The sequence below is a fragment of the Lonchura striata genome, chromosome 22 (genome assembly GCF_046129695.1).
Source record: "Lonchura striata isolate bLonStr1 chromosome 22, bLonStr1.mat, whole genome shotgun sequence".
Classification (NCBI taxonomy): domain Eukaryota; kingdom Metazoa; phylum Chordata; class Aves; order Passeriformes; family Estrildidae; genus Lonchura; species Lonchura striata.
In genome coordinates, this window is record NC_134624.1 from 8,674,434 (window position 1) to 8,726,512 (window position 52,079).

At 53.1% G+C, this 52,079-nt stretch overlaps 4 protein-coding genes, 1 long non-coding RNA gene and 2 other non-coding genes across 9 annotated transcripts; 5 read left to right on the plus strand and 2 right to left on the minus strand.

The window, feature by feature from the left end:
• The first annotated feature begins 13,413 nt into the window (after positions 1 to 13,413).
• Positions 13,414 to 25,777, plus strand: PPP1R26 (protein phosphatase 1 regulatory subunit 26). 2 transcript variants are annotated; one of them, XM_021543587.2, is made up of 2 exons: positions 13,414 to 13,453; positions 19,557 to 25,777. In XM_021543587.2, the coding sequence occupies exon 2, from the start codon at positions 19,618 to 19,620 to the stop codon at positions 23,569 to 23,571; it is 3,954 nt and encodes a 1,317-aa protein (XP_021399262.2). In that variant the 5' UTR covers positions 13,414 to 13,453; positions 19,557 to 19,617; the 3' UTR covers positions 23,572 to 25,777. The 2 variants fall into 2 exon arrangements, with proteins under 2 accessions (XP_021399262.2, XP_021399260.2); XM_021543585.2 differs by lacking the exon at positions 13,414 to 13,453 and adding an exon at positions 16,515 to 16,623.
• A 2,246-nt stretch (positions 25,778 to 28,023) lies between these two features.
• Positions 28,024 to 28,936, minus strand: PIERCE1 (piercer of microtubule wall 1). Its single transcript, XM_021543591.2, has 3 exons — positions 28,788 to 28,936; positions 28,644 to 28,722; positions 28,024 to 28,506 (listed from the first exon to the last, which is right to left on the minus strand). Exons 1-3 carry the CDS (start codon positions 28,850 to 28,852, stop codon positions 28,306 to 28,308), a joined length of 345 nt encoding a protein of 114 aa, XP_021399266.1. The 5' UTR covers positions 28,853 to 28,936; the 3' UTR covers positions 28,024 to 28,305.
• A 19-nt stretch (positions 28,937 to 28,955) lies between these two features.
• On the plus strand, positions 28,956 to 30,657 carry MRPS2 (mitochondrial ribosomal protein S2). Its single transcript, XM_021543588.3, has 4 exons — positions 28,956 to 29,076; positions 29,151 to 29,234; positions 29,366 to 29,495; positions 29,788 to 30,657. Exons 1-4 carry the CDS (start codon positions 29,049 to 29,051, stop codon positions 30,329 to 30,331), a joined length of 786 nt encoding a protein of 261 aa, XP_021399263.2. The 5' UTR covers positions 28,956 to 29,048; the 3' UTR covers positions 30,332 to 30,657.
• A 1,563-nt stretch (positions 30,658 to 32,220) lies between these two features.
• Positions 32,221 to 36,187, plus strand: LOC110477637 (uncharacterized). 2 transcript variants are annotated; one of them, XR_013341111.1, is made up of 3 exons: positions 32,221 to 32,446; positions 33,169 to 33,271; positions 34,539 to 36,187. It is a non-coding gene; the product is annotated as an uncharacterized LOC110477637 (long non-coding RNA). The 2 variants fall into 2 exon arrangements; XR_013341110.1 differs by having other exon boundaries at positions 32,221 to 32,378.
• LOC116184242 (small nucleolar RNA SNORA17) lies at positions 33,516 to 33,649 on the plus strand. Its single transcript, XR_004149001.2, has one exon. It is a non-coding gene; the product is annotated as a small nucleolar RNA SNORA17 (small nucleolar RNA).
• LOC116184243 (small nucleolar RNA SNORA17) lies at positions 34,662 to 34,796 on the plus strand. Its single transcript, XR_004149002.2, has one exon. It is a non-coding gene; the product is annotated as a small nucleolar RNA SNORA17 (small nucleolar RNA).
• Positions 36,188 to 37,447: 1,260 nt separating the features above from the next.
• On the minus strand, positions 37,448 to 44,039 carry DIPK1B (divergent protein kinase domain 1B). Its single transcript, XM_021543592.3, has 5 exons — positions 43,905 to 44,039; positions 41,480 to 41,614; positions 40,019 to 40,126; positions 39,714 to 39,890; positions 37,448 to 39,205 (listed from the first exon to the last, which is right to left on the minus strand). The coding sequence occupies exons 1-5, from the start codon at positions 43,965 to 43,967 to the stop codon at positions 38,393 to 38,395; spliced, it is 1,296 nt and encodes a 431-aa protein (XP_021399267.2). The 5' UTR covers positions 43,968 to 44,039; the 3' UTR covers positions 37,448 to 38,392.
• Positions 44,040 to 52,079: the final 8,040 nt, after the last annotated feature.

Below are 52,079 nucleotides of genomic sequence, written 5' to 3' on the forward strand. Positions count from 1 at the left end.
CCCAAGCATCAGGCAGGCTGGGGATGTGCAAAGAGCTCCTGGCTCACCCCAAGGGTGCTCCAGGTGCAGGAAAACTGCACTGGAGGCTGCTGCACAAGTGAGGATTCCCCCTTGTTCCTTTGCAAGCTGGGAGTTTAGGGCAGGAGAACACAGCCAGGGAAGGACTCCCACTCCTACTCCAGAGAGTAGGACAGAGAGTTCCTCCTGACCTTCCTGGGATGGCTCTGAGCCCCTGGATGGATCCAGGCTCATGGGATGGCTGTGAGCCCCTGGATCAATCCAGGCTTGTGGGATAGCTCTGTGCCCCTGGATAAATGCAGGCTCATGGATGAGTGCAAATGAATCCAGGCTTGTGGGATGGCTGTGAGAATCCAGGTTCATGGATGGCTGTGAGCCCCTGGATCAATCCAGGCTCATGGATGGCTGTGAGAATCCAGGCTCATGGGATGGCTGTGAGCCCCTGGATGGATCCAGGCTCATGGGATGGCTGTGAGCCCCTGGATGGATCCAGGCTCATGGATGGCTCTGAGCCCCTGGATCAATCCAGGCTCAGGGGATGGCTGTGGGCCCCTGGATCAATCCAGGCTCATGGATGGCTCTGAGCCCCTGGATCAATCCAGGCTCAGGGGATGGCTGTGGGCCCCTGGATCAATCCAGGCTCATGGATGGGTGTGAGAATCCAGGCTCATGGATGGCTGTGAGCCCCTGGATCAATCCAGGCTCATGAATGGCTCTGAGCCCCTGGATCAATCCAGGCTCATGGATGGCTCTGAGCCCCTGGATCAATCCAGGCTCATGGATGGCTCTGAGCCCCTGGATCAATCCAGGCTCATGGATGGCTCTGAGCCCCTGGATCAATCCAGGCTCATGGATGGCTCTGAGCCCCTGGATCAATCCAGGCTCGTGGGGGGCTCCTGCTGCTGCCCAGCCCCTCCCCAGACACAGCAGCGCTGCCAGGATGCACCAGCAGCGCCCGTAGATCTTTTTTTAATTTGAAGAACGAGCAGTTTCCAGGAACTGCTCCAAACTTAGAAACAATATGATGCTGCTGGTGAATAAGTCATGAGGGCTGGAGCCTAAATCTACATATTTATGTGCACGCTCCCTCATGCAGGGGCATGATTTATATAATTTATACAAGTGAGAGCACTCCCATGCCCCAGTGCAGATGGGCTGTGCCCCACAAAAGCCAAGGTGCCCCCCCCCAAAATCCTGCTGGAGGCTGGCACTGACCCCCTATCCTCCACCCACTGCCCAGGTGGCTTTTGGGACACAATCCTGCCCTCAAATCCATGTTTTCCACCTCCCAGTGCTGCCAAAGCCACCAACAGGATCTCTCCTATTAGAGAAACTGAAAATATTGCCAGTGAATGATATCTCAGAGCAGGGAAGTCAGCAGAGATCTATTTTCATACACTTTCCATATCAACACTTATTAAATTTTTTTCCCCTTTTTTCGCTTTTTTAATTATTGAAAGTTTCTGCTTCAAGAAGCTTTTCCATTCTCGGAGGGGTGGGAAAATTATATTAAAATAGGCCTTTTGCTAATCTCTGCCTTTTAATGTGAGCAGTTATCCTTGGGAAAGCTGGATCCCGGAAACATCAGAAAGTCTCGTGTGCCTCCAGGGTCTGCTGCCACCTCCCCACTACGAGAGCAAGCGAACCTAATTAAATTGTAAAATTGCAACCGGCACTTTTCCTTTATTTCTCCCTTTTTTCACTCGGCGCTCGGCTGTGCCTTTAATTACCACCTTCAATTATGTGTCACTTCAAGGCCCGAGTCCCACTTTTGAAAACCCTTTTTTGCTTCAGTCAACGGAGAAAAAAATCCTGTGGAAAACACAGATGGCTCAGGTGCGGAAGCCCAGGCTCCAGCTTAACTTCATCTGTGGTTAAGTGCTTCGCAAGGCTCAGAGCAGCTCCGTGCCTCAGTTTCCCCAGCCACCCCTCTGCCTGGGGGCTGGCTTGGTCCTTTTCTTTAGGATGGCATCATCACTGCTCTGCCAGGACATGGGCAGACCCTGGCACAAATTTGGGGGCACACAGAGCCCCAAGCCCCTCGTGCTGGGGCAGGAGTTCCTCCCAATACCCTCAAATGCTTTTCCCCCTCTGCAGGACCCCCCTGCGGAGGAGTTTAAAGCTTTTTCCTGAGGAAGGGCTTGCTGAGAGGCAGCTCCCCGGGCAGGAGAGGTCTCACCCCGATCACAGGAGCACCGAGGCTCGGCTGGAGATCAAACGCCTGCGCTGGCTGCTCAAAGGCGGCCGGGGCAGCGCTAAGAGCCGGGGCTGCCTCTCCCAGCACGCAGCCTCCTCCTCTCCTCCTTCCTTCTGAAGCTCCTCCAGCCTTTCATGTCTCCGGTTCTGCCCCTTCCCTGGCCAGGAAAATCCAGAAATGGAATTAAAACCGCTCTGAGATGCTGCCCGTCCCTGCCTGGAGGAGGGGATGGGGAAAAGGATATTTGGGATGGCTCTCACCCATTGGGATGGCTGTGGCAGGGTGGGGTGGGCACCCCTCAGCCCCTGCCCATCTGCAGCAGGAGCTGGCACAGAGCTGGGACATTTGGGGCATTCGTGTTTATTGGGTTTGTGTGTTAAAGAGGCTGCTGTGCTCTGGCAAATGTGGGATGTGACTTACTGGGAGCAGAGCTCTGGAATTGCTCCTCACCTCGCCAGGTCCCTGCTCTCACATCCCCATAGCCAATATTGGATATTCCCTCCATGGCATTCCAAGCAGCAAATCGTTCAGGGGCAATCCCAAGGGAATTCCCACACACTGGGGAGGTGCAGAAGCTCCTGGGTGAGGTGTGACTGTCCCCTGTGCTGGCAGAGGGGTGAGCACAGCCACTGCCTGCAGAGAATCTGCCCCTGGTGCTCCTAAAGCCTCCTGGGCTCCCTCTCAGCTCCAGCCCGAGTGGGAGATGGGCTCTCCATCCCAAACACCTCCCTGTGCTTCCTCTGGAAAGCACAACCCTCCCTACCTAACCCCTGCTTTGGGCACTGCAGGTGGGCAGGTTTTACCTGCTCTGTTTCTTTCTGGGAGATCTGGGGGGGGAAAGAAGGAAAAAACTTGTGCAAGGAGCAGAGAGGGAGAGGAAGGGTTTCCTGGGAATGAGTCCTTCATGGCAGAAGAGGAAGGAGAGCTACAAGGATTTGCACAGACATGAAAATCAGGAGTAATTAAAAGAGCCTGGATCACCTCTTAGGCCCAGAGGAAGCCCTGATAATGGTCTGGGTGCTCATTAAAGAGATATAATTAGGACTCTGAAGCCACTGATGAGCCACTGCACCTCCCCAGCACCACACGGGCAGCTCCTGCTCCCCTCTCCTCTGGCAGGCACATGGCAAATCCCTGCACAGCCCAAACCCTGCAAGGGCCCAGCCCTGCAAAAGCAGAGGAGGTTCAGGGGGGATATTGGAGAGATCCTTCCCCGTGAGGGTGGAGATGCCCAGAGCAACTCTGGCTGCCCCTGGATCCCTGGCAGTGCCCAAGGCCAGGCTGGACAGGGCTGGGAGCAGCCTGGGCCAGTGGAAGCTGTCCCTGCCCATGGCAGGGGTGGCACTGGGTGGGTTTTAGAGTCCCTTCAACCCAAACCCTTCCATGATTAACTCTGAGGGCAGCCCAGCCCTGCCAGGAGCAGGTAACACAGGGCAGAAACAATTGCTCACCCCCAGCTGGACGTGACCCTCAGGAGCCAAAAACTGACCCCACAAAGATGGGATGAATTCTTTGAACACACGATGAAAACCCTTGGGTGAGCTTGAACCCAACAGGGTGTTGTGGTGCCTGATTAATTTATGTCCAAAAGCACTTTGAGGGCATCAGATGAAAGCCTTTATTATAGGATTGCACAGAGATCCTTTATCCCACAAGCTGGAAGTGGGAGCAGCCCCGGCCAAGCTCCCACTTTAAAGGGCACGGGCAATTAGCACAGAGCCCACTGATGAATAGCAGCTATTTTATTTTTTTCATGTTCTGGAAATGGTGCTGCATCTTCTGGTGATGACACATTGTCCTGGCACAAGAGGATGGGGAGGAGGAGAAGCTCCTGGTGAAAAACAGGGAGCTAATTATTCCCTCCTAAAAGCCTGCAGTGAGTGTGGACCCAAATCCCCCTTTCCCTGAAATGCCCCTGGGAGAGTTTTCCTCTGCTCCAGCCCCACTGAGCTGATTTAGGGTGTCTGGGGCTCTCCCAGCACTGCAGTTGTTTGAGGAGGGATAAAAGGATTCATCAAAAGGCGAGGGGAGGTTTGGGGAGTTCTGTCCAAGGGAGCCAGGCTCCCATCCCACCCCACAGAGCCCCAGGGTGCCCTGAGCTCCCCCAGCCCTCACTGCTCCACTGAGAGCCCCATGCCCATCTCCTCCTTTGGGGTTTTGGGGCAGGGAGCTATTTTGGGTACCTTGGCAGAGTGGTGACCACCACTCAGGAGATCTCAGTGAATGGCCAGAAATCAGGAATTTCCTGCTGGGATAGGAAAATGGGTTAGAAATCAGTCCCAGGCCCAGGTGACAGGTTGTTTCTTCTCTGTCTCCTTCCTCAAGCCAGTGAGGGCAGGATCAAGCCCTTTCACATCCCATCATATGGCTGCAGATTTAAGGAATTACAACCTGCAGGATGAATTCCTTCCCAGTCACCCTCAGAAACCCCCCTGGAGAACGAAACACACCCCACATCAGCCCAAAGCATACACAGCCCCCCTTGCTGTGCTTGGAGGGGTCAGCAGCACCCTCCTTGGTGGGGGAACAAAGAGTTTGAGTCCAGGGGAGCTGCCCAGGGACAAGGACAGGGGCAGGAGACACTGAGGGGTGGGAGCTGCTCAGGTTTCCCTGCTGCTCCTCTGCTGTGCTGGTGGCAGGGTTTGTTTAATTGCAGCTCCACGGCAGAGATAATTTGTAGGTATGAAACTCGTCCTGGTGGGCGCTCGTTTTTGTTGGCTGTTGGTGTGAACAGGCTGAGTTCCTCCTCCCAGGCTGATGCTTCCCAGCTGCCGAGACACCACAGGGAAGGCACCCACCCAGCTGGGAACAGCCCTGCCCCACAGAGCCCACCGAGGCCCAGGCAGCTCAGGGATGGATCCTCCTGCTGCCCCTCTGCCAGCAGGAAAAGTTGCCCCAAGGGCATCACTTGCTGGTGCCCACTTTTGTTTGTAGGATGGGGGATTTGGCTGCTTGGGGCTCCCCAGCACCCCACAGAGTGGGTTCCTGAGTAGGGAGGTGTTGTGGATGCAGTTGCCATGGAAAATTAAAACCCCCGTCAGAGGGGGATGCAGAGGAAGCTAATGAAATAATTAACAAGTAGCAAAAACAAAAGAGGAGGTTTGTGGTGGGGCTTCTGCTCTGCTGTCCGAGCTGTGCAGGAAAACTGACTCTGAAAGCAGAGAGATGGAAAAAGCAGGGAAATAAAGCCCACCTAAATCTGATTGTCTGAATTTCGTTTTGCTTTCTGTCCAAAAAGCAGAAATGATAATTCCAGGACACAGAAAACAAGAGCACAGCTCCCTTCTGACCCAGCTTACAGGGCAGGTGAAGGACAGGCAACCCCTGCTCCTCCAGGATGGGCCCACAGGATGGAGAGTCCTTGTGGCTCCACAGCCACAACTGGGATAGGACATCTGAAACCAATGGTGACACTGGGAGCACTGCATTACTCTGAGACACTGTCACAGCAGGACGGGTTTTTAGAAATTACAAACGTCCCCATGGCAAAAAGGCACCCAGAGGAACACCAAGTGCCTCTGTGGGGTCTCAGAGGCAGCCCTGAGCAGGGCCTGGCTGGACACCCCCTTCCCCTGCCAGCTCCTTCCCACCCTGCCACGAAGCACAGCACCAGATCTATCTCTGCACCAATTTATGCAGCACGGCAAGGCGCTCCCTCCGTCTCCCCGAGACACCAGTTGGCAGATCTGTGCTGTGAATGTCACGGCAGTCTTCTTTCATAACAGCTTCTCCCACCATCCCATCAAGTGCAGGGAGACGGGAGAACCATCTGCCGGGAGCTGAGCGCATCCCTCCCTCGCCAGAGAAACCCTGACACCCTTCCCCGGGCCCACTCAGCCTCTCCCGGGGTGGAACAGCCACACTTGAGCCTCCCAAGCCTCTCCTTGAGGGGTAAACTGGTCCTTTTTGTCCCCCCCTGTGTCTGCAGTGATATGCTGGGGGTGGCCAGGTGTTAAAGCAGCTCCTGATGGGTGTTTTTAGCCCTCAGCCCTAAGATCATCTGGCAGGGAAAAGCATCAATAGGATTGTCTCTGTGTACAAGACTCCTTCCCAAAACAAGGAGAGGCAGCACTTGGAGCCGCAGGGAGAAGAGACACTGTAATCTGATTTTCTCAGCAGGTGAGTGTCACAGGTCTGATCTCTGCCCTGAGCCAACCTCTGAGACAGGAGAGCCACAGCCAGGCAGTGCCAGGGAGAGCTGGATCATCCCAGCCCTGAGCCTCTTGCCACCTGGGGCTGCTCCTCCAGGCTGTGTCACCTCCCAGGCCATGTCCCCAGCGAGGGAGGGAAGGGTCGTAACCAGCATTAACCAAAGGGTTATCCCAGCTTGGAAAGGCAGAGAGGGAGCAGCAAGAGGGACAGGACATCTGAATCCGCAGCTGTCGATACGAGGAAAACCAGGTTTCCAAATGCTTTTCAAAGCTGATTCAAAAGTGTTTCTTGAAGAAAACACGTGAACGGGAGCAGGGATCTTTGCAGGAGCACTGGGCATCTCTGGGGTGGCAAAGAAGCAGCAGCAAAGCAGTTTATACTTGTGTTTGCACAGGGGCTGGAGGGGCAGTTAGTGCAGGAGGGAAAAATCTCAGGGCACTCCAACACAATTTTGTTGGTGCTGTTGTGCTCAGTGTGAGCTGGGAAAGGCCAGTGTGGTCCTCGCCCCTGAGGAGCGAATGGTTTCAGCACTTGGATAATGAGAAAAAGTGTTTTCTGAGGGAAAAGAAGTGAAATGCTTTTTCTCTCATGCAGCACTTGCTTTCTTTGAGCTGCTTGCAACACTTTTCATAATTAAAATACCCCCATAACGTCACACAGAGCTTTTTGATGCTTGCTCTTTGATTTGGATCAATGAAAATGTCCTGGGAGCTTATGGCAACAGCCTCGCTCAGCATTTTCTCCACTTGAAAGAAACCCAAGAGGAAAAAACATTTGTGGCTCTACAAGAAGAAGGATTTTGCAAAAGGGCTATTCCACACCGTGGAAAAAAGGAGAGTGATAATAACCTCACTCCTGAGTTTTCTTCAAGGCTGATTTGCATAATTAACGCTAAAATTAGTTGTTGTTCTACCCTTTAGGGTGTATTGCAAAGGGAACCTGGTGAGAGCAGATCTTCGTCCAAGGCAAGCTGGGTCCCCCCAGGATGTCCCCAAGTCCCCGGTATGCAGCCACAGGTCCCTGGCAGAACCAGGACTGACTTCATGCCTTGAGATGCCCAACCCTGAACACAGCCAAAGCCTGGCATGCCCAGGCACTCCCACAGTGCCCAGAGCAATGAGAAGAACCCGTTGGATTTGGATTTGCCTTGAAAACACACTCGAATCAAACCTTATGGGATTAGCACTGAAACCCGAGCGCTGCCGGCACAGGGAGCTGCCGCCTCCAAGCCCTCCTGGCTTTCCAGCCAGGTTCTCTTTGGAATGTGCCCATCTCCCAGCTGCAGAAATTGTGCTTAAGAGTGAATAAATATGAAAAGGGATTTTGGAGCCAAAGCAAAAAAGAAAATAATTCAACCCCAGCTCCCAAACCTGCGAAGCCAGAGCTGCGCTCACGCTCCAGCACGCTCGGCTACACGAGGATTTAAATTTTTGTTCCCCCCCCCTCAACAAAATGTCAAAAATGTACTTAATGAGAAGTTCTTCTGTTACAAATGAAGCAGTAATCTGTCAGAAGGGAAAATCTGTAAAGTTAGAGCTCATCCCTTGACTCCGTGCCAGCACCAGCGCAGCCGGGCGGGCGGCGGGGCCGGAGTGCCACCTACAGCGGTCGGGGGGAACTGAGCCATCCCAAAACCTGCTGCCCTCGGGTTTGGGGCTGCTTGGCGAAAAACAGCCTCATGCTGCTGCTGGAGGGGTGGTGGGAATCGTGGCAGGGATGCAGGGCGGGTCATCAGCAAATTAATCAGCTCTCTAATGAAAATAAGAGTTGCTTTTGCAATTCGTGCTGGCGGTGGAGACTTCCAGAAACTCGTGTTGTGGGGCGTGGAGAGTCCATCGTGTGGCTTTTTCATGAGGAAGGGTCAGGGCATAGGGCTCTGGTCCTGCTTTCATGGGCAGCACACGGCCAAACCCACCCTGGCACCGGGAGGAGGGCATCCATCAGAGCCATGCTAAGGCAGCTCCCAGAAAGATCTGCGGGAGAACATATGGTGTGTTTTTAAATGCACCCATAACATTTATTTAAAATACAGGCTCTAAAGCTTGCCAGCAAAGCTTAATGGGAGGAAAGCTTTCTTTATGCTGGAATGGCTGCTATTGTTTCCCTCAAATCATTAGGCTCGTATTTATTTGGGTTTAGGCTAAACAAGTGGGGAGTACTGCAGGCAGAGCTGCCTAGGATTCCCCTGCCTGCAGGATCCCAAATCCAAGCTGCACGGCTCAGTGATGTCCTCCTGGCTCGGGGGGGCTGCCAAACCCAGCCGAGCTCACTGTGCCCTGACGCAAACCCTAAGCCAGAAATGTCCCTGTGCAGCGAGGAGATGGCTCCGACAGGGAGCAGCTCCTAGAGGACAGGAGCATCCCGGCGTGTGCCCTCCTGGCTGCCATGGGGTGGGCAGAGAGGCTCAGTGGGAGCCGAGGCTGTGTGTCCTGCCCGCTGTCCTGCCCAGCTCCACGGCTCTGGCAGACTCATCCCTCCCATCCCGGGGATGAGTCAGGACCCGAACAGAGAATAGCGGCGGCATTTGGGCTCCTCCGGCCGGCCCGGTGCGATCGGAAGCGGGCGGATTGCCGCAAGGCACGGGGGCACCCCCGGGATCCATCCCCTCTCCTCCGCCTTCTGCGCTCTGCCAGCATCTCCCGCGGGCACTGCCAGGACTCTGCCAAGGACAGGGAGGCCAGGAATAGCAGGAGACGGATTTCTCATCCCCTCGGTGCCACCCTGCCCACGGCTGGCACGGCGCTGCTGCTCCACAGGTAGCTGGCGCAGAGCCTGGCGCAGGTGACACATGGCGAGCTGTGTCCCTCAGCTTTGTCCCGTCCTGCCAAGACGCTGGGAAGGGGCCAGGGGAGAGCCCAGGGCTGGCTGCACCCCCAGTTCTGCCGCAGGGCCGGGGTCTGGCTGCTCGCGGTGCCTCGGTGGTGCCCAAAGGCAGCGGCACCATCTAGAGGAGAAACGGGCCCCGAGCAGAGCACACACCCAGCAGGCACAGGGCTGCAGGAAAAGGGTAACCAGGGCAGCCTGGTCATGAGTGAGCTGCAAATCCTTCCTGGAGGCACCGTGTGAGTGATTTCAGGGTCTCATGAGTGAGCCCAGATGGCCCATCTATCCCAGAGAATGGGAACGGGGATAGGATTCGCGGATCCTGCCCCTGCCTGCTTTACATGCTGCTGATCTCTGCTGGCTGCAAGGAACAGGGCAAAGGAGAGGGGAAAAAATAAATTAAAAATCCCCAGCCTGCAGTCAGGCTGACACACACCCCCAAGCTGGGAATCAGCAGCTCTGAAAGCAATTTCTTCGCTCAGCTGGACCTGTATTACTGCTCTCCCTCTGAACAGATGTGCCAGTGACACTCATGAATTATCACAACAGAGATTCGAGGGGATGAGGAAAAGCCCCCCCGTCTTCCCACCCTGTGTTCCAGCTCCCCCATTCCCACAATGCTGAAGCCAAGCCACTGCCCAGCATCCAAACAAGCAGCAGATTTCTCATCCCTTGTGCTGGGGATGACTCCAGACAGAGATTTTGGGGACCAAACCCTCAGGGCCATACCCACAGGTATCCAAAGGAAAAGGAGGCTGCACTCCATGGGGGTGGCTGTCCTGGCAGCACCCACCAGTCCTGGAAGGCCCAGCTCCCTGGAGCAGGGGAGGGCTCTGTGCCACCCACCAGCTTGCCCACCTCCTGCCCTGTGGCAGCTGGATGAGCCCATGCCTGGATTTGCAAGGCGTGCGAGGGTCTCACCCTCCCCTGCAGCCTCCTGCAGCACAAGGGGATGTGGGAGCTCCATTCCCACTGATTCCCCTTTTTCTATTTGCACCACTCAGGCCCCTGCCGGCTGTGCAAGTCACAAGGGAGCGTTGATCATATCCCAAACACAACCACTAACACGTCTCAGCTCTCAATCTGCCTCGTTTGCTGACACCGTTTTCTCCTCCTCCTCCTCCTCCCACCAGCTCCTCGCAGCCGGTTCCTTCCTCCCAGCACGTAGGGCTCAAGCTGCTCCGGCTTTCCCGTCCCACGCAGGCACACACAGCCCGAGGCGCTGCCCCCGCTCCTTCCCTTCCCTGCCCGCGGCTTTCCTGAGCCCCAGCCAAGCAGGGAAGCCTGGCTACGGGTCAGGTCCAGCCCTCACCCTGCACAGAGTGGGATGCTGCAAGGAGAGGGAAAAATGAAAAGCACTTCAGGTAATGGGAATGGGCCTTTTTTTCTCCCTCTGATTCTTCCTGGCCAGTCAGACAGTGATTTGTGTGTTGGTGAGCCACATTTTGGGTGAAGGCTTGTAGCCCTACATTGTCTTCTCAGCATCTCGGTGGCCTGAGAGGTGCTGGAAGGATCAGAGAGGGTTTGGGTCATCCTCCAAGGAGCCCAGACCACTGCCAGGGAATTCAAGATGAGGATGAGGAAAAACTTTAAAAGGATCATCAATGCCAACAGCACAAGCCCCATCCAGGTTAAAGCTCACCATGTGTTTTTTAATGCTTACTAGGACAGGATTTGATGCCCTGCTCTGTCTCCAGAGCTGTTATGGATCTGTTGTACTCAGGGCATTTGCAGTGCCCAGTCAACATTTCTCCATCCCTGACAGCTCTGCAGGATGGGAGGGTGAATCTGACACTGCACTTAGTCCAAAATTCCCATCACTGGCCATATGTCACAGCCCTAAAAGACCCATGAACAGCAGGAGGACACGTGGAGTGGGAGCAGCTGCACCTCGCATGAAGCTGGGGTGCTCCTGCCCTCCACCTTTCTGGGCTGGGGCACTGGGAGGTGCCTTTGGCCCACTGGGAGAGCAGAATGAAGACTGGGGGAAAAGAAATACCTCAAATAACTCAAATAACTATTAGTCTGTTCTCCAAGCATGCTCCAAGCAGGCTGGAACTGCTCCTGGGAGTTCCCCTCACCCTGCAGAGCAGCGGGGAGGTTTTGGCTGTGCACGGCTGCTCTGCTGAGGGCGATTCACTCTGTGCTGCTTTGCTGCAGAAGAACCCAAGTCAAAGCATTGCACAAACCCCCAGCTCGGCGTGTTTTGTCAGTCTGATGAAAATTCAAACCAGCGGTGATCTCTGGCTTGATCCAAAACTTATTTAAGGAAGCGTTTTAAGCACTGAACCACACAGGAGCTGTTTGCAAATCCTTGATCAAAGCTGCTCGTGCAAAGAGCACTTGGCAAGTGCAAAGGCATCGCTGGATGAGGCTGTGCACCCTGGCCCTGCTGGGACTGGACAGGCAGCATCCCGTGGTGGCTCCGTGGGCTCAGCCTGCTCCTCAGGGACCTCGGGGACAACTCATTTCCATCGTGCTGCACTTCAGACAGAGACTTTGAACCCCTGCCAGCTGCCCTGTTGTGAAATCACCACAGAGAGGTTTCGCTTGTTTGTAGCCACGAGAGTCCAAGGATGCTAAAAATAGAGCACTCCTTGAAGGTGATCTGAAAAGCTGAAGATGCCTCTTAAAAACACCGGTTTAGAGCTAATGGGGGCTGGGACAGTGCTCAGGACGTCCTGCTGGGAATCAGGAGTTGCTCCACAGAAGGAATCCAGCAGCCTTTGCCTCAGAGGGGGCTGCAGGGATGCTCCTGGGCGAGCAGCAGTCAAGAAAAGCACTCTGTAAATGCAGGACCTGGTAATTGCAGGTGGACAAGTCCATGGCTGTGCTGGGATTCCTCAGCAGAGAGTCAGAGAAGCAGTAATGAGGGCAGCTGGAGCATATTGTGTTTTCTTTCCCTCCCCCTGCCCCATTAAAGCTCTCAGCCACTGCAGCACAAAGTCAAAGCAGTTTCCTTTTGAAATATAAAGTGAGTGCAGCATCTGTGTTTCACTCTGGCTTTTCTTCACGTAGCAGGGCAGGTATCTATCCCAAGGTACATCTTTGATCCTGCCCTTTAAATAAACCATTTTAAGGCTCACAGACCCCTTTTCATCACCAGCCACCTCGGCTCATGGCACCAAATGCCCGTGTTTATATCCTGCCTCGTGGCTGGAATCAAAGTGTTGCTGTGGGAAACTGCACATAATTCATTAAAAAGTTTAAAAAAAAAACCAAAAAACCTGACTTTCTGTCCCTGAATTAATCCCCACGTGTTCAGCCGTGCTCCCAAGCCCTGAGGTGCAGGAAATATCCGAGCACTTGTGGTGCTGGCAGGGCTTGGCTCCAAGCATCAGCACTCAGTTCCAAGTGCTCATTCCAAAAGGATGATGGACAAGCGGGGAAGAGTTGGTCACTGCTCTGACAACACCCCAGTGACCCCACAGAGACAGGAGCAGCGTGAGGAGCTGGTGCAATAGGAAGAGCTGACCTCAGGAATGCAGTGAGAGGTGGCCTGAAATACAAATGTGCTGCAGAACCCATCAGGTTTGGGGCAAGAGCTGCTGCCTGTGGATGCTCATTCTGCAGCCCAGGGGTGAGCAGTGGCTCTGGAGGAATCTCAGCTGGTAAAACCTGAGACAAAACCAGCACAGAGTTCCCGTTTGGTGTCCCAGTGAGCACCACAGCACCCAGTTTGTTCTTTTTGGGTAGGACCCACAGGCGAGAGAGCATCCCAGAACTGCCACACCAACTCTGGCTTCTCATATTCTCCTCGAAATCCCAGGAACTGGAGACTGAGCTGATAAGAGTCTGACACCTAATGGGCACAAGCAGAATTGTGACAAGCACAGGAGCCAGCTGGAAGTGTCCTTGCGGGAATACTGACAGCATTGCCCCCCAGCAAAGCCCGCGGAGATGGACGGAAAGGAGGGATTTGTGTAAAGAAAAATCTTAAAAGCCCACACGGCCCATGTCCAGGATTGTAAACATGAAATATTTATAATTTAACCTAGATAGGAATGAGTCATACAAAACCCATTAAAAGGTTCCAGGTACAGAATATGAGAGAGGGGATGTCATTTCATTTGATATTTTAGAGGTCCCTGCCACATGGTAGCAAGGAAAGGTCAGGGTTACAGTTAAAACTCTTGGCACTAATTTGTGTTTTCCACTTTGTGTTCTTACACCAGATACACTTGGAGTCAACAAGGAAAAGGGACATCTTCCAAAGCAATGAGCTGTGCCCCGCAGAGACCTTCAGCTGCACTTTGTATAATGGTAAGTGATGAATGGGAAGCCAACCAGGTATGACTCAAAAATGTTAAATCCATTCTGTAACCTGCCTCTGTACTATAATTACACTTTAGTTTGCTTCACGGAGTCAGTTGGTTTCTTTCCTTAAAAAAAATCTGTCAACCAAAGGTGATTTACAGCAACAATGTCCTCCAAGGCAAGACAAAGCATGGCTTCCAGGATTGAGCTCCACCAAAAACTGCCCTTGAACCTCCTCCTGCCTCAGGTGCTGCTTTCCTGGGCAGCATCCAGCCCTGCTAAAAGGAAGTTCAGACCATCTCTGTTCCATTCAGAGGGTAAATAGAAATGTTCAATACCCAGCACTGCTTCCTGGCAGCTATCACAGGCATGTCTCTTCCGTTTTGGGGTTTTTTTTTTCCCTAAATTAGATCTTTCTATTATAACTTCAAGGCCTCATGCGTCTCCTTGGCATTTATTAAATAACAACTAAAGTCTTCAATTTGCCATGTTACTACATGATCCTGTTGTTCTCCATCTAATAAATCATCTGAGATTAGACTGAAGGAGCTGAACAGGGCAGGGAGATGTTGGAGCAGGGCCAGCACTGAGTGTCCTGAAGTTCACTGCAGCCATGTGAAAAATGGACCCTAAACACTGAGGGTGAGGGAAAATCAGATTGGGCTCCATTCACCTCCTTTCTCCACTGCTTTTCCCCCCAAAAACTCAGTGGTCACAGCAGGACTGTGCTGTTGTAAATCAGTTTTGTCCCAGAACCCAAAGAAGTGCTCAGGGAATGCAAAACTGCCCCCAACAGAAGAAAGGGTTTGTGAAATCCGAGGTTATTGACTTCCCTCCTGTCCTAGACATGGCTGTGCCCTCAGCCAGCATCAGTTGTGACCCATATTCCCAAAAAACTGCAGCACAGCAGACGTGGCTGGTGTTTTAACATAGCTCCATGAAGGAATATTAATTGGCCCCGGAGCCACAGGTTACCGAACAACAAAATCTGCCCAGTGAGTCCTTTTATTCCTGCTAATTTGGTTTTAATCTTGAACTTTCTCTTGCTGGGGAAAAAAATAAAAGCCATTGCCTGAGCTCTGATTTCAGGCTCTGAGGTATCCAGAGGCACCTGTAATGAGCACCTATCCCTGCAAACAGGAGCAGCAGATCCGGAGGTCAGGGGAGATGTTTCATTTTGGAAATGTGAGTGTTCCCCTGCCATTCCAGCCATTCTAATGAGGGGTCCAATTAGTGCTCCTGACTTTGTCATCTGTCCAGCACGGATGGGGACCACTGCTCTCATTCCTGCCAAGATCAGGGATCAGGAAGGCAAATCATCCCTAATGGCACCTCTGCTCTTCTTTCAACTAAAAGTGGCACACAGAGCCACAAATGCCACCTCGGCTGGGGACAGCAGAGCTCTCCAGCAGCAGCAGCCTCCCCCCTCCCCAGCAACTGCATGTGCACAAAAACATTTATCAGGCTTCTGGCCACAGCTTTGACTTTTAATTTTATTTTAAAAGTGCATTCACATGTAAATTGACTTGGCCCGGGAGGATACATGAATACAAGAGCCCTTTCTTCCTTCTGCCGCAGCATTAGGGAGGAATATGGTGAGCGAAGCAAAGTTTCCTCACCTCCAGGCTGCAATTCTGCAGTGAAGGAAAAGCAAGTCCATTGTTTCCTCCTGCACACAGATGCTGGCTGTGCTGTTTTCAGCAGTCTCGTTCAAGCGAGCCAGATCAGAACATAAAAGCATGTTACATATCCCAGGGACAAGAACACACAGGCAAATGTCTTATCGGCTCTGTTTTATCTGTTGTAAGAGCAAGAGATAAACTAATACAAGTTTGTAAGTGTGTCTGATGGTTTGAAACGTGGTCCTGGCACCACATTCCCACGGTCAGACCTACTTTGGTAATAGAGAATTCATGGAGTGAAGAAAATAATTAAATTGTGAAGCTGGAGGTGAGGAAAGGGCACAGAAATACAGGTGTTCCCAAACCAAGAATCTCTGGGATAAAAGCAGGTGGAAATCTGTTCCTCGCCATATGTCAGCCCCATATCTTGTGATGTGTTGCCACAGAGCACAAAAAGAGTGTAACACTCTCAGTTACCCCATTTCCAGCCTGGGACCCTCCTTAGCTGCTGTTCCCCACTTGCCATCACCCAGCCCGAGCTCTTCCCCTGTGATTTTGAGGACATCCAGCCAAAAGATGCTGATTTCCTCTGCAGCATCACAGGTGTTCCAGCCCCACGGGGAAACAAAACGCACTGACAAAGTGAAAGCAGGCAGCACTTTAGGTTGAGGCACGGGGGTTTAATGTTTGCTAGAGACAGGGAATGGAAGTGCTTGTGCAGATTTATAGACTGAGAGCCGTGACTCACTCTGTGTGTTTTAGAAATGAGCAGGTTGAAACGGGTGTCCCGCAAGGAAGCATCCCACATCTTGGTTCTGCTCTGGAAGCACAGGGATGATAGCACCGGGTTGGCAGTGTATCCTCGGGGAAAACCCGCTTGCCAACAAAACAGGGATGAATTAGAGCACTAAAACTTTGCTGTTTTGATACGTGAAACCTCCAACAACCCAACGGCTCCAGGAGCCCCAGCACCGACCGCTTCAGCGGCTGAAAGCAGCGGCCCTGCCTCTCTGCGCCTCACTTCTCGTTCTGCACCCCAAACTTTGCACTTGGGACAGCCAAGTGTTGCACCCTGCCGATACTTTGAGTTTCCCCCAGTCTGGCGCCCCGAAGGGAGCGGGTGGATCATCCCCCGCTCTGCGACAAGAGCCGAGCACAATCGCCTCCTTTCCGCTGCCGTTCTCCCGGACCGCGCCGGGGCCGCGGCTCGGAGCCCGGCCGTGGCCGCGGGGCTGCTGCAGGAAGCCGCGGTGCCCTTCCCCCGGCGGCCCTTCCGTTACGATCGTTACCGGGCTGCCGCCGCCCTCCCTCCGCTCCGCTCCGCGCCGGCTCCGGGCCCGCCGCCGCCTTTGTGCCCCGGCCCGGTGCGCTCCCTCCCCGCCTCCCCGCCGGAGCCCTGCGGCGCATGCCTCCCGCTCCCCGGGGGCAGGGAAGGAAGCGCCGCCCGCCCCTGCACCAGCGCGGCGGGCAGCGGCGGAGCGGAGCCCGGCGGAGCCGACAGCCCGGCCCGGCCGCCGCCGACCCCCGTCGCCCCTGTCGGCCTCCTCTCGGCAGGTGAGCGGCGGGCGGGGGGCGCGGCCGGGCCCCGCCGAGGAGCCGGCGGCCGAGCGAGGCCCGGGCCCGGCTGCGGGGCGGCGGAAGGCGGGAAGGGGCAGCCATGGCGGCGCGGGCAGGGCCCGGCCGGCCGCGGGCAGCGGGCGCGGCGCCCCGCGGGGGTCCCGCGGGCGGCGGCTGCTGGCGGCCCCCGAGGGTGGGGGACCCGTCACAGCCCCCCGGGGTGCGCCCCGAGCTGGGGGCACCCTCATGTCCCCTCACGGAGCCTCTGTGGGTGCCCCCGGGTTGGTGGCACTTTATGTCCCCTCACGGAGCCTCTGTGGGTGCCCCCGGGTTGGTGGCGCTTCATTTCCCTTCACGGAGCCTCTGTGGGTGCCCCCGGGTTGGTGGCACTTTATGTCCCCTCACGGAGCCTCTGTGGGTGCCCCCGGGTTGGTGGCACTTTATGTCCCCTCACGCACCCTCTGTGGGCGCTCCTCGGGTTGGTGGCGCTTCATGTCCCCTCACACACCCTCTGTGGGTGCCCCCGGGGTTGATGGCACTTATGTCCCTTCACGCTCCCTCTGTGGGTGCCCCCGGGGTTGATGGCACTTATGTCCCTTCACGCTCCCTCTGTGGGTGCCCCCGGGGTTGATGGCGCTTCCTGTCCCCTCACGCACCCTCTGTGGGCGCTCCTCGGGTTGGTGGTACTTTATGTCCCCTCACGCACCCTCTGTGGTGCCCCCGGGGTTGATGGCACTTATGTCCCTTCACGCTCCCTCTGTGGTGCCCCCGGGGTTGATGGTGCTTCATGTCCCCTCACGCACCCTCTGTGTGTGCTCCTCGGGTTGGTGTCCCTTCACACATCCGCTGTAGGTATCCCCTGAGCCAGCATCCCTCATGTCCCTATACACAGTCTCTGTAGGTACCTGCTGTGTGGGAGTCCCATAATGTCCCCTCAAGCAGCTCCTGTGGGTGTCCCGTCATTTCCCCTCGCAGAGTTGCACAGGGTAACCCACTCCTCCTGGGTGTGTGTGCCCTCATTTCCCCTCAGATCCTGTCTGGGTACTGCCCCTGGCGGGTGTCCCCTCACACCCTCAGTGCGTGTCCCTTCATTTTCCCCTCACACCCTCACTGCGTGTACCCTCATGTCCCCTCATGTCCCTTCACACCCTCACTGCGTGTCCCTTCATTTTCCCCTCACACCCTCAGTGCTTGTCCCCTCATGTCCCCTCACGTCCCCTCACACCCTCACTGCATGTCCCCTCATGTCCCCTCATTTCCCCTCACACCCTCACTGCATGTCCCCTCATGTCCCCTCATGTCCCCTCACACCCTCTGTGAATATCCCCTGGGTGAGTGTCCCCTCACATCCCCCCTCAGGCAGCACCCAGGTGTCCCCTCACAGTCTCCATGGGTGCCCAGACACAAAAATTCACCCCAATCCCTTATAATTCCTGCAGGACCCCCAGCCCAAGTGTGGGATAGTGAAGGCACCTGGCCCTTTTCTGAAAACTGTGGAAATAGGTTAATAGGAAAAATGTTGGGGTTTTATTTTTTAATGAAGCTGGGAGCTAAAGTGTGTTAATTGTGTTGCTTCAAGGTAATGAGGTATCCTAATTTCTGTCTTTTTGATCCTTAGCTGCTTATTACAAGGAAAAATGTTTTTAATTTATATTTGCCCAAGCGAAGAGTGATGAAGAATTGTCTTCCCTGGTTGTCTGTTATCTTATTCTCTGTAAATAAAAACAAGTTTTAAAGAGTTTAGAGTCTCTAATCCTTTAAAATATTTAATACCACTGTTTAATTTGAAACCAGAGCTAGAGAATAATTGACAAGTGCAAGGTTAGGGAGGTTTCAGAGGGAAGATTGTGTCGCTGTGCGTTGGCAGAGTCCAGTGCCACTGCAGTTGGGACTCACTGTGCTTGCGTGGAGCCTGGGCTTGAAGAGCCACCCAGCTGCAGTAGTTTTTGGGAATTACTGTCACCCTTGATCCTCCCAAATGATGCTGCAGGTGAAGCCTTCGACCCTCATGGGACTATGTGGAGGTGGTGAACTCTTTGGGGTGTTAAGTGGAGTTTTGTGGGTGGCGTTTTCCACTCTTCCATAAACCAAAGCTTCGTTCTGTCTGCGGTTTCTACTGGAACACAAAGAATAGTTCCTAATCTTCATCCTGCTTTTATGCACTCCCCAAGATCTGTGTTTGCCAAGAGCTTTTATCCTGCAGTGAGGCCGGATGACTGATGTCTCAGGGTTATTTCTCTAAAGTGTGTTTCAGGAAGAAATAAGTTCCCTTCTCTCTCAGCTGCCCCAAGTCCCTCAGCTGTGCGTGTTTAATGCCAAGTCAGATCTAGCAAAAGCTGTTGTGTGAGTACTCTGCTCTCTGAGGAGAAGTCGGTTTATATCCCACCATCCCAGATGATGGTCCAGGTTTCTCCACATCCACGCGTCCTGCACCATGTGGACACAGCCAGTGCTGCTTTCCTTGGAAAACTGAGCTGCATGATCTTTAAAAAGGGCAGTAATGCCAAAGGAAACAACGAGCAGAGTATTTTGCTGAGTTCTCCACTCCCACTATGAAGGCATTCCTTAAAATTGTTCTTTCTCTCCCGCTGCAAAGTTTTCTGCAAAAATATTCAGACAGCCTGAGTTCAAAGGGGATTGCACACACCAGTGCACTGCATCCCATCACAGTGGGTCTTTGTGGGTCTGGGCAGTGCATCATTATTCAGGAGCGCATGCAAAAAGGATTGGAAAGCAAGGAAGAGTTTCAAAAGTTAATTACCTGAATTAGGTTATGTTCAAGTGATGTTGAGGAGTAATTCCTGTGATTATCTGGCACAGTAGTTCTTTCTGAGTGTTAATAATTTACACTTTATGTTACCAGGATTATTACATGGAATTTCTAGAAGGCAGACGCTTAATAAATATTTTCCTTTTTTAATTTGTTTTAGGATGGAGGAGAGACCCGTCTGAAAATCTGTTCCATTGTGAACTTTGCTGTGGTCTGCTAGAATGTTCCTTATGGATGCTCCTCCTCTGGTAGCTCTTCAGACAAAATGGGAGTCCTTTGGACCAGCAAGGAATTGTAGATACCCTGTTTGCTTCCCTGAATCCGACAGCAACGTCACCAGAACCTCCGTGAGCGCCAAAGTTCAGATGATCATAAACAACCTGCAAAGCCAAGAGCCTGCCCTGGGTATGAACAATGAGTGTGGCTGTGTTATGCAGAAAAAACAGAAGGGAGGAAAAGGCACCAGTACCAGAGTCACATCCAGCACCACGCTGCTGCGGAAGCATCCTCAGTACACCCAGTGTGGGTGCCCTGAGGATTCTGACGGCAGCCAAGCAGAAGGGAATGTAGAGTTTGGGACTCTGCTGCTCGATTCTGACAGCGACGATTCTGTGGACCGAGGTATAGAGGAAGCCATCCAAGAGTACTTGAAAACAAAAAGCAAAAGTGCCCAGTCGTTGCCAAGGAATGCAGAGCGTTCTGAGAACCTGAGCAGGGACAAAAGGTTTAAGAGAGAGTTCTCCCAGAAGAAAGTGGCGAGTAACCTCCTCCCTGTGAAATTTAAAGCAGAGATGCTCTCTGAAGAATACCTGTCTGACCACCTGGCAATTGGGAAAAGGCTTCAGCCCGCTTCCCCTCAGAGCATCAGCAGCGATGACTCCTTTGATCAGAGCATACAAGCTGAAATAGTGCAGTTCTTGAATGAGAAGAAGCAGCAAGAAATGAGCAAATGTGTTACCGAGGAGGATAAAAAGGATTCCCGTGTGAGATCTGTCCTGAAATGCAACAAAGAAGCAACAAACAGAACAAACTGTGGTGCTATAAAGCAAGGTTGTAATGCACTGCTCCTGAGACACCATCCCAAACTGCAGAAGTCCAGTGCCCAGTCCAAGTGTTTGCAGTCAAAAATCCAAGCAGAGCCCAGTGATTTCAGCCAGGTGAGCCAAGCATATCTAGAAATGGCCACTGCCAGCCAGCCTTGGCTCGTGGAGCAGAAAGAGGGAAGTGGAACTCATTACTGGGAGCCAAGGGAAGCACTCATCAAGGAGAGCATGCACACATCTGACTCAAGCAGCGATGATGGCATCGAAGAAGCCATTCAGCTTTACCAGCTGGAGAAAATCAGGAAGGAGGCAGGTCATGCAGCAAACTGTGTCCCTTTGCAGAGGGAACCATTTGATCCAAAGGGTATAGCAGACATTTCTGCCAGCCTGACAATTAGCTCCACAAAAAGTGCCTCACCAGAAATCCATAAAAACCCTATAAGCAACAAGAGAAAAGAAGTTAATTCCACGTCAACGGGATTAGAAAGCACCAGCAATGATTTTAATAAGCTGTTTAAACCACTGAAAAAAGCCAGACATTTCGCACTTCCAGAAAACAAGATTACTGCTTGTGAGCTCACATTGCAGGCCTCTTGCAGAGCAGACACATCTGCAGAACTCATGTGTGCAGAAGCTATCCTGGATATTTCCAAAACAATCATGCCATCCCAAATGGGAAGTGACAACAAATCCCTCACTGCAGACTCCTTCTTTTCTCCCCAGCTTCTCTCGTCCTCCCGTTGTGAAAGTGACAGCAGCCTTGTGGACAGTGATGACAGCATAGAGCAAGAAATCAGGGCATTTTTGGCTCTGAAAGCACAGTCAGAAAACCTTGGAACAAAACCTCCCAGCCTGTCACGCTCCATGCACATGCCTTTGCCTTCTGATCCAAACAACCTCACTGAGACCCTTGAGCCTGCTCTGCCCAAAACACTGAAATTATCCCTGAGTCGGAAAAGGAGACTTAAAAAGGAAGGCAGAACAGCAAAACAAGGTGGGTCAAAACTACCTGAACAGCTGGAGCCAGGACTTTTCCAGCCAGGTAACTGTTCCAAATTCCCAGTGCTCCCAGAGGAGCATGCCCTGAGCAGCCCTGCAGAACTCCGGGATGCACAGAGTCACAAAGACTCGAGGCAGCAGCAGCTGATTTCTCCCAAATCTTCTGGCTCTGATGGCAGCAGATGTGTGGCCTTGGACTCTGCAAATCCTTTTCTGCAGGTTCAGAGCAGCACAAGAAAACCTACAAAAATGCCCATCCAAACCCCAGAGAGGGAGGGGTCGGGTGATGAGAGCAGCTCTCTGGACAGTGATGAGGACCTGGATTCTGCTATCAAGGACCTGTTACAGTCTAAAAGGAAGTTAAAGAAGAAATCCAAGGACCAGAAAGCTCAGTGCAAGAAGAAAGTCAGATTCACTGAGACAGAAACTCAGCTGCTGGATGAGTTCAGTGGCCTCCAACAAAATGAGTGGAAATGTAAAAATCCCTCACTGCTGAAAAGCTGCCTCTCAAAACCTAGGAAAGCTGTGAAGGAGAATGCAGTCAGGAATCCTCCAGACAACATCAAACTTCCCAATGACAAGCCAGAAACCGTGAAAAACCTGAAGTTTAACTTACAGCATAAAAAAGGCAATAAACATAAACCAGTTTCAAACCAGCGGGGGGCTAAAAATAGAAAATGTGGTTTCCCAGCTGTGTCAGATGCCAGTGACAGCAGCTCAGTGGACAGCGATGACAGCATCGAGCAGGAAATCAGGAGGTTTTTGGCAGAAAAGGCTAAAGACTCTGCAAGCAGTTCAGAGATGCAAAAAGGTGATGCAAGTCTGGACCTACTTAGAGCAACCAAACAAAGTGGTAATAAAGGAAAAGCAAAGCAGCAGCTGGTGGAAAATGAGATCGACCTCGTGCCGGGTCAGAGTAAAAAGACTGAGGTAGCTCAGCAAACTGAGGAGGTGAAGAACTCTCAGAGAACAGAAGGGAAAAGTGCAATGTTAGCTGGCAGTGGAAAATGTGCTTCCTCTGCAGAGAATGTTCCTACTACTGCTCAGTCAAAAGCTAAGCAAGGACTGGGGGGGGTCAGAGGTGGTGCTGCTGAGGAGTTACCTGGGAGTGCAACAGGTAAAAGGAATGTCTGTAACACAGAGCCCCCAAAACCCAGCAGAAATGAAGGATGTAAAGTGAGAAAAGTCATGAATGCAAAGCCCAGATCTAAAAGGAAGAATACCTTCCAACTAAAAATCTCAAGTAAATTTATTGCAGGTCTGAAATATGCCCGGGACAGGAAGAAATTGATGCTTTTGAACAAAAAGCAAAAAGCAGAGTGTTTGCTCAGGGAGAGCAGTGCCTTGGGAATGGAGGCATCTTCCCAGGACACAGATGTACTAAACCCCTTGCCAAAAGGCAAATTTAGTGGGGAAATTACACCAGCAATAAAAGAAGCCAGTTCTCAGAAACTCATTGTGGGAGGGGCGAGTCCCCACGTAGCAGAAAGCTGTGCAGGAGCTGAGTGTCTCCAAGAGGCAGCTGAGGGTTGCAGGAAGGCTGAGGCTCCAGGGGATCAGTCCCACTCCTGCCTTCCCTCACAGGAACAGAGTGTGGCAGCAGGAAAAGCTGATAAGGTTTGCAGAGGAACCTCCAGAGCTGAGAACACCCAGATGTGGATCAAGGAAGGAGATATCCAGCGAGACAACTGGGCTGACTCCACTGCAGATCCCCCACACCCTGAGTGCAGTGTGGGAAAAGCAGATAAAGCCAGCAGAGAGCCAGCTCAGCAGAGTGCTCAGGAGGACAGTAAGGGAGGGAATAACCAGCTGGACAAGAGGCCAGATCCAAGTTTAGCTTGCCCAAGGCAGGAATTCAATGTGACAGCAGCAGCAGTGCATGATAGTGGAGGAGCATGTGCAGATCACAGTGTGCAGATGTGCATTAAGGAAGAAAAAGTTGACAGGCAGGGAGAAATTCAGGTATCCAGCTTGAAAATGGAAGGAAAAATACCTGTCCTGCAGAACAGGGAAGCTGCTAGTGAAGTACACCAAGGGCAGGAATTTTTAACCAAAACCTGTGCAAAATTCACTGACCTACCTGCAGGGGACTGTCCAGGTTCCCTCTTGGAAAAAAAGGTTTCAAATATGTAAGTACTTTTTTTTTTTTTTTTTTTTTTTTTTTTTTTTTTTTTTACACTAGCAGTCTTTTTATAAAATAACTGTGATTATAATTACCTTGATAAAGCTTGAGACAGGAAAGGAGAAGCAGTGCGAGATGCTGATACCTGTATATCATACACACACTAATGTGAAAATAATTCTATTTAACAGGGATGTCACAGATAGGCATTCGTAGCTTTTGTAGAATTTTGTAAATTATTTAAAGTGCTCTAAGGAAATATTTTTTATAATGATTTTTAGGGCTTGCATTCCTACAGGATGCTGTAGTTACTGTAGATAAAATATTGGCTAATCACACTTTAAATTATGAGGCCTCTAATTGTCTCTCAAAGGGAAACCTGTTTGCGCACAGAATTTATTTGGGAACCTGTTAAGAGATCCTAGGAAAGCCCAGCCTTGGATAGCAGTGCCGATGATCTGAGCTGCCTCAGGACAATCCTGCGGGCTGGCTTTTGCTGGAGCTCAGTTTTCCCACCCTGAGGACTGTGGGGTGAGGTCCCTGAGCAGAACTCAGCTGTGGGTGTGGAGATCCAGCCTGGAAGATAAAAATGCAAATTCAGGTCAATGAATGGCTCTGTCTGCAGAGTGATCTCAGCAGCTGCTCAAAGTCCTTTTACATACCCAGAACCTCCTGCTAGCAGATGATTCCAAGCACAATTGCAGTCCAAGACAAGTGAAGGAGTGTGTCTGTTCAGACAACATGATTTCCCTGGATTTCTGTGGATTTCCCTGCATTTCCCTGGATTTCTGTACTGTTGGATCTGTAGGGCTCAAACAATTCCACATTATTCTCAACTCTCATTTTGATGCCCTGCAGTTACCCAGAGATGGCTTTTGGTTTCCTGAATGAACTTCTGGAACTGAGTGCCCTTAACTTTCCTTTTTCAGAAGTGGTTTTTAAAATGTTACATTTCTGTGAACTTTTCACGGACAATTTTGGTGCAATAAAGCAAAGCTGAGTTTGCTGTAGGAAGTCGCAACACAAACGGATTTTTTCAGCCACGGATATTTTCAGCACTGTTCTTTCTTCAGGCTCTTTCTCTGCCTCCGTTTCCAGCAGCCAGAATAAAGCAATTTTTCACTACTATCTTTTTATTTGTACTGACTTTCAACGGGATTGAAGTAGCACATTCACATCACACACACAAAAAAGTGCCCCCACACTGGTTTCGCTGCAAATTCAAAAGGTGTAAATTGGAGCTGTTGGCTCTTTCATTTTCATTTTTGTGTTGTGAAGTCCTTGGAGGAGTTTGTTCTCACATCTTGTCCCTGTGAATTGATCTGATATTCTCTTTGTCTGCTCTTCTGCAGAACTTCTCAGCCAAACCACCACTTAGCATCACTCTGTTTCTCAGTCACTTCAGGCGTCTTCCTCCAGGCTGGCCTTAAACTTGCAAAATGGAGCAAAAGCAGCCAAGACTGGATCCAGAATCCCGTGGTGGCCCTGGTGTGATGCAGAATGTGGGCAAAATACGGTGTAGCATAGAGTAGTGACTGTGGCATGTAGAGAAATAAACTTCCTTGGTGTGTTCATGCTGTCGTGCAGCTACGTTTGAAACATGTTCCTAGTGCTCACTTGGCGTTTCTGACTGTCCAGCCACCTCTTTGTAGCCCTGGGGTTGGCTGGTCGGGTTGTTTAAAGGTCAATGTGTTAACTCATCTCCATTTTGTGGTAGGATTCCTTGGAAAAGTGGTTTTTCCCTAGTTCAGTGCCTGCACTCCCTCTTCACAGGTTTATCTTTTGCTCTGCCTTGATTCCGTTGCAGGATTTGAGCCTTTTGTTTGGAATAGGTCAATAGGCTGGTATTTTAAACTAGAAGTTTTCCAAGTACCTTGCTTTAAAAGGATTAAAGTGTATACTTAATTTTCCTAGAGATGTTGGAAGCACTCTGTACTGTTTGTATAAAAAGCTGAATGTTTCTTCTCAAAAGTTTTCAGTAAATCCACATTAAGACTTCAAAGGTGTCTCGTGCCCCTGTTGCTGTGTCTGTGTCCTCAGTACCTGACCCACTCCCAGTTAAAATGCAATTCCAGTTACCTTGTGCTTTAAATAAAATCTGATTTCAAACAGCACTTTTTTATTTTAATTGATGAACTTGATTTGTATATAGGAACTGGTGTACATTGCTGAGTTTCTAATGTTTAATAAATGGGGTTCTGCCCATGGACCGTGCAACCGGAGTGTTCCTATGGTTTGTGTCATCATCTTGAGTGAGTAACAATTTCTGTGTTCCCTCTTCTTCCCTCCTGACTGAGGATGTCATTAATTCTCTGTAACAAAAAAAAAAAAAAGGAGGAGAATTTACAAAACACACAAAGGGGTGGCTTTTGGGAGAATGGTGCTTGTGGTAGCAGAAGCCCAAGAGTTTTCTTTCCTGGTGTTTGTGGTTAGGAAGTGGAATCTTTGTGTGACTGAATGTGTGTCAAGGAGCATCTCTGAATTGAAGGGCTCCAGTGGCAGTGTCCTCATCCTGGCCCAGTTCTCATTGCTTGCTCAGAAAAGAGAAGTCTGGTGGCTTGGCAGCAATAAAAAATCCTTTACACATCACTAAAGGCTGAGCAGTAAAAAGTATTATCTTGAGCAACAACAAATTCCCACACGTGGGACCAAGGTTGGGACTGCAGCACGAAGCTCTCAAGGCTGAATCTTCATAAAAGCAGTTCCAAAAGCAGATTTTATTTGCTGTTCATAGTCCCATGAGAGCCCCAGGGAGGGCACAGAGTGGGCACAGCCTGCACAGCCCTGCTGGCCCTGTCACTCCAGTGCCAGCTCTGGGGAGTGTCCAGAAAATTCCTTTTCTCATTACTCCCACCCTCCTGAGACACCAATTAATTATAATTATTGCAGTAGATAGAAGGAACCACAAACCCAGCTCTTCTAAAGCTTGTGAAGTTACCTTGTTTTTAATGAGTGCTGGTTCATATTTTTAAAAAATGCACAACGCTAATTTTACTTTCCAGTCAGAGCACAAAACTTGTTAATTTAGATATTAAGTGCTTAAACCACTTGGTGTTTTTTATTTTGGCTCTTGTGAGTTACAGATCCTGGCTGCAGTACCGCAGCTGTCAGATAAATCTGAAAAGAGGTTTATTGCTTCATTTTTTACCCCAGTGACCGTTTTTGGGTGCTTTGGGAACAATCCTCAAGCATCCTCAAGGGGCAGCAAGGACTCCCTTAATTTTTTATTCCCAGTTCTTTGCTGCTATTTTAGGAACGTGTGTTTTGGCATGTAGCTGCTCTTTATACAAGGCAGGAACACACCACCCCTGCCCCCATTTCTTTTATTAATGTAGAAGCTTTTTAATTTTTTATCCCCTCAGTTGGTGATAATTCAGCCTCACATAATTTTATCTGCAAATGTGAAAATCTTCCTTTCAAAATAGAGTAGAAAGAGATTGTTTCAGGTAGATCCTGTGTGGTAAAAATGAGTCATTTTTAGGATGATATTTTGAATTTGTACAGGTATTTCTTTTACAAAAAGTGTATTTGGTGTAACCTCTGAATATTTAGATATGTTGCATGCCAAACTCCTCAAAGGAATTGGTTTGAAGAAAAAAATTAAAAGGGAAGAAATTGAGGCAAGAAAGAAGAGGTGGGTGTTTTCAGATGAAGTGGGAAAATATGTGACAGAATCCACTCTGTTAATATTTTTAAGAGGCAGCCTTATCCCTAAATTATGCCACCTGCAGAAAAATCTGTGGATAAAAACTTATGTAACATTGTCACAACTATTTCTATTGATTAAGCACTTTGTTATTTTCTCATTTCAGGAGCAGAAAGAGAGGTTCTAAAGAAGCTCCAGGTATTGCCTAGAGTCTGATACGAGGATCACAGCAAATGGAAGAGAGTAGCTTATTTATTTTCAGATGTTAAATCTTTGAAATGTTATTTTTTCAGGCCCATTCCGCTCAGTTTTTTTACCTGTTCCAATTTATTATTTTTGGTGTGTCAGGGAATGTTTCTGACATGTGAAGAGTGTCAGTTGCAGTGGTGTTTGGACATAATGTTCCACTCATTATTTATATTTTTAGCAAACAGTTTGAATAATATTATGCTCATTTTTAATGTTCTGTTACACCTGTAAGGTGGGACTGTTTCTTATCCATAAACAGGCAGAGTAGTTTCTCTTAAAAACTCATTTTTAAGCCAAAAATGTTCAGGTGTTCTTTCAGGTGTCCAACTGATGCAGTTTCTTTGCCTGTACCTACAGTTGTTCCAATAAAAGTTTAAAAAAAAAAAAAAACAAACAAAAACCACTTCTTTTTGATTACTTGTCATTATTTGAATAATTTCTTAAAACTCTGTAGTTTGGAGAGAGAAGAAACGTGAACTTTCTACAAGAAATCCAAAGAGTTAACGGATACCTCTGGATTATTACTATTATTATTATACCAGCCTGATTACTCATTAAATAGCAAAGAGGCAGTTTAGATCTTCATTTTTAATGACACGTAGTACATAAAGCAAAAGTGTAAAGGATTCTTAATGACAGAGAAGGGGGATAAAGGGATAAAAACAGAATTTATGCTGTCCTAGCATTTCTATGCTGCTGGTAAAACGCCTCACATGAGCTACCTGACACTTAACCACATTAAATCTTCCACCTATTACCCTTAATAACATCCCTCTGTAATCTGGTGGGTCCCGTTGGTACCGAGGAAGGTTGGCTGCCGTGGGCGTTTTCCGGGGCACACAGGAGCTGCCTAGAGGGGCTGGTCCCTGCAGTGCGAGGGGCCGCTGGGGTTGTAGCTGGGGTGGAAATCCAGGTGCTCGCAGGCGGTGATGAAGGTGTCGGGGCCGGTGCAGTGACTCTTCTCCATGGACGTGTTGAGGCCGCCGCTCCTGCACATGCCGATCCTGCCCAGATGATCCGAAAACTTGTGCGGGAGGATGTGGAAGGAGCTCTGCGGGGCGGAGAAAAGGTACGAGGGTAGGGTGGGTAGGGATGTTTAAAACGCGGACAGCACCTGCCAAGCCTGGCCGGGTGCGGCGGCAGGGAGGCGGATCGGGGCAGTGTCGCCGTCCCCGGGGCGGCTCGTACCGGCAGTTCGTGCACCGTGGGGGCCCTGCTGCCGTAGCTCTGGTTGGCCGTGCGGAAGCGGGGGTGAGCCGGCGGCTGCCTGCGGGGGAGAGCACAGCTAGCGCGGGCAGCGGGCAGCGGCGCCGCGCCCGGCGCTGCGCTCACCCGTAGCCGCGGTACAGGAGGAGCTCCTCGAAGCGCCGGGGCACCGCCGAGCCGGGCTGGGCCATGGCGGAGCCGCCGAGCCGAGCCGAGCCGAGCCGCGCCGCACCGAGCGTTACCCGGCGACCAAACGCGGAGGGCGGGGAGCGCCCGCAACCGCCCCCAGCGAGCGCCGCGCCCCGCAGGAAGCGGAAAGCGCCGCTGACCTTCCCCCCTCTCCTCCTCCTCTTCTTCCATCTGCTCCTCCGGCTCCGTGCCCGGAGCATGGCGCTGCCGCGGCTCCTGCGGGCAGGTGAGCGGCGGGACCGGGAGCCGGCCCGGAGCGGCCCGGCCCGCCCGTGTGACCCGCGTGTTTCTGTCCCGCAGCGGCCCCGCGGCTCTACAGCACCGCCCCGGCCCCGGCCCCGGCCCCGGCCCCGGCCCCGGCCCCGGCAGGCAGCCGGCCCCGCGGTGAGTGCTGCCGGGCACGCCTGGCACCCCGGGCTTTGAGCCATGCCCGTGCGCTGCTGTCACCTTGCAGCACCTCTGCAGGCCCGGCTTGTCCCCCCTCAATCAGGGAGTATTTGTTTCCTCTCTCTCAGCTGACGATGACAAGCTGCTGACCGAGCCTCTCAGCCACCCCGACTTCTTCAGCGTGAAGGAGCTCTTCACCCTGAAAGATCTCTTTGATGCTCGGGTGCACCTGGGCCACAAAAAAGGATGTCGGCACAGGTGAGTGATGCTTTTCGTGATCCAGTGCTTGTTGACATCAGGAATGCTGCCCCGGACCACATCTGCTGGATTGGTCTGAGCCTGGAACTGCCCGCACGGGGCAGGGCACGGGGATCCCCCTGGTGTGGGCACTGAGAGGGTGTGAGAGCAGGCAGACACCGTTCTGCAGAGAACACCTCTGTGCCAGCCAGCAGCAGGAGCATGGGATGGTTCCTGCCCCACAGCCAGAAACGCCCGATGCCCGCACACCCATCCCCGTGTCCCCCGTGCCGCCCTCCCTCTGCCCCCGCAGGTTCATGGAGCCCTACATCTTTGGCTGCCGCCTGGATCAGGACATCATCGACCTGGATCAGACCATGCAGCACCTGCAGCTGGCCCTCAACTTCACAGCCCACGTGGCTTACCGCGGGGGCATCATCCTGTTCGTCAGCCGCCGGCGCCAGTTCTGCCACCTGGTCGAGAGCACGGCGCGGGCGTGCGGGGAGTACGCGCACACCCGCTACTGGCAGGGCGGGCTCCTCACCAACGCCCACGTCCTGTTCGGCCCCGGCGTGCGCCTGCCCGACCTCCTCATCTTCCTCAGCACCCTCAACAACGTCTTCGAGCCGCACGTGGCCATCCGTGACGCGGCCAAGATGAACATCCCCACGGTTGGGGTGGTGGACACGAACTGCAACCCGTGTTTGATCAGCTACCCCGTGCCCGGCAACGACGACAGCCCCGCGGCCATGGAGCTCTACTGCAAGCTCTTCAGGATGACCATCATCCGTGCCAAGGACAAGAGGCGGCAGAGCGAGGCCGTCGAGGAGCTGCAGAGGAAAGCCGAGGGCAATTAGAGCCCCGGGGATGGGCTGGGTGCCTCTGCTCCGGTTCCGCGGGGCTGGCTCTGCATCCAGCACAGCTGGCTGCCCGGGGAGGGGACCCCAGTCCTGTGCACGGTGTCCCCACGGCGGTCACAGCCACCCAGGAGCTGTAGCTCCGAAAGATTGTCCAGAGCAACGCAAGGGAAAACAGAGCCAGGCCAGCCCCTGCTCCTGTCCTTGAGTTTGTCACTGTTGCAGGGAGGTGCCGCTGTCCTGTGGCTTCCCTGAGCTGATGATCTCACCTGAAACCACTTGTGTCTTGTGTCTGTTCTTACAAATAAAGGGATTTATCCCCCTGATCCTTCTTGGGGTTTTCCCTAGTGGAATGGGATGGGGAATCTGACTGGGGCAGTCACAGCAATGGGAGGGAAAGGTTGTCCCCAAGCTGGGTGACAGGGTCCCCAGTGGGAGTCAGAGGGTCCCCACTTTGTCCCAGGATACACTGGGAGCCCAATCTTTGCCACCACGGGACATGGGGCACTCCAGGAGCAGCTAAAAAAAGGAATATCCATCCCTTATAGCCTCATGTCTCTGTGGGAGGCCCTAGAGCACTCCTGGGCAGGGGTCTCTGTCCCCTGTCCAGTGTCCCCCGTCCCATGTCCTATCCCGTGTCCCATCCCCTGTTCCCTGTCCTGTCCCGTGTCCCGTCCTGTGTCCCCAGTCTTGTGTCCCCTGTCCCGTGTCACATCCTGTGTCCCGTGTCACATCCCGTGTCCCGTCCCATGTCCCCCGTCTCATGTCCCATCCTGTGTCCCATCCCCTATCCTGTCCCATGTCTCGTGTTCCCTGTCCTGTATCCTTTCCTCTGTCCCCTCCCGTGTCCCATCTTGTTTTCCCTGTCCCCTCCCCCGTCCCATTCCCGTGTCCCCTGTCCCGTGTCCCATTCCCGTGTCCCATTCCCGTGTCCCCTGTCCCGTGTCCCCTGTCCTGTGTCCCCTGTCCCATGTCCCATTCCCGTGTCCCATTCCCGTGTCCCATTCCCGTGTCCCCTGTCCCGTGTCCCCTGTCCCGTGTCCCATTCCCGTGTCCCCATTCCCGTGTCCACTGTCCCGTGTCCCATTCCCGTGTCCCATTTCCCTGTCCCATTCCCGTGTCCCCATTCCCGTGTCCCATTCCCGTGTCCCCATTCCCGTGTCCTACTCCCGTGTCCCATTCCCGTGTCCCCATTCCCGTGTCCCCATTCCCGTGTCCCATTCCCGTGTCCCCTGTCCCGTGTCCCATTCCCGTGTCCCATTCCCATGTTCCCATTCCCATGTTCCCATTCCCGTGTCCCATTCCCGTGTCCCTGTCCCGTGTCCCATTCCCCTCTCCCACTCCCGTGTCCCATTCCCGTGTCCGCTGTCCCGTGTCCCATTCCCCTCTCCCACTCCCGTGTCCCATTCCCGTGTCCGCTGTCCCGTGTCCCATTCCCGTGTCTCCTGTCCCGTGTCCCATTCCCGTGTCTCATTCCCGTGTCCCCTGTCCCGTGTCCCATTCCCGTGTCCCATTCCCGTGTCCCCATTCCCGTGTTCCCATTCCCGTGTCCCACTCCCGTGTCCCCTGTCCCGTGTCCCATTCCGGTGTCCCATTCCCATGTTCCCATTCCCATGTTCCCATTCCCGTGTCCCATTCCCGTGTCCGCTGTCCCGTGTCCCATTCCCGTGTCCCGTCCCTGCCCTCTCCCGGCTCTGGGTCCTCCCGCCCGGCAGGGGGCGCTGGCGGGCGGCAGAGCGGCGCGCGCGCGCGGCCATTCCCGCACTATATAAGCGCGAGGTGCGCACGGCAGCGCCCTTTCGGCGGGCGCGGGGCGGCGGGAGCGGAGCTCCGGGAGCGGACCCGTGACCGCGACCGGGACCGGGACCGGGACCGGGACCGGGGCCGGAACCGGGACCGGGACCGGGACCGGCCTCGGCCTCTCCCGGCCGGGCCAGCGGGAAGCCCCGCGTCCCTCATGCGCAGGACACCGCACTGCGCCTTCCGCCGCCGTGTTGTGGCGAGGCTCCCCCAGGGCCGGAGCCGCGTCCCGCCGGCCCCGGGCGAGGTGAGCTGGGAGCGGCTCCGAGCCCCGCCGGGCTCCCGGGGCTGCCACGTGCGCTGCAAATCCCGCAGGTCGGGGAATGCGCTAGCGGCAAATATCTATATAATCGATGCTTTAATATGGTACTAACAATGTATCTATAACCAATACATTAATATGGTACTAATAATATATAAGATAATATAACAAAATATCTACCTGTAATCAATACTTCAGTTATACTAATAATATATCTATAATCAATACATTAATATGGTACTAATAATATATAAGATAATATAACAAAATATCTACCTGTAATCAATACTTTAATGATACTAATAATATGTCTATAATCAATACATTATGGTACTAATATATAACCAATACATTAATATGGTACTAATAATATATAAAATAATATTTATAATCAATACATTAATATATATTAATGCCATATTAATGTTTTGATATATATTGTGGTATAATTTATATATATTGATTATTGTGATGTAATTATATTTTGTGATGTATTGGTTATATATTGTGAACTGAATATATGCTAAGGTACATAATTTTTATATATATAAATATATATATTGAAATATGTATATAGAGATATATATCTGTAATAGAAAGCATATGCAGATGTATATTTTTTTAATATACTCTACTGAAAAAGGGGAAGAAAATTTAGGAGAATGTTTTTAAATATTTTAGTAGTTTTCAGTTAAGCTATGTGTTTCACCAAAAAAAAAAAAAAGGTTATTACGTGATTATTAACAGCATTTTGCCTTTGTTTTTCTTTCTTCAGCATGCAGAAAAAAATGAAGTGACCAGGATGGTGTAAGTTCAGAAATGAAGGGTGATCCTTCAGAAAAAGGCTGCCCGAGCAAGCTTCAGCCACCTTCCTGACTGTAAGTGGAGTGCTACATGTGGTATCTCCACGTGCAGCAAATTCCTTTGTAAAACTGCTTTTAAGTAGGTGATAAAAATCTCCTTTTAAATCCAACAGAATCATGGAGTGGTTTGGGTTGGAAGAGCTCCTTCCACTCTCCATGCTGCTCAGAGCTGCATGCAGCCTGGCCTTGAGCACTTCCAGGGATGGACCTGCACCCATAATTGAGTTTTTTCAGTGTTCTGGGGTTATTCTCCCCCCAGGCTGCCACTGGCGTTGCAGAGATGGCTGCTGTGGCATCTTTGTGTCAAAGAGTGGCAAGAGAGACCCAGGCTATGTTCTACGCTCGTTTGTTCTGCACCCCGTGGGCACTCAGAGTGATTGATAGCCTGACATCCTTCATCAGCCTGAAGGGAAACCGGGGAAAAACCAACCCTGAGCTGCTTGGGCTGTGAGGTCTGGGTGTTCAGAAGGGGAGGTTCTGTTCTAGGCTGCACGTGGGGTTCTGGTCCTGTGGTACAGGAGAATAAGTGGAAGTGATCTGTAAAACCACGTGGCAACACTGGGACTTCATCCTGTCAGAAAATAAGAATATTTCTTTGTATTGTAAATGTATGTGAGCCTGGTGGGAAGAAATGGTGATGCCTGACTTTAGTTCAGAAGGCTGAATGATTTCTTTATTATAACTATACTATAATACATTAATATACTATTTAAAGGAAATAATAAAACTACAAACCTAATTTTGTAACTATATCTAACTAACTACAACTTAGGACTTCTTGAGAGTCCAGCCAGAGGTGAGTTGGATTGGCCATCAGGCTCAAACAATCCTTACTAGAATTTAATCAAGGACTCACCCCAGGTAAACAATTCTCCAGACACATTCCACATGGGAAAAGCAAGGAGCAGAAATAGAAATCGTTTTCTCCTTCTTTTCTCTCTTTCTTTTCTTTTCTGTGCTCCTGTATGAATAAATCCTGAGAGAGAGGAGTATGTGCCTGCCACATATATGCTGTTAATTCATTCCTTATAAATTCCTGCTGGCAGTGAAGCAGTTTAACCAGACTATGGGGATGTGTGGCTGAAGGCTGTCCATGTGTTTTTCTCCTATTCAGAGGCAGACCTGGAGGAGCCTAAAACTGATCATCTGTGTTTTCTCTACATGGTTAAGAAGGATTTAAATTTAAAAAAAAAACCTAAATAAAGATGCCACCTACAAGACTGGAAGGATTATGCTGTGTGTTTGTAGCACCCCAAGTAATGCTATTTTTTAACCATTCTAGCCCAGCCCAGGTGAGCCGCAGTGCCAGCCCCAGCTCAGGTGAGCTGCCAGCCCCAAGCCCAGGTGAGTTGCAGTGGCAGTGCCAGCCCTGCCCAGGTGAGCTGCAGTGCTGGCAGTGCCAGCCCCTGCCCCAGTTCCGTGTTGCAGGCGTGGCTGCAGTGCCATGGCTGTGTCTTTTGGTGGCAGACAGGAACAGGCGAGGTCTTCCCTGGTGCTCCGAGCCCTGTGAGCTCTCAGGATTGCTCAACAACCTGACACGTGCTGTTCTTTCCTGCCCTCTTGTCTTTGGTGGGGAATGCTGGAGGATGGACACTGTCCTTCAGTCCTTCTCTTCATCACCTTCTGCTGTCCCAGCTTGCACAGGTGTCCCTGTGTGCAGTTGGTGCTGTGTGTCACTGTCCCTTCTTGAGGGACAGCAGAAACAGCAAGAGCAGCTCTGGGCACGCAGAGATTGTGACCCTGAGCTTTGCAGTGAGTAACTCTGGCACTGCCAAATGGGAAACCTCATTAAATGGCCATTACGGGGCCAAAGGGGCCTCAGTGGTGCAAAAAGAACCTTTAATTGGCAACAGTCACTGGCTGTGGAAGAGAATCTTAATAAGGTGGTGGGGATGTGGGTATGCTTGAGGATGTGGCTCTTTTATTTAAATTTCTTGACTTCTTTTAACCCTGCAATCCGTGTTTGGGGTTTTTCATCAGGCTTTCCTCACACCAGGGGTCCTGCGTGGGCACTGAGTGCTAATGAGTGTCTCTTTAGAACTTCCCTGTGTGAGGCACAGCAGAATCATGAACGTTTCCCTGATGGCATTTACTGAAACATTTACAGCACTCCTGGCCATGGATATTGCTTTACTGAAGGAAAAACTGGCTCTCAGCTGTGGAAAACATGAATGTTTTGCATGAAAGTGGTTTAGAGAGAAATTAAAAATCTCTCTGCACATAGCACAGCCCTTCATCATCAAGGACTGGTTTATGTCATGGCTTTAAAGGCTGGAAAAAGCCCAGATTTTTTTTTTTTCTCTGCACTATTAATAGCTTGGCTCTGCACCGAGGTTGGCAAACTCACCTTGGATTTTTAGAGTGATGGAATAACCCAGAGCAGGCTCCAGCCTATCCTGCTCTTAAATTATCCCTTTCCTAAACTCCCTATGCCAGATATTTTCCCAAAACCCTTCTGATGCCATGCCAAAGAGCTTCTCCTAAATTTGTGCCATGTCCTTCTGGACTGAGGTAATCCCTGTCTAAAAGTTTCCTTGTGAATCCTGGTAACGGCCTTAAAATATGGTTTCATTTTATATTTCATCTTTATTTCCCCTGGGATGTGTAAAATCTTAGGACAACCCAAAGCCAGTGTGGGTAGCAGAGTCTGGATGGCACGGGTTAATTAGCTCATTAGTACTGACTTCATTGCTCCCTTTTCTTGCCTGTTTTTCAACTTTTCTGACATCTTGGGCCTTATTTTTTTATTTGCAGATTATGCCTTGAGCTGCAGAATGTCTGACAAACATGGCAACAGAACTGGCTGGCAGCATCCACGTCTGATGGTTTGGAGATTCCCAGAACTGATCATCTGTGTTTTCTCTACATGGTTAAGAAGGATTTAAATTTAAAAAAAAAAAAAAAAACTAAATAAAGATGCCACCTACAAGACTGGAAGGATTATGCTGTGTGTTTGTAGCACCCCAAGTAATGCTATTTTTTTAACCATTCTAGGATGTAAGACTTTGTGGATATGAGAGTTTAGGGTTGTTTTAAAGCAGTTAAAAGGTTTTACCTCCATCCCCTTGGGCACAAAGGGGATCCAGTGAGACTCAGTCATGGAGTGTCCTGGCTTTTTTTCCAACTCCTGTGGGGAATCTGGAGGAATTCTGAGTGTAGAACAACTTTGCCTTGACTCATTTCTCTCCTGTATCCTGATGTGGTTTGTAAACTGTATAAACCACTTTGTGTTTTTATTAGTGATGAGCAGAATTCCTGGGCGTGTGCAGGGCCAGGGGGGCGTACATTAATGGAACAGTTGTCACAAGTGTCTTTATTTCAATTAAACTGTCAGGGCCAGGTCTCAGCTACAGGGGCCACCTCTTCATAAACACAGAGGTTCTGGTGCTGGGGAAATTGTTTTCCTCCACTTCTCCAGGTGCTTTAACACTGCTTTGAGGGAACAGCAGGGATTTAGTGGGAGCCAACAATAGTGGGAAGGATGGAAAATGGTTTTTTTTTGCTGCCCTGAGGAGGGGATTTTGGCAGGGGCTTGGATTCCTTTGCTGGTGGCAGGAGGAGATGGATTTGTCAGGGGAGCTGTTGCCATGGGGATGCAGGACAAGGGATGAGGAGCCTGAATTCCAGCAAATTCCAGCCCTGCCTTTCCCTCCCTGCAGCTGCACACGGGGCCTTGGCAGTGCCCAAACCCCATCCAGGCTGAGGAGCCCTTCAAGCACAGAATCCTTGGCAGTGCTCACCTTTTCCATGGATAAATCACATTTCAGAGGCCACTCAGCAGGGAGCGAGCTCTGCTGGATACGGAGCACTCCTGACACCAAAACGTGCCCAGTGAGAGGTGATGAGCCTCCTAAAGAACCAACAGAAGGAAAATCCTGATCTTCCTCCCCAGAGGGCTCCTAAATTTGCAGCCCTGGTGCTGCGGTGTCAGGTGTATTTTTATTCTGTGATTGCACATCAGCTGCACGCTCACTTCCCTAAGGAATTGCTGCGGGAGAAGCAGCACTTGCTCCAGCAGCAGGAATATGGCTGTGCTGGGAACAGAGCAACCTCGGGGGAGTTTATCCAGCTCCTCCCTGCCCAGAGCTGTGAGATTGCTATAATTGAGCATTTCTAGGAAACGGCCATAGTTGGAGCCCTGGGAGCACAAACACAGCCAAAAAAAAAACCGTCTGGAGACCTGCTAAAAGCTTTGCCTGGAAATTCATTTTAATAATGAGAGAAGCACTGGATTATTCTGGTATTAACCTTCAACCTCGGCAGGGCAAGCCCAGCTTAGTTTTTGGAGAATGAAAACGGAGGGGTTGGCTTATCCCTGCTCGGAGTGCGGTGGGCAGTGACACCCGAGCACTCGAGGGGGTCACAAATTCGTCTTTAGCCCTTTGCCTTTAAGCCATCCTCGGCCTCGGCCGCTTCCAGAGCGGAGCCGTGAGGGAATGGCTTCTGCTGCCAATTGCAGACTGGGGGCAGGAGCAGCTGGGGGGAGCCTCTCACAACTCACGGCATCGCCGGCAGGGTCAGGCACTTAAAAACGGAACCAAAGGACTGCCACGATTCTCCGCGGTGCAACAGATAGCTGATCTGCTTCCTGTGTGCCAGCTGGAGCTGGTGGCAGATGACTCAGACACTTCAGGAGAGACTTTGAAAGGGGAAATCTACCTTTTCCTCCTTTTTAGATCACAAACAAGCTGGTACTTAACAGGCTGCTGTTTGGCTGTTGATGGATGGGTGTGATTCACGTAAAAGCTGTTTATTTACATCAGAGCCGTTCCTCAAAAGGAGATGTGACAAGTACAGCGTGAATGCTTCATTCCCATCGCTTTGCTCTGCTTTCCTGCTCATCAAGGAACAGTTTGATGCATCCAGCTGGGCTCCGCTTCCGTGTCCTCTTCCTCCCCCAAGCCTGCTCAGCCCAGCTCCGTGTCCCAGCTCCGCTCCTGCCGATCCATCCCGATCCTGCTGGGTGGTGCAAGCCATGACGCTTGGTTTTCCATGAAGGAGAAGGGGCTGCAGCTCTGCTGAACTCCCTGTGCAGGGTGTTTTTCCTGGGGGGGAGAGGATGGAGAAACAGGCCTTCAGCCCTTGGGCCTCACTCCAAGCTCACAGATTGGAAACTCCAGGGCCGTGCTTCCCCCGTTAGGAATATTTGGTGTTGGAAATCTTCTTCCAGAGCAAGGTCTTGAGGTTGTTGAGCACGAGGGAGTGGTGCACTTCCATCTGGCTGGCCAGGCCACTGAGGGTCATGCACGTTCGGAGCTGCTTCTGCAGCTCTTCCTTCAGCTCCAGGGGAGCTCCGTAGAGCAGATAGTCCTGCAGCAGCCCGCACACCTTGGCCAGGTTGGGCTGCACCACGTCGCTCTTGCACTGCTTCAGCAGCTTGTCACACGTGGCCGTGCAGTCCCGCCCGTAGGTGCAGTCCCCGTTCTGCTCGCAGTGCCGGCCCTTGAGGAATCCTCTGATTGTCATCTCCGTCGCCACCTTGCGCAGCTTCACCATTTTGAAGTCGTACTTGTCGTTGTAGCCCACGTTCCTGAGGCTGCTCTCGCAGATGTAGAAGTTCCCGTAGGTCCCGTGGAAGATTTCCTCCACGAACTCCAGCAGGCCGATGGCGATCTTGGCGCGCCGGGGCCAGGCCGGCGCGAACCACTGGTGGATGAGCTGGTGGGCGATGGAAGGCAGCAGGGACTGCAGGAAAGGGGGGACATCCACCCCGTACAGGGACGTGTGGGGGATCTTCTCGGTGACATAAAGGTCCCCACAGTGCCCCAGCAGCTTGGCCGTGTGCTCCTTCTCATGCAGGGAGAACATGAGGAGGAACTCGTTGAGCTGAAGCAGCGCCCAGATGGATTTGGCTTCTGCCAGGGACACCTTCCCGTCACGGTTCACGTCTGCCATGGTGATGATCCGGCTCACCAAGGCAGGAAGAGATGGCTGATCCCCCAGCTTGGACTGCAAACGGGACAAGAAATGGCATCAGACCCTCACAGCTCTCCATGTTTGGGTGTCACGTCACAAAACCGAACCGGGGGAGCAAAGAACTGAGCTGGGGAGAGGAGGAAATGGTGACGCTCCACAAAATCCAGTGCCACACCATGCATGGGCAGATCCAGCTCCAGCAGAATTTTACCAGCCTCAGGGCTGCTCTAGAGCCTCCTGCCAGAGCTGCTACCCCACCACTGCTGCAGAAGCCCCGACAGGGGTAACTACCAGGGCCACCAAATCAGCTCTGCCCAGCACAGATGCCACCCACAGCTGTGGCACAGCCACCTCCAGGGATGCTGCTACTGAAATCTCACAATAAGAACTCATTTCCTCCTCTAAAGCAGTGCATGGCACTGCCACCCAGCACTGGTGGGGGGCACGGGCAGGTGGAGCTCTCATTCCAAGGGAAGGACAAACACAGTTGGTGTTTCTGACTCGCAGGAGCCACCCCAGGCCTGTGGGATCCCTCACTGACCTTCAGGAAGTTGAGGAGCATTTCCTTGAACTCATCCATGGAGGTTCCCCGTGTGGGTTTGTCGAAGAGCACCACGTCCCTCCTGGGCACAGAGTCCGGGCGGCTGTCGGCCCTCAGCGCTTCCCCGATGCCACATTTGATGATCACCTCCCTGTCCCTCCAGAGCCCTCTGTAAACCTGGAGCACAGGGAGGGGGACAGCAGCTGGAGGGAGCTGGGTTCCGGTTTGGGATGGGCAGAGGGGCAGATGTGCAGGGTTTGGTGCTGGTGCCCAGCCCCTGTCATGGCTGGGGGGCACAGACCTACCTGCTGGCTGGGGGAGGAGGAGAGGCAGTGCTGGAAGAGGAGGATGCGCTCCTCACACAGGTCTTTACACGTGGAGCCAGAAATGATCCCTTTCTTGTACTGGTCACACTGGGGAGAGCAAGGAGAGAGAGGAGCTCAGCAGGAACAGATTTCTGCTGGCCCTTAGGGATGGATCAATGCCATGGGTGTGGTGGGGCTGGGCTGGCAGGGACCCCTGTGCTGCAGGAGGGATCTCAGGGATTTGATCCTAGGTGATGCTGCTGCAAATCCAGGGGCCTGGGAGAACTTCCCGGGCTGGAGCAGAGCACAGTGTGGAGTTGGGAGAGGATGCACAGGCTCAGGCAGCTCAGGAGAGCAGCAGTCCCTGCTGTGAGCCAGGCTGGCCCCAGTCCCAGGGGTGGCAAGGACAGGGACAGACAGTGGCTCTGATCCATGGCCAGGCTGGAGCTGGAGACATCCCTGGGCAGGAGAGGCTGCAGCTCTGCAGCTCCTCAGCGAGGGCACGGCAGCCTCAGGGCTGGAAGCTGGAGCTGCAGACATTCACTGCATCTTTTCCTTTTTTTTTTTTCTGCTGTGGATGGGAATTAACCCTTGGACCTGCTCACAGGGGACACGGCCAGACACGGTGCCTGGATGCCCCAGCTCCGAGCAGGAATTAGCGCCCGAGACCCCGCGGTCGGAGTCAGGCAGAAAATCGAATTAAACGTCGCTGTTGTTATGGCAATTCCAGCCTCCCTTCTCTGCTGTGGGATTGATGAACGAGGCTTGTTCTGACACAGCCCAGCTCCCCCTCCTCGCCTGGGCTGGGCTGAGCCCCACTGCCACGCCAGGGGCACACACACAGCACTCCTGGGGCACCCCACCATGGGGAACACAGAATGGGCACCACCCTGCAAACCCCAAAGAGGCAAACACAGAGCCAGGCTGCCACCCAGAGCTCTGCTCCTTTCTTTCCTTGGGGCTCCCCTGCAAACCCCAAAGAGGCAAACACAGAGCCAGGCTGCCACCCAGAGCTCTGCTCCTTTCTTTCCTTGGGGCTCCCCTGCAAACCCCAAAGAGGCAAACACAGAGCCAGGCTGCCACCCAGAGCTCTGCTCCTTTCTTTCCTTGGGGCTGCTCAGCCATCACAGACAGGTGCCATGGACTGCGTGCTCCCTTTTTCCTCCTGTTCTGCAGAGCCCAGACGGGACTGGTGCCATGCTGTCCCTGCCTGCAGATCCTGCTCCCTGCCCTGCCATTCCAGCTTCATCCGCACAGACGTGGATCTGCCCTGGCTGCTTCCCTCTGCCATCCCATGGAATTGTTTCACTGTCACCCTGGCAGGGTAAGGTCACCCCTCCTGCCGTGTCAGGGACAGCAGCAGGGCAGCAGCTGCCAGGAGGGCTCCCCCTCCCAGCTGTGGGGTTTGGGAGGATGGAAATGGGGTTCCCAGAGCCCCAGCCAGCCCAGCAGCCCACTCACGATGATCATCCGGCAGACGTGGCCGCGGCACAGCTCCGAGTAGGACGAGTAGTGCATGTAGGCCACCCAGCTGCCCACGAAGATGCCCAGCCACACCACCAGCAGGTACTTCACCTTGATGCCCGGGAGGCGGCCCTGCAAGGGAAAGGAAATGCTTTTGAAACCCTTTCTGAAGGGCAGGGCTTTGCCCAGGGCAGCAGCAGCTGGCCAAGGACGGCTCCTGCCACACGCACCGACCTGAGCGCTGGGGAAACCTTCAGCCTTTTTTATATATATTCATCAGTCTCTTATGCAACTCCTGCTGCAAGTAGGTCACTTAAAATTCCCTAAAAGCAGAGGGATTAGCAGGCTGGGCTGCAAGGAGATGGGTGCTGTGCATCCCTGGGAGCTGTGGTCACGTCCTCCTGCTCTCCTGCCCTGTGCAAGCCTGGGGTACCCCAGAGGGGCTGCAAGAGCTCTGCTCCTGTTTGGGGGGACCCCTCTCAGCAGAACCCCCCCTTGACAAAGCCCCACGGGCAGGGGAAGCTCCCAGCAGCACTTCCCGTGTGGGAGTGGGCGAGTGACAAACCTGGGAGCTCACGGGTGATGCTCTGTGCAAACGACTCGGAGGCTCTCAGCAGGATTTTGGTTTTGCTGGCTCTGTTCCTTCCCCCTGACCCTGGCACAGCAGCACTGCTGCCATCTGGCCTCCTGCAAGAGAGGCTGCTCACCTGGCTCCCGTAACGGAGCAGATCCCGGCGGTTCCAAAGGGCAGGGAACGAATCCTTGCACTAAACAAATCTTTCCATCCCATTTCTGTAGGTAATTCTACAGAAACCTTGGTCTTTGACCACCTCCAAACCCTCCTCAAGACCTGCTGCTGGGGGATAGGGCTGGATCTGAGTGAGTGCAGCACCTTTAAAACCTGCCAGGGATCCTCACTTGGGTCTTGTAGCCCAAAACCACTCCCCACCTCCAAAACGCTCCTCCTCAGCCCCTTTCCAGGAGCTGTCAGGGCTCTGGGAGCCACAGGAATGGGCAGTGAGGGTGAGAGCAGGCAGGTCTGCCTCGAGATCGTGACATTTCTCCTGTTAATTGGAAACCCTAAAGTGTGAAGAGGGAAAGGGTGCCCAGTTTGCCTGTGAAGCAATGGCACCGCTAATTAACATGAAATTAAATTAAAGAGAAGCCAAGCACAGCCAGGCCTTGGCAAAGACAAAGCGTGGGGTGAGCTGAGAACCAGCTCATGGCCCTGAAGTCAGACACACTGAGACCCTGAGATCCCCCCCAGCACAGCAGCCCCCCAAAACTACCCAGGGTGGGTGCCTGAGGCCCCCTGCCCTCAGCAAAGGGGCTCTTCAGGGACTTCCTGCTAGAAATATGTCTTAGAGAACCTGGAATAGCCAAAATGTCACTTTTTGCTTATTCTGACTTAGAATCCATCATGTTCCTGTGGGAGAAGCAAGTCAGGACTGCGGGCATGGGGAACTCTGGCTGCATCATCCCCAAAACGGTGGAAAGAAACGTGGGAGTGGGGGATGCATTTCAATGAGAGGTTCCCCTGAGCTCTGCTTGGATTTTGGATTTTGAGGGTTCCTCAAAGAGGGTCTCTCTCCCCATTGCCTTCCCTGCACTGAAGGGTGTCGCCCTGTGAGAGTTGCTGTGTTTAGTTTTAGAGTGACTCGAGGATATGAAAGTGACTTTGGGCTGGGGCTGACTTCAAAGGCAAAATGGATGCAGCATCAACAAAATCCTGCTCCATCCCTGTGGCTCCCCTGGGAACACGGGGGTTGTTTCCAAGCACTCCCAGCTCTGCACCCACCTCCTGCCAGCACCCTCTGCCCACCGGGTATCCCCTCATCCCCTCCAGGGTAACCCCTCTGGTCCGGGATCTTTGCCACAGTCAGGCTCTCTCAGCCCACGGCTGCAGAGAAAACTCCCATTCCAGCATCCCTGACATCCTCCAGCATCCCTGACATCCCTGGCCCCAGCATCCCTGGAGATCTGAGGGAGGTGCCCGGCCCCTCGGAAGCTCAGAGATGGGAAGAGGAGGAAAAAAAAAAAAAAAAGAAAGAAAGAGAAGGAAGGAGTCATCCCTTCCCTGCTGCATCGGCGGCTTCACCCAGCGCTGCGGGCTGCCCCGGTGCCCCCAGGCTCCGGCACGGCGGAGCGCGGCGCGGGTTATGCAACCGCTGCGGCCCCGGCTGCTGCCCCAGACCCCCGGCGTTCCTCCAGACCCCCGCGGTGCCGCTGCCCGGCCCCCAGCTCCTTGCACCGGCGTCGGGGGAACCGAGCCGGAGCGTCCCTTTGTGCACGGCCGGTGCCAGGATGCGGGAGACGGGCATCCCTGAGCCCGCACCCTCCATCCCAGCGCATCCCCCCTCATTCCCAGCGCATCCCCGAGCCCGCATCCTCCAGCGCGGCTCATCCTCCCTCTTGCCGGTACCTGCAGGCCCTTGGACAAGGGGCAGAAGAGCACCAGATGCACCAGCCGCCGGATCCTCCGCATGCTGCGGGCACCCCGCGGCCGCGGGCTTCAGGCTCCGGGGGGCATGGCCGGGCGGCCGCGGCCCCCGCACCGCCGCCGGGGCCCGGGGGCGGGCCGGGGTCCCGGGGAATGGGGGCCCAGCCTCGCCGCCCGCTCCGCCGCAGCGCCCGGCCCGGCCCGCGGGGCTCGGCGGCTCCGCCCGGCGCGGGGCGGTGCGGGAGGCGGAGGCGGCGCTCGCAGCTCCGCCGCAGCCCGGGGAACCGGGGGGATGCTGCTCCGCTCGGCCAAACCCAACCCAGCGCTCCGCATCTGGGCATCCCAGCCGGCGGTGTCATGCCGCAAGCCCGAGGGGTCCATCCACTGGAGGAGCCATGCCCATCCCATATTCCGGGGTTCCGCTGGGAGAGCCCCTGTGCGGTGGGGTGAGCCTGGGGATGGGATCCCCGAGTGGGTGGAACCCACTCGGGGATCCCATCCCCAGGTTCACCCCACCCACTCGGGGATCCCATCCCCAGGCTCACCCCACCCACTCGGGGATCCCATCCCCAGGCTCACCCCACCCACTCGGGGATCCCATCCCCAGGCTCACCCCACCGCACAGAGGCTCTCCCAGCCCTGCTTGATGATCCTGGCAGAGCAGGGAGGGCTCTGTGGAGATGCTGATCCCACCTGGCCCCCAGCATTCACAGCAGCTCCAGGTTTATTCAGAGCCATTTGGGGTGACAGGCGGCCAGACTCCCTCCTTGTTCCCCATAGCAGGTAACCTGTGAGCACAGCTCGGGGGGCTGCAGCCCCTCAGGCCTGAGCCCTGCCACCCCTTCTCCTCCTTGCTGTGTCTTTTCCCCACCCCGAAACCCAACAGCAGCGTGGGCTGTTCCTCCCTGTTTGCATTGTGGCCAGGCAGGGAAATCTCACAGCAAGACTTTGTGTTCAATAGGCCAGAGACAGCCCCATCCAGGGGGATCCTGCATGCACATTCAAGTTAAAGCAATGGGGATGGAGCAAATATAATGATGGGAAATGATCCTGTGTGCACGTTCAAGTTAGAGCAAGGGGGACGGAGCAAATAAGATGGGAAATTATCTGGGAGACTCAGTCACGAGGGCATTGTTAAGATAATTCCTTGCCTGCTATCAGCAAATCTTCAGATTATCCGTTTGCCCCCTTTTAGTGGCTCAGGTTGTTCCTTCATTTTGAATTTGGCTTAAAATGACCTTTGAAAACAGACTGGTCACTGAGAGCCCAGATCCCTGCTCGGTGTGAGTGCCAAGCACTGAGTAATCAGGGCCTAATGAGCAAAAGCCTTTGCCAGACTAATCCAAATGATGGTGATGAATAAGGAGCATCACACAAAACTGCCTGAAACCTCCCAAATCCTGCAGTGTGCTTGCTGCCTGCTTTTAACCCCGAGGAGGTCCCTGCTGCTCCAGTGCTGTGCCCTGACCTCTGTGTGGGCTGGGCTGACATTGCCTGCAGCGGTGACAGGGACAGGGACAATGAACGTCACCTCGGCCACCCACAGCCCCCATCCAGGCAGGTATGACCACCCACTGAAGCCAGGATGGTTCTCCAGCAGGTTCTTATTTTTAGTGTTAATTCACACAGGAAAAAAGAAAAGCCTCTGAGATTTATTTTTGATGGTGGGGTTGGTAATTTGGGAAAGAGCAGGGACAGGAAGGTGGATTGCTGGATGCATTCCACACTCCCTGCTCACCCTGCTGCTGCAGCTCCTTCTGACTTGAACTCTGATTTTGGAGGCCAAGAGTGGGAGAAGAATTCTCAATGGAGATGGGAAATGACACACCTGGGCCAGGGCTGAGGGTGGCTTGAAATCCACAGAACTCTGCTGTGGGGCTCTGCAAAATTCAGGTGTGGATTGTCCAGCGAATCTAATTAGGAATGAGCAGACTATCCCAAGCTGTAATATGCCAAGTAATTAAGTGATTAGTATTGATTGTTAGGATGCCTAATGAGCAGTTATCACTGAATGATTAATTAATCCAATCAAAAGAGTAATAAAAATTCTGCAGGTGTGATGATACCCAACGCACAAGGGAAGGGAGATCTCTCCCCATGGTGCCCATGTGCTGTTTCTATCCCAGATACCTGGCACCAGGGATGCTCTGCCTGGGCTGCTGCCCCTGTGCAAGGTATCTCTCCCCTCCCCAAAATCCCCTGGCACTGCCAGGATGGGCTCCAGCATCAGGCAGGCAGAGCTGTGTGAAAATGCTCCCACAGGCGCTGTCAGCATGCAGAAGATGCCGGGATCAGCCAATGCTCAGCTCCTCCCTGGGACTTCTTTCACTCCCTGCCTTGATTAAGTCGCTTCAGTTTCTCCTGGTCAAAGCCCTGCTAATCCCAGCTCAGCCCGCAGCGTGCTGCGCTGGCCTCTGATCACTTCCCTGCCAGGCGGTGGCTCTGCGGGCACGTCCCCAAGGGCACCGTGCCCCCGGGACATGGCAGCCACAGCCCCACAGCGGTCATTTGCTGGCCCGTGATATTTACCTGGCTAAATGAAAAGGAGTAAATGATCTCCAGCCAGAGATAACAGCAGTGCAGAGCAGCCTGGCTCGTGAGCAGGGACCTCCAGCCATCCCTTTTTCCATCCCCTCATCCCCTCCAGGGCACCCTGAGCTGCCCACCTTCCTCTGGGTGGGATGTCAGAGTTGGGTGACAGCTGGGGACAGCCCAATGCCATCACCGGCAGTGCCCAGAGCTGCTGGTCAGCAGGGGAGTGCAGGACCCCAAACCCAAACAGGGGCACATGCTCACCCCCCTCTCCTCTGCCATCAGGATCAGCCCCATGGGCACAGAGGGATTTCTGCCCCGGGCGGGCTGCGATGGCTCCCGGCATTCCCAGGCATGGCCGCAGCTCCGGAGATGATGGATCCAGGCTTTAATGCTCTTTTCTGTGCATCTTTGAAGGATTTGAGGCTGACCGCCCGCGCTTCCTGCGCGGCATCCACAGCTGGCACTGCACAGCCCGTCAGCTGCCTCTGCTGCCTGCCGGCCCTGCCGGGCTCAGCACAGCGGTTATAATTAGAAATGCTAATCAGCTCTTGTGTTTCTGGCTTGACAGCCCTGCCACCCCCAGCACAATCTTCCCTCCAATCTGTCCTGTGCTTGCCCCCTCCGCTTCTTCTCCAAACCCCTGCTACTTGTAATTAAGCACTACGAAGTTAAGGGGGGTTGAATGGGGGTGCTGGGGCTCGTCGGATGCTTTGGGCCAGGATTGCAGCCCTCACAGAACTCCTGGCTTGCTGGGAACCATTTGGGGGTCTCACCCTTCATTCACCACCATCACCTTGGGCTGGGGACACCCCAGGGATGTCCCTGGCCCTGAACTATGAGGTGAAAGAGAGGGAAGCTCAAGGGTCTGCAGGCAGTGCTGGGGTTAAAGGCAAAGGGTGGTGGCTGTGGCTGGGAGCCCTGCGGTGCTGGCTCTGGAAGGGGAGCTTCTCTCATTGGGATTTCCATCATGTGCCAACCGTGGGCGCTTCCCAGCCAGGGAGGAAAGGGAGCTTGCAAAGGAGCTTGGAGAAGCAGGCTGAGCAAGCAGATCCCTGCACTGCTTTAGATTATGGAGTTATTCTTCATCAGGTCGTGCCCAGAGGATTCCTCCCTCACCAGTGGCCACGGACAGCCCCTGCCAGCCCCCAGCTGCTCCACATGAGAGCCAGGGCACAGCTTGCACCCTGGGCATTTGGCTCCCAAAGTCAGGCTTGGCCAGGGAGACATTCCTTGGAGCAGGCATGGGCTGAGCTGGCCTCAGAAGAGCCAGAGATGCACAGGTGGGATGAACAGCTCTGGACATGGTTTTTAAGTCCCCATTCATCTCCCAGGGGCTCCCTGTGTATCAGTTTCAGTGAGGAGAGAGGCTGCAGTTTGGAGGGTTGATGTGCAGAAGGTTTTCAAGAAGGCAGTGGCTGTGTGAGCAAAAGAGAACCCGCCCTCACCTCCCCTGTCCCATGCTTCACCTGGGACACCTCTGCTCACTGCAGCATCTCCCAGTGCCTGAATCAACAAAGGGCTCTCCCTCCTGAGCACAATTTATCCCTGGAGAAAGGGTAATAAGAGAAACAAGGAGGTATCACAAAGAGAGCATGGGAGGAACAGGGCATGGTGGCTTCAGTGATGATGCACTCGTGAAAAGGCACCAGCAGCACAAGCAACTGACTGGGAAAGCTCTGGGGGAGAAGTCAGATTGCATTTGTCATGACTAATTGACTCCCTCCAGCACTGTGGTCCAGCCTTCACGCATGGCATGAGCAGGGTCCCAAGCATCCAGGAATTAATGAAGGTCTGACCCTGTCTGCTCAGCCACTTGAGTTTTGCCAGTGCAGACAGCTGGCTTAAGAGACCCTTTTATCCTTTACAGATCAGATCAATTTGGATAGTTATAATCTAGTCCTGGTGAAAGCTCAGAGCAGACTTTATTGCCCAACCAGCTCAAGGAGAAAAAAAAGCAAGCAAGAGGGAGAGGTCATGCTGAAATATTGATTGTGCTGCTCCCACATTGGCCTCGGCAGAGAGCTCACCTGGGACAGTTTGCCTCTATCTCCTGCTAATGCTGCTCCATTGATCTTCTGTGACAGGCGGCAACTACAAGATTTTTTGAGGTCAGAGTCATTAAGAGGCATTAATCAATAACAGAGGAAACTGAGAGAGAGCAACTGTTTATTTCATGCAGACATATATTCCCCGTGTGGATTTTAGCCTACTGAGGTGTGCGTGGTTTATTTCAAGGGAGGAAAAGAATTCACTTTGTGGTGACTGGCACCTGGAGGGGCCAGTTGCAACACACTGGCAGCTCCAGCAGGGCTCTGCAATGAGAGGGCAGCACCTGGGGAGTTTGTGACATCCAATTCCAGATACCCAAGCATCCTACCCAGCAATTGCCCAGACACTCTGTTCCCACACAGGCACCCCTGGAAGAGATGGGTACTGATTTCACACGCCCAAAGGCCTGGGTGCTGGTTTCACATTGTGCTTCTACTAAATAAAGCTGCTGCCTGGCTGTGGTGCAGCCAATCCCAGCAGCCTGTTCTGGGATCCAGCCCTGTGTGAGCTCAGCCCCAGCCCAGATTCATTCCTGTGGCAAGACTGGAGTTGCTCACAAGAGAAATGGTCTTTGTGCTGCAAGCACCCCGGGCTGCTCCACTCCCTCCCGCCCTGCCCAGCGGTGTCAGTACATTTCCACTGCTCCATGGTGGTAACTTGCCTTTTTCCTTCTCCAGCAACCCCTGTGCTCAGCCCCAGCAAGTGTCTGTGCAGGTGCTGGAGCCCATTTTCCCTTGGAGAGGCAGCGAAGGGGGCAGGAGACTTGCTCAGAGGAGCAGGAGGATGGGATCATTTCAAAGGTGGTGGTTCTGGCACCAGCAGAGCAACCAGCGGCCCCGGGGTGATCTGGGGCTGGGGAGGTGCTGCTGCCGCCCATGGCTGAGCTCAGCTCCAGGAGCAGCCCCATGACACACACCAGTGGCACACCTGGACTTCACCCAAAGGCCCTTTAGTCCTGCTGGGTTCCACAGAGCTGCTGGCACACCCTGTGGCACAGTGCTGGCAGGTCTGGCAAGCCAGGAATGCCACACTCAGCCTGGGGAGAGAGCGTGCTCAGCAAACAGGGCCTGCACCCGGATGGTGCCGTGGGATGCTGCAGAGTAAGGGAAATGTCCTTTGGGAGGCAGGGCTGGAGATCGGTGTCCTTTTCTGGGCGCACCTCACCTTGACTCCCAGAGGCCCAGTGTCCCACTTTGCAGTGGTCAGCACTGCAGATCTCCAGGGAAACAGGATCTTCCTCGTTCCTCTAATTACAGCCACACAGCCGCAGCACAGGGATCAAGGGCTGCAGGAGAGGAGGGGATGAGATTGCTGGCTCAGGTTGCACAGGTGGGGCACACACAGCCCATAAACACCTGGCAGTCCAACCCTGGAGACACACCCAGGGCTCGGCACCATGGCTGAACCCAGACCAGGTATGCCTTGTTATGGGAATCCAGACCAGGTGGACTCTTTAGAGGACTCCAGCCTAGCTGGACTCCTTATGAGAATCCAACTCAAGTGTGCCTCATTATGGGAGTCCAGCTCAGGTGGGACACAATATGCTGATGATGAGCAGGGGCACCCTGACCTGAGAACCTCGAGAACCTCTGACATGGAAGATGCAACAACTCCTCTCCAGTTGTCCAGCTGGTTGTCCACCAAGGGAAGCCCTTGGCTCACAGCTCTGCCTTCCCTGCTCAGTCCATCAGTCTCCAGGTCAACCACCCAGCCCCTTCCACCAGCACAAAATCCATCAGAAACAATTTAATTTCCTTTATTTACACATTACATTTGGGAGAAAGCCTAATCGTATTGCAACTCGGGGAAAAAAAATGTGATTCCAATTTTACATCCCTGTGCCTGAAAGAGCTTGAGAGCTGCAGCCAGGCAAGATGTTCTGTACTGGGCACACCCTTTTACGAGCATAGTGCAGAGACCATAAGGTGCAGGGGGATTTCCAGCCTGTGGTTTCAAATGTAAATGCAGCAGTAAAATCTGGAATCTTATGCTTTTGCTACCTCCTGTTTTTGGCAAAGTCTACCAGGAGCAAAAGAATAAAAGCCAGTACTAGGGGGGGCTTGGTGGTGCTGCAATCCTTGTCTGATGCGGACTGGCTGTGCAAACACCAATCCTCAGCCTCACTGATAGCCCTGGCACTCTGTGGGGTGCTGGTGTGGCATTCCTCTGTGGATCAGCATCGTGCCCTGTGTCTTGCATGGATTTAAATCCACACCTGGCTGGTGTGAACATCCCAGCAGATTATGTCTTATTTTTCCAATAGAGTTACTCATAGGCGAGTAAAGGTTACAGGAAGGATGGAAGGTCCAGATTATTTAATAGCCTTTTAAAACACATTTTTCTCTCAACTGTGTGCTCCCAGAGTCAAAGTCCTTTGGGCTCTTTGCCTTTCCAGAGGCCAGTGGAGGCTGTGCCGTTTAACAACCTCATGCTTCTGTTTCTTGTGCAAGGCTCTGCTGTGAGCAGGGAACCACAGCGCTCACGTTGAAACCACGCTGAGTCACCAGCCGGTTCCTCCCCAGTGTTGACTCTGTTGTCACCAGAGCTCTGACGTGTGATTACTGAGGAGCCCAGCAACCACATGGAGCAACAGGAGCCAGCGTGGAGGCTGAGGGTCAGGCTGAAGCTCTGCCCCTGCCACTGCGGGCTCACCGTGAGCTTCCCTGCTGCCCACACAAGGAGCAGCAGGAAAATTTCACCTCCTGTGTGCCCTTTTAGGTGACAAGGAAATGAGAGTCACCCACACCCTTTGCACAAACTGCTCTTAGCACCATCCTCGCCAAGCAGACTCTGGTGTTCCCCACCAGGGCAAACCTCTTTTCTGTCTTTGCCAGGGCAACACTTCCAGGAAAATTGATGCCAGCCAGTGATGTCAGCCCTTGGGGCAGCCTTGCTTATGGATGCAAACAAGGTCCAGGCTCCTCAGCCTGCAGCCCTGCCCGTTAGTGTTACACAGGGTAAACACGTCAGTGCTGTGATGCTGGACTGTCCTGTGTACCCTGAGCTACACAGAGGTGACACAGTGACACATCTCCCAAAGTCAGCTGCTAATTCAGACAGGTGACGAGGGAAGAGGATGGATCAGTGGATGCATGGATTCTAGCAGATGTGTGGATCACCTCACTGTCCCCAAGCCCCTGACAATGGAGGCTGCTGTGCAGCACCCAGCACGAGGTGCCAAGGAGTTTGCACAGCCCACGGCTTTGTGCTGTCAGCCCTTCCTGTGAGGGCTACCAGCCTCACACATGCATGCCACGAAAAGGCCACGAATGAGGATGTTTGGCTGGTTGCTTCCTCCTCCCCCCCACTTTAATGTCACCAAACCCAGCTGCTGCTTTCAACACACGGCCCTTGGCAGGAGGCAAAGGGAAGCAGGCCGATGGGTAGAGCTGCCAGAGGCGCCGTGGGAAGCCAAGAGCAGAGGCAGGGCGACGCAGCATGAGTGAGATTCTCCACAAATCCAGCCTTCCTTCGGCACAGCCGGCATCTCCAGAGGGTCCTGCCGAGCACCCACCCATCCCTGAGCCTCCTGCGGCTCTACAACCTGCTCAGCCAGGAGATGGACACATCCCT

Bases quoted from the DNA above. Each gene is read 5' to 3' on its own strand.
- DIPK1B (XM_021543592.3), bottom strand. From the start codon at position 43,967: ATGCGGAGGATCCGGCGGCTGGTGCATCTGGTGCTCTTCTGCCCCTTG. The intron at 40,127-41,479 runs GTGAGTGGGCTG...TGCTCTCCCCAG, and splicing joins ACGTCTGCCGGATGATCATC to TGTGACCAGTACAAGAAAGG. The intron at 39,891-40,018 runs GTAGGTCTGTGC...CCTGTGCTCCAG, and splicing joins CCTCCTCCCCCAGCCAGCAG to GTTTACAGAGGGCTCTGGAG.
- MRPS2 (XM_021543588.3), top strand. From the start codon at position 29,049: ATGGCGCTGCCGCGGCTCCTGCGGGCAG. The intron at 29,077-29,150 runs GTGAGCGGCGGG...TCTGTCCCGCAG, and splicing joins GCCGCGGCTCCTGCGGGCAG to CGGCCCCGCGGCTCTACAGC. The intron at 29,235-29,365 runs GTGAGTGCTGCC...CCTCTCTCTCAG, and splicing joins GGCAGGCAGCCGGCCCCGCG to CTGACGATGACAAGCTGCTG.
- PIERCE1 (XM_021543591.2), bottom strand. From the start codon at position 28,852: ATGGCCCAGCCCGGCTCGGCGGTGCCCCGGCGCTTCGAGGAGCTCCTC. The intron at 28,723-28,787 runs GTGAGCGCAGCG...TCTCCCCCGCAG, and splicing joins CTCCTGTACCGCGGCTACGG to GCAGCCGCCGGCTCACCCCC. The intron at 28,507-28,643 runs GTACGAGCCGCC...TCCGCCCCGCAG, and splicing joins CCACGGTGCACGAACTGCCG to AGCTCCTTCCACATCCTCCC.
- PPP1R26 (XM_021543587.2), top strand. From the start codon at position 19,618: ATGTTCCTTATGGATGCTCCTCCTCTGGTAGCTCTTCAGACAAAATGG.